This window comes from Trichechus manatus, unplaced genomic scaffold (genome assembly GCF_000243295.1).
Source record: "Trichechus manatus latirostris isolate Lorelei unplaced genomic scaffold, TriManLat1.0 scaffold00004, whole genome shotgun sequence".
In the NCBI taxonomy this organism is placed as follows: Eukaryota; Metazoa; Chordata; class Mammalia; order Sirenia; family Trichechidae; genus Trichechus; species Trichechus manatus.
In genome coordinates this window covers 18122198-18194286 of record NW_004443940.1, presented here as the reverse complement: position 1 = coordinate 18194286, position 72089 = coordinate 18122198, and the positions used below count along the sequence as shown (strand labels likewise).

At 44.2% G+C, this 72089-nt stretch overlaps 1 protein-coding gene across 4 annotated transcripts; it reads left to right on the top strand.

The window, feature by feature from the left end:
• The first annotated feature begins 17017 nt into the window (after positions 1-17017).
• On the top strand, positions 17018-47755 carry SLC1A4 (solute carrier family 1 member 4). Of its 4 annotated transcripts, none has more exons than XM_004369267.2 (8): positions 17018-17783; positions 28985-29027; positions 31129-31191; positions 36232-36398; positions 40525-40758; positions 42188-42382; positions 42671-42805; positions 44943-47755. In XM_004369267.2, exons 1-8 carry the CDS (start codon positions 17269-17271, stop codon positions 45175-45177), a joined length of 1587 nt encoding a protein of 528 aa, XP_004369324.1. In that variant the 5' UTR covers positions 17018-17268; the 3' UTR covers positions 45178-47755. The 4 variants fall into 4 exon arrangements, with proteins under 4 accessions (XP_004369324.1, XP_023589056.1, XP_023589045.1 ...); XM_023733288.1 differs by having other exon boundaries at positions 17022-17117; XM_023733277.1 differs by lacking the exon at positions 17018-17783 and adding an exon at positions 17800-18704.
• Positions 47756-72089: the final 24334 nt, after the last annotated feature.

Below are 72089 nucleotides of genomic sequence, written 5' to 3'. Positions count from 1 at the left end.
AGTCTGGTTGTCTCAACCTGCTCTCCTCTGCAAGGGCCTTTGTGTGGGCGGTGACTCATTCTCCAGCACTCCTAGCTGCAGCAAGGGGCCAGGAAAGCTGGCCCAGGAGACCAGGGAGAAAAGAATAACCTGAGGAATTGGATCAGACAGACTCACCAGAAAATATCTAACTTTCCCCCCATTACACTGGAAAGTTTTGTTTGGATTCTTCTTTGCGTTTTTCAGATGTATCATGAACAAGAATTTGAATTCTTTTTCCTTGGATAGAATTTAGGGTTTGTAGTGGGTTTTTTTTTTTTTTTTTCTCCTTTATTCTAACATTAACTAGTTCAAGTGACTAGATAACATAAAATAATAATAAAATCATTATTATATAATAATTATTTTAGTTAACATTTATTAAGCATTTTACGATATATCAGTAACTGTGCTAATTATTTTATGTACATAGCTCGTTTGAGTTTCAACAACCCTCTGAGGTATGCTAATATTAGTCCCATTTTATAGAGGATAAAAATAAGGCACAGAAAGGTTAAGGAAGTTGCGCATGATCACATAGCCAATATGTGGCAGAGAAAGATATAAACACAGTCTGACTCCCCATCCACACTGCTGCATTGCTCAACAAAGCTCTACACCATATTGCTACACTGTGCAACAAACCAGTACTGCATACGTCTACAGTGTTCAACAAACCACTATACCAGACTGCCATCCCAGTCAACAAACCACTATTCCATACTGCTATATTGCTCAACACACCTCTACACCATACTGCTACCTTGTTCAACACACCAGTACTACATCCTGCTACACCATTCAACACACCACTACACATACTGTAGCGTCTACAATGTTCCCAGCAACTTGCAAGGTGCTAGCAATAGAAGTATGAGTACAAGGACCCATCACAAGGAGGGAGTCCCTGCATGGCACAAACAGTTAAGTACTTGACTACTGTTATGGATTGAATTGTATCCCCCAAAATAGGTGTTGTAAATCCTGTGGTTATAATCCCATTTGCGAATAGATTATCTTTGTTATGTTAATGAGACAGGATTAGTGTAGGGTGTATCTTGAGTCAATCTCTTTTGAGATATAAAAGAGATTAAATGCAAGCTAGCAAGCTGAGATTCAGGAAGAGAGATGCCAAGCCACATGAAGATCACTCAGTAGCAGAAACTCAGAAGAGACAAGGACCTTCCTCCAGAACCGATAGAGAGAGAAAGCCTTCCCTTGAGCAGGTACCCTGAATTCGGACTTGTAGCCTTCTACACTGTGAGAGGGGCCCTGGTGGTACAGTGGTTAAGAGCTCGGCTGCTAACCAAAAGGTTGGCAGTTGGAATCCACCAGTCGCTCCTTGGAAACCCTATGGGGCAGTTCTACTCGATGGTAACGCGTAAACTGTGAGAAAATAAATTTCTGCTTGTTAAAGCCACCTATTTGTGATGTTATAACAGCAGATAACCAAGATAACTACAAACTGAAAGGTTAGAGGTTTGAATCCACCCAAAGGCACTGAGGAAGAAAAGCCTGGCAATCTACTTCTGAAAGTTCATAGCCATTAAAAGATCTATGGAGCTCAGTTCTACTCTGCAACACATAGGATTGCCAGGCGTCTGAATCAGCTCTACGGCAACTGGTTTAGTTTTGTTTGTTGTTGTTGTTGTTTTACCTCAAGGATCTCCAGAATTGCAGGGGATCCAGAAGTTCCCACTTGCCCAAGAGCAGACTCAGAGGTGCTGGGGAGTTGGTTGTCTAAAACAGACATCAAGTCAAAATAAAGAACTTCAGCATGCAATGACTTTGAGACCAAAGAAAAAGGCGTGGAACACTACCATGATCGAAAGAGCCAGACAGAACTAATAACACCTACTAGCCTAGGTGATATTCAAAATGTTTAATAATCAATTTGGTCTGAGCCAATCAGAAAAGACATACACCTACCAGAATGGAGGCAGCTGTGGACAAGTGGGGCGGGGAGGGGGGGCGCTCAACACTAGCCCTGGGACAACCAAGTGCCTGAGGGGTCCCTGTGTCACCATCGGGCGCCCCTCCTCCACCGCCATCTTGAGGAGGACTAGGAGAGGAAGGGTTGGTTGGGTTTTTAGCATCCATGGGGTGCTATTGCGTATGGAAAAGACCATTTGGTGTTACCTGTGTTTTCATTAATGTTGAACTGAATCAGCTTGTAAATCTATAAAGCCAGTTTTTTCTAAAGCCTTTAAGTGCAATACAGATTTTATTTTATTTATAAACCTAATAATTTTTTGTGTTAAAATTAAATATCCTTACTTTCACTTGCTCTTTGTTTTATTCTCAATAATCTTAAACATTTTACAGATTAATTTCTCCCTAAACATTTAACACATTTACAAACTTGATTAATTTATTTCCCTTAGAGATTTCAAATCACAATCACAAATATATCTGATTCTCCCAAGCACTTCAAATACCAAACAACAGACTTACAAATCTAGCAAGTAAAATCTTCCTGATCACCAAAGTGACTCATAAATCTAATAAAGCCAGCTTACAAATTTAATAAATCAGATTATTTTAATCACTCAAAGCACCACAAGGAACAAATCATATACAAAGCAGCAAGAAAATTTAAAGACTTGTCACTATACTTATATAAGCACAATGTATCCTAAAGTATCAATACTATTGATTTATTTTTTCATTCCATAGTTAAAAATTACTAATGTAACCAAGGGGAACAGATTCACCGTCTTAGGCTTGTTATATTGACTGAGTTTATAGGCTGGATATTGGAGGTCCCCAGGGCTCCGCCCTTGAGTTGTCCCCTCTATGACTCACTCCCTGATCATCTCATCCAATCGTATGGCTTTAAAAACCATCTATGTGCCCCTGGGAGACCCTGGGTGGTGTAAACAGTTGACTTTCGAGCTTCTATCCAAAAAGTTGAAGGTTCAAGTCCACCCAGAGGTACCTCAAAAGAAAGTCCTGGTGATCTACTTGTGAAAAATCAGTCATTGAAAACCGTCTGGAGCACAGTTCTAGTCTGACACAGACAGGGTTGCCATGAGTCAGAATCAACTCTACGGCAACTGGTATGTGTCCATGACACCCTATTGTATATCTCCAGCTCTAGCGGGCATGCCACCACTCGTCTGTCAGTTCGTGGTACTGTGGTGGCTTGTGTGTTGCTGTGATGTTGGAAGCTATGCCACCAGTATTTCAAACACCAGCAGGGTCACCCATGGTGGACAGCTTTCAGCAGAGCTTCCAGACTAAGACAGACTAGGAAGAAGGATCTGGCAGTCTACTTCTGAAAAAAAAATGGCCAGTGAAAATATCAAACAATATCATTAATATCACACACAAGTAAAATTTTGCTGAAGATAATTCAAAAACAGTTGCAGCAGTACATCAATAGGGAACTGCCAGAAATTCAAGCCGTATTCAGAAGAGAACTTGGAATAGGGGATATCATTGTTGATGTCAGATGGATCTTGGCTAAAAGTAGAGAATACCAGAAAGACGTTTACCTGTGTTTTATTAACTGTGCAAAGACATTCGACTGTGTGGATCATAACAAATTACGGATAACATTGAGAAGAATGGGAATTCCAGAACATTCATGCGCAACCTGTACATAAACCAAGAGGCAGTCGTTCGAACAGAACAAGGGGATACTGTGTGGTTTAAAATCAGGAAAGTTGTGTGTCACAGTTGTATCCCTTCACCGTACCTATTCAATCTGTATGCTGAGCAAAATAATCTGAGAAGCTGGACTGTAGGAAGAACACGGCATCAGAATTGGAGGAAGACTCATTAACAACCTGTGATATGCAGATGACATAACCTTGCTTGCTGAAAGTGAAGAGGATTTGAAGCACTTACTGATAAGATCTAAGACCACAGCCTTCAGTGTGGATTACACCTTAACATAAAGAAAACAAAAATCTTCACAACTGGACCAATAAGCAACATCGTGATAAACAGGGAAAAGACTGAAGTTGTCAAGGGTTTCATTTTACTTGGATCCACATTCAACACCCATGGAAGCAGCAGTCAAGAAATCAGATGACATATAGCATTGGGCAAATCTGCTGCCAAAGACCTCTTTCAAGTGTTAAAAAGCAAAGATGTCACTTTGAAGACTAAGGTGTGCCTGACCCAAGCCATGGTCTTTTCAGTTGCCTCATACGCATTTGAAAGCTGGACAATGAAGAAGGAAGACCAAAGAAGAATTGAAGCCTTTGAATTATGGTGTTGGCAAAGAATATTGAATATACCATGGACTGCCAGGAGAACGAACAAATCTGTCTTGGAAGAAGTACAACCAGAACGCTCCTTAGAAGCAAGAATGGCGAGACTTCATCTCACTTTTTTTGGGCGTGTTATCAGGAGGGACCAGACTCTGGAGAAGGACATCATGCTTGGTAAAGTAGAGGGTTATTGAAAAAGAGGAAGACCCTCAATGAGATGGACTGACACAGTGGCTGCAAGAATGAGCTCAAAGATATCGGGCAGTGTTCCGTTCTGTTGTACGTATGGTCACTATGAGCCAGAACTGACTTGACGGCACCTAAAAACAACAGTAGGCATTAGGAGTCCCTGGTGGTATCCTGGTGACACAGTGGTTAAGTGCTCGGCTGCCAACCAAAAGGTCAGTAGTTCAAACCCACCAGCTGTTCCATGGGAGAAAGATGTGGCAGTCTGCTTCCATAAAGATTACAGCTTTGGAAACCCTATGAGGCAGTTGTACTCTGTCCTATAGGGTCACTATGAGTTGGAAACAACTCGACAGCAATGGGTTTCTGAGATGGTGCAATCAGTTAAGTGCTCAACTACTAACTGAAAGTTTAGTGGTTCAAACCCACCCATAGGTGCCTCAGAAGAAAGGCCTGGCAATTTGCTTTTGAAAGGTTACAACCGTGAAAACCCTATGGAGTGCAATTCTACTCTACATGCAAGGAGTCACAATGAGTCGGAATGCGCTCCACGGCAACTGATTTTTTTTTTTTTTTTTTTTAGTAGGCATTAGCGTTGCTCACCCACACTTCTGGTTCTCCTCTTTCCAGCACACAGGAGAACTGTACTCCTTCATGCCCTTGGGGAGGAGCCCTGGTGGCTCAGTGGTTAAGTGCTTTGATACTAACCGAAAGGTTGGCAGTTCGAACCCACCAGGTGCTCTGCGAGACAAAGATGTGGCATAAAGACTACAACCTTGGAAGATCTATAGGGTAGTTCTACTCTGTCTTATAGGGTCACTATGAGTGAGAATAGATTTTACAGCAACGGTTTTTTGTTTTTTGTTTTTTTTAATGCTCTTGAGGTTAATTTTACCCATGTGGCTTATTTTGGCCAATGAAATGGGATTGGAAGTTACAGGCCACTTCAAGGTGGGAACATTTAATTGCTGGTGTGAGACTCTAGTTTTTTTTTCCTCTCAGCATAGCACATTCCAGGCAGTAGAGCCTAGGCAAGTATTTGTTGGGCTAAGATGAATTGTTATTGCCTGATTTTTACTGATGGTGCTTAAATGATAAGCAAATCTGACTGTGGTGTGCATGTACTTTGGGTTAGCACGTAGAGCATTTTTCTGTAAACAGTACTGAAAACTCATAAATGCCTTTCCTTTAGTATATCGTATTTTAGTTGCCCCTTTTGACCATCATTATGTACTCATATTTTTGCCCAGAAATGTCTTTTATCTTTTCTTTTCTTTTTTAGTCTTTTTTTCTGTTTAATGCGCAAATTGTCATAATTTGGCCAGTTGGAGCCCAGAGGTATTTTCAAGCATTTTTGCTTTTTCACAACAATAAGATTTTCTAACCCATTTCTGCTTTCCGTCTCCCAAACATGGATTCAGCTACTCTCAAGGAGCTCTGCTTCCTTTTAGTAGAAATAATATGAGACCAAAATCTAGGTGCTATAGGGATCCATATGGGATTGTTCTCTACAAGTCTAGGCAATACCGCTACAAGACCACTTTATTTACAGATGAATGTGGCATGTGTTTAAAAGATTTTATCCACCAAGGTCTAGTTAGGAAAACAGAAATCACACCAGAAATTTCCAACAGAAGAGATATAAGTAATTGATTACAAAAGTGTTAGAAAGCTCAAAAAAAAGAAAAAGGGAATGCTGAGGTAAATCAGAGATTAATAACTGAAGGAAGCAGCTCATGACCATGGCACAGTCACAGAAGAAAAACTCATTGTGTAAGCCTATTTCAAACCTCTTCTTACCTCAAGTCAGCTGTACCTCGTTGGCCAAAGAAAGTCAAATGGCTGAGCCCAGATTCAGAGTTGGAGGGCGCTGAAAAGTAACATGACAAAGGGTTAGCGTGGGGTAAAGAACTGAACTTTATGTAAAGTAATTTGGTCTTTGCCTTTGTTTCCTGAGAGATAACAAAACCCTTGGAATTTTCTCAGTACTGTATTTTTACGCAAATAACATGAGCCTTCTACGTTTGCTTGCCAACTGCAGCCTCCGCCCCCCGACCCAGATATTTTCACAAGCACCACTATGCCGATTTATTTTTACATGTTGCTATAAAATATACCTTCGGGGGAGGGGTACAGTTGGCAAACAAACATAGAAGGCTCACATTATTTCCATTAAAAGATTGAGGCACCTTTTTTTATCTAAACAACACATGAGGATCTGTATAAATGAGTAGGGGGCTGGCCAGGCCACAAAGACCGTCTGATAGCCTGATACCAGCTGACTTCAGGGAGAGACAAGAGCATGATTCAATCAATCATGTCCATGCAGTGAGGCCCCAATCATGCCTATGCAATGAAGTCAATAAAAGCTCTGGACATGGAAGCTCCATGGGCTTCCTCGTTGGTGAAAGACATCCATGTACATGGAAGATAGCGTGCCCTTTGGGACATGGACGCTTCACATGGGAACCCTTCCAGACCTTGTCCCATGCATCTCTTCATTTGTATCCTTTTTGTTATAATAAAGCAGTAATAGTAAGTATAGCTCTTCCCCTGAGTTCTGTGAGTCATTTCAGTGAATTATAAAACCCAAAAGAATAGTTGGAGCCAGCAGGTCAGAACCTAGGGAACCCAGGAGAGGCCCCTGAGCTTGCAGCTGGCATTCTAAAGGTGCAGAGGGAAACCCCAAATTCATAGCCAGTAGGTCAGAAGTGAGAGTGTCGCGTGGACTCCCAAACTTGAGACTGATATCTGCTGATTTGGCAGCCTGAAGCATGGTGTCCTTTTAAAACCTGTGAACTCTGACCTAGCTCTATGTGGCTAGACAGAGAAAGAAGTGCCACATGGGCGGCTGGTGTCAGAACTGAATAGACAATAAAAAGCGGGCATTTGTTATATCCTCATAGTTGAGGACAGAATAGCGGGATTTTGGTATTTCCACTTTATGCAGTGAGCATACAGGGAGAGGTGAAGAATGGGCTGTTTTATAATCTACTACAATGCTTACGCACTTTGCTTGTGAAGTAGAGCACCACTCTTCCTCAAGTTACTGTATCTTTTTACTGTAACCTTCCTTATGATTTTCCATAATCACATCATTGTAGAGTCACTTATTGACAGAGAAGAAGTCTGAAACACTGAGTATTACCAAAAGACTCTGAGTTATCCACATGAGACTGCTGAAACTGGCAAAGGCTTCCACTATGTTCACTGGCAAGCTAGGGCCATTTTCTCTCCCTTACAATAACCCAGTGCCGTGACTGCCCATGACAAAGATTAGATCTGTTGCAGATAATAAAGAATCTACACTTTCTTTGCGCATCAGAGTTATTAATTAATTTTCAAACCCCTCTCATAAAAGTACAGAAGTCAGAACATGATTATTTTTAAAGCAAATCTGAGTGAATTCAGTTATCCTTATGGTAACATCACTTACCTGCAGGCCAACATTCTTTCTTAAGTGGGAGGAAAATCTGTAGTGTTACAGGTCAGTAGCCAGAAATTACATCTAAACCTGGGTTCACCTGTGGCTGTGGGCACTGCGCATAAGCATCATTTGTCATGTGTGTGCTAGAGGAAAATGAGTGGACCACCGTTCTAGCCCTCCGTTACTCCGCACTGCTCCAAGCTTCTGTAACACATAACCTTTCTGCTAAGTCTTCTCTAGTCTGTTGTGCAACGAAATCAAATGTGGAGACTGTTTTTGTGTCATCTATTTTGTTTTGTAAAAAAATTAATTTTTTTAAATAATATTTTATTGTGTTTTAAGTGAAAGTTTACACAGCAAATTAGGTTTCCCATTTAATAATTTTTATACAAATTGTTCCATGACCTTGGTTACATCTTTCACAATGTGTCAGTATTCTCATTATCTCCATTCTATTTGTTCTGTTTCCATTCATCTAGCTTCCCTGCTCCTCCTTAGTTTCTCATCTTTGCTTTGGGGTAAATGTTGACCATTTGGTCTCATATAGTTGATTATTTAAGGGAGCACAGTACTCATGGGTAATATTGTTTATTCTATAAGCCAATCTATTATTTCAATGAAAGGTGACCTTCGGGAGTGGATTCAGTTCCAAGTTCAAAGGGTATTTTGGAGTGGTAGTCTCAGGGATTCCTCTAGTCTCTATTGGTCCAGTAAGTCTGGCCTTTTTTTTAGCAATTGGAGTTTTGTTCTATATTTTTCTCCCATTCTATCCAGGACCTTCTATTGTGTCCCTGGTCAGAACAGTTAGTAGTGGTAGCAACATACCATCTAGTTCTTCTGGTCTTAGGATAGATGAGGTCATGGTTTGTGTGGGAATGTTTTCTAATTTTGAAAAATTTTAAACCTACAGAAAAGTCTCAAGAACATAACAGTGAACACCTGTACACTCCTACCTGCTTTTACCAGCTATTAGCGTCTTGCCTCCTCCACTGCATCTCTTTGTATTTACACACACTTCTCCTTTCCCAAGCCATCCAAAAGTGGTTTGCAGACTCTGTGACCCTTCACCTCTAAATACTTCTCCATGGTCTCCCAAGAACAAGGCCATCTTCTCACCAGCCATAACTGTTGCCACACCAGAAAGTCAACACTAAGTTTAATGTACAGTTCACCCAAAATTTTCCCTAATTGTCTCAAACTTATGCTCTAGTTTTCTTTTAATTCAGATGCCATTGCTTCTGGTTGTTACATCTCATTGGTCTATTAATTGAAAGCATTAAAAATATTGAAAGCGTTAAAAATATATAGATGCCTAGCTACAAACACAAAATTCCCAGGGGTGGAGTCTTGGAATGTTTCACACTCTTTCCAGATGACTCTGATGAGAGTCACAGTTGGGGACCACTGAGCTGTACATATAAAGTCCGTTGACTTTTCAGGAGTTCATGTCTGTTTCCCCAATAGAACTTAATTCATTTCAGTGAATTCTTGGGCTAGGCACAATAAATTAAGTAATTAATAATAAAATAATTAAATTCTTGTCAGAACTATTTAAAAAAAAAAAAAAAACAGTTTCCGTCAAGTCAGCTCCAACTCATGGTGATCCCATGCATGTCAGAATAGAACTGTGTTCCATAAGGTTTTCAAATGGCTGATTTTTTGGAAGTAGATCGCCAGGCCTTTCTTCCAAGGTGCCTCTGAGTGGACTCAAACCTCCAACCTTTTGGTTAGTAGGACAGCCCCTAACTGTGTGCACCACCCAGGGACTTCTGTCAGAACTATAACTCATTCTAATTGATATTCATTTCTTCTCTATTTTATTCAATCATCCCCTCTCTAATACCGCTGGCTTTTCACCTCTTAGTATTGCACTTTGTAGGAGGAATTTGGTTGATAGGCTTTGAAAGCCTAGCCCTAGACCTTCTCATGGATTTCTCTTTAATTCTAAACTAACTACAATATCTTTGTAAATACTTCTTGACTGAACAATCTGGGAAGTGAGGATTGGCTTGTTGAAATACAAATTCCTAGGCAAAGCTCTAGGGTCAGGAATATGCATTTCAAACAGCTCTTCAAGTAATTCTTACTTCCTTTTTTTGCGTATTCAGGAGTCCCGGGGTGGTGCTAACAGTTACTGTGCTTGGCTGCTAACCGAAAGGTTGGAGGTTTGAGTCCACTCAGAGGTGCTTCAGAAGAAAGGCCTGGTGATCTACTTCCAAAAAATCAGCAATTGAAAACCCTGTGAAGCACAGTTCTACTCTGACACACGTGGGGTCATTGTGAGTTGGAATCCACTTGACAGCAACTGGTTTGGTTTTTTTTTTTATATTCGATCTGTGGTAGTTGCAGAGTGACTTGCTCTTAGTAAATAACTCAGTAAGCATTTAGTTGTGTTACTGAATTAAATCTCTACTCTAGGAACTCTGCCCACAAAACATAGGCACCAAACTAACTTCTATTCCCATCTTTTAAGTCATTTTTCTCAATGCTCCTGTTTCACCAATCCTGTCTAAAAAGAAAACATCTGTTTAGCTGGTCTCTAAAACCACAGAAACAGACATGTTCTTTTTCTGTTTCATTCTGTCTTTCACGTCCACTCTAACCAAACTCTTTTTTGGTATTGACTCAAATTGTTTATCTGAGTCTGGGACTGACCTTTTGGTTCTAGGGACATCCTTATGGCCCGTTTTTTCCCTCTTTTTGGTGGGTGGAGATTACACTGAGGGGCATCTAAAGGAAGGATTACAGATCACAAAGTCCCCAGTACTTTGATGCCACTATTAAGTTGTCCGCTGTGGAAAGAAAAAGGACTTATTTCTTATTTTAGATTTTCACCTTGCTTGCTTTGTTTGCTAAGTAATCTGATCTATTTGAAAGGTAAATTTTTTTTTTTTTTTTAAATCACATTGTACTTTCTACAAAGTTCTGTTCTGCTGACTCGGGAAGAACTAAACTGAAGTTTAATCTTTGAAATATGATTGTTAAATAAATTATCTGGTATCTCTTAGTAGAGGTAAAGAGAAGAGAGAAGTACTCTGGAATCTAAATTTGTCTTGGATGAAAGGATACAGTTTTCTTTGTTCAGTCCCTTCATGGCAGAAAATAACTCCTGCCGCGTGATTCTAGTGACGCCACCAGTGAGTCTAGTGAAATGACGTGGAGAAGATGTAACTATCATCAGATGTGAAGTTAGAGCTGAGGTAACCTCTCTACTAGCAGAAGCCAGCATCTGTGTATAGTACAAATTACTCACTGATAACATAAGTATATTGAGAGTGATAAACAGTCACTTGGCAATACAGGAATAATATGATTCTTATCTTTTTGTAAGTAAGAAATCCATAGTGTTTGCTTTAATAAGGAAAACTGATACTTCTTCATGATGCATGATGCAGGCATGGTTTTAAGAACATGACTAAATGACGCCAAAGGAACTTTACTGACAGAGTCATCCAAAGGGAGACCAGAGCTAGGACATGTCTGGAGGTAGTGACTTGTATGTGCTGCATTGGCCTAGAATGCACGCACGCTTAAGCAAGGATATCATCATGGATTGAAGATGGCTGCAAATTCTTTGCTATGCCTTCTGCTAAAAGGTGGAGTCTAATTCTCCTCCCCTTGCATTTGGACTGGCTTTAGGGACTTGCTTGACCAAAAGACTGTGAAAGAAGTGATGTTCTGGAACTTCTGAGGCTAGGTCAGAAGAAGCCTTGCAGCTTCTGCCTAGGTTTCTTAGAACTCTCAATCTGAGTGAGCTATGTAAGAAGTTCAACTACAATGGACAACCATGCTGTGAGGAAGCCCAAGCTAGCCATGTGGAGAGGGAGAGATGCCCATTCAGCCCAGATGTTCTAGCCAAACCAGCTGAGGCACCAGTTATGTGAGTGAAAGAACCGTTGTGGACATTCTAGCCTCAGTAGATGCAATGTGGAGAAGAACCAGGACCCGGGCTGATCGCCAGAATCAAGGCCACAGGCATATGGCCCCAGTTGAGTGTCTCAGCCAGCTCTAGTCATTCAAGTCACCCTGGCTGGGAACCCAGTCACTGTGGAGCAGAGATGAGCCCCCATGCCGTGCCCTGCCTGAATTTCTGAAATCATGAACATAGTAAGGTGGTGGTTATTTTAAGCCACTATACTTTGGAGTGGTTGGTTATGCAATTATAGATAACTGGAAAGAGAAGATTTGTATTACTCAGCTACTGTATAATAATACAGCATTTCACATGACCCCAAACTCAGTGGGCTTCAAGGACAAGCGTTTATTTTTCTCACTCATGGTTCTGTAGGTTGACTACGGTGTTCTTCTTTAGGCTGTGAGAGAGCAGGGGTTGGCTAGGGCTGCAGGCTGGATTCAGATGCCCTCCCCTGTCTTTGTTCCGGGGCCAGGCTGACAGAGCAGCATCTACTTGGGCATGCTGGGTCACGGGTGTGCAGGAGTCCAAGCCCAACTATGCAAAAACGTTTTGGCAACTCTGATTGCATCATATCCACTTATTCCACTGACCAAGTAAGTCACATGGCCAAGCCCAAAGCCAATGGGGGTGAATAAGTACACTCCTATCCAAACAGGAGGAAGAATAGAGAAAATATTTGCTGAACAATACTCCTACCTGTCATGGGATTCAAGCATCAGATGATAATGGTGGTGATAACGAGTGATGTCAGACTGAATTCACTTTTAAGACATTTCTATAATCTGGTATTTATACATCTAGAACCCAGGGAGAATATATACAAGTGTTGTGGGGGAAGGTATCTAATGCAGGAATCAATAATCTTTGTGTATTTTTACTGTATTGTGTGCCTACAATCAGGAGGCGTGAAAAAATATGAAAAGATAAAAATATAATGGAAGAGCAAAAGGAGGGGGTTTAGTAAAAGACAGAAGGAGAGAAAAAGAAGGCAGAAAGTGAAACCTTTTCATAGAAAGGTATGGTAGCATCACCACTGTTTCCAAGACCAGGAGAGGACACTTGTTTCTTGGTTTGCCTCACAAGCAGGCAGAGCAGCTATAGGGCAAGCAGTCCCTCCCTGAAAGAGGCTCCAGAAGACCAGCTCCTTCCTAAGGGAAAGTCTGGCTAATTCATCAGTACCTTCAGCAAGGCATAGGGCACTCCCAAACACTGCTTTCCCCTTCAACACCACACGTACATCCAAAGAAAGCGCCAGTAGTGCAGGGAGTTTCCCACTCTGCATTGAGGGTTAGCTACTAAGGCAGCTCTGGGGTGTGCAGGAACAGTAGAAGAGGCTATGGGCTGCAAGCAGAGTAGCAGCCAGGAGGATGATGAAAGGTTTTGGGAGGAAAGTGGTACCTGAACTGGACTGGATGGAGGCAAAAAAAAAAAAAAAAAAAATGTAGGAACAGCACACAATCCCATTTCTGCTGCACGTGCAGCAGGCGCAAGGCTGGAGAGTGAGCTGAGTCCAGATCATGGTAGGCCTTGAATGCCAGGATGAATGCCAGGGTGAAGAGCATGTCCTTAATTCAATGGGGAGCCACTGAAAGCTACCAAACAAGAAGTGATAGGAAGAAGGCTGCTAGTTGTCCTCCAATATCATTCTTCTCTGCTTCTTTAGTAACCAAAACGAAACCAAATCCGTGGCCAGCAAGTCAATTCCAACTCATGGTGACCCTATAGGACAGAGTACAACTGCCCCATAGGGTTTCCAAAGCTGTAAACTTCACGGAAACAGACTGCCACATCTTTCTCCTGCCAAGCCACTAGTGCGTTCAAACCACTGACCTTTTGGTTAGCAGCCGAGTGCTTAACCACTGTGCCACCAGGACTCCTTCTTTAGTAACAGAAGCCTCATTTTTTTTAACGGAGTACGTGCCTGTGCAAAATAAAAATTACATTGCCTGACTTCTCTTGCAGCTAGGTGTGGTCATGCATCTAAATTCTAGTTAGTGAAATCTTAGGGAAACGACGTATGCAACTTCTAGAACGAGTCCTTAAAGAGAGAGGGTATGCCCTTCATTGCCACTTCTTTACTCCTGAATGGAAGTAGAACTTAATCCTAACATGTATTGCTGTATAGTGAATTACTTTAATATGACACTTTCAGCCATGGTCTTTGTGACTCCCACAATGATTGGGTGGGACTATGCAAATAAGATGCTATAGCCCACTAAAGGGATTGGACAGCCTGCTGATAATGCAAATAAGGTGCATGGAATGCTTGTGGAGGTGGGACCATGCAAATAAGGTATATGGAACCCTAATGAGGGGATTGGTCAGTTTTGCCATACCTCTACACTTAAAGAGAGTCAATCCCAGAGGCAGGAGGGGGAACCTCACAGCCATTAAGAAGAGCACATCCTTTAGACCCGGGGTCCCTGCATTGAGAACCTCCTAGACCCAGGAGACAGAGAGAGTTGTAACACTGAAGACAGCAAGAGATGGTATGGCAGCAGTGAGAAGTGGCAAGAAGAGGTGGCAAACATGGTAGAGTACGGTGGCAGAGAAACGTTGGCAGCAGAACCAAGAGACTGGAGTGAGAGGGCATGGTGGGCTTCCCAGCCCACAGAGCAAGAGAGCTGAGCACCTTTGGGCAGGAGGCTCACATGCAGAGTGGGATGCCTCCAGGTACTTATTGGCAGAGCTAAAGAGCTTCATAACACTTCCCTGAGTGGGGTAGAGGCCAGGCCAAGGGGCCAAGATGGAGGCCTGTCTGCAGGCACAGCTGAGAAGCTGTCCTGACCAAAGAACTGTATCCTGAGTCGTTCCTGATCCTGAATTGTAACCTGTTACGTTCCTAATAAACTCCATAATCCTGAGTATAGTCTGTGAGTGCTGTGTGGCTATTGCAACAAATTTACAAACCCAGCAGAGAAGTAGAGAGTGCTGTGGGGGGGATGGCTGGTGTCAGAGTTGGTAAAAAGGTTGGAGAGGAGGTATGTCTGATCTCCGTCTCGTTGGAATCAGCCTTGGGCTGATGATCTTGATTCACCATGCCATTTTTACATGCACACTATTCATTAGGAAGATTAGCCTGCGGGCAAGGCAAAATACAGGACAGTTGGAATAAGAGGAACACTGAAGGTTACAAGACTAATTAGAACCTTTCAATAGTCCAGATAAGAAGCGAGGAAATGATAACTGTGCCAGTATGACAGCAGTGGGAATGGATGGGAGGTGTGGATGTGATAAATATTGTGAAACAAGTGTCTACAGGGGTTGGCAATTGATCAGATGAGAGAAGGCAGTAAAGAGGCAAGAACCAAAGTTCACTTAGTGGTTTCAAGCAGAGGTGACTGGGTGGCCAATGATGTTGGTAACAGAAACAGGGGAGTCAAAAGGATGAGTAGGTTTGAGGAGGCAGCCCTGAGTTTGTTTTTGGACGGGTTGAGCCTGAATGCCTGCAAGATACCCAGGTGGAGACGTAAAGTAGGCAGTTGGAAATTCATTTTTGGAGCTTGATTTGAGAGTCTTTTGCATAAAAGTGCTAGTCAAACCAAATGGAGGGGCTGGTTGACAAAATAGAGCATTTGTAGGAATCACTCCTTCTTCAGCGCACACAGAGATGTAAACTGCCTTCTGCAAAACAGCTCTTCACCTGACACTCCCCCACCTCCACCCCAAAGCCCTATAAGCTACAGCCAATAGCTGGGGTACTTCAAGTAATGAAATCTTCTCTGTATCAAAATTTGGACGTTCCTGGAAGTTTCCTTACCACAGCATTTTGATTACACCAATATCTGTCATGATATGTTTTAAGATGTCTTTTTTTTTCCTAGCAAGAAACCTATAGTAAATTGTCTTCCTCAATTCAAAATATTCGCACATAAGAATTCCCTTTCACAGACATCTGAAAAGAACTGTTTCTTTCAAAAGCAAAATGAGGAAAATGTAAGTATATAATAACCCGTTGCCATCGAGTCAATTCAGACTCATAGCGACCCTACAGGTCAGAGCAGAACTGCCCCACACGGTTTCCAAAGAGCGACTGGTGGATTAGAACTGTCGACCTTTTGGTTAGCAGCCGAACGCTTAATCACTGCGCCACCAAGGCTCCAGTACTGGTATAGAGTTGACATATAGATCAACGGAACAAGACTTGTTATGAAGAATACAGTATGTAATAAATGTGACAAAGTAAAAAACTCCGCAGAGGTTTCCTTTATATCTGCCACAACCAGAGCAGATGTTAAATAAAAGCTGAAATACAAAGGGAATCAACTGAATGTGAACATTAAGAAGCCGTATTTTCAGGCTGGCCAAACCGCTGTCTGCGCGGGTTTCGCTCGGGATCAGGGGGTCGTGCGCTGGGGAAGTGGAAACCCAGCGGCTTGTAGTTCAGCCGAGGTCACGTGGTAGAAACACCACTCCAAGGGGTGGAGAGAAAGCTCGGTTTCTTCTAGAAGAATTTTGCGTCTTCTGCCTTGCGACCAGGGCCCATCCGGCTGGACCCAACTCACCCTCTCGGAGCCCCCGGTGCGCGCAGTGGTGCGACCCGGCCGCTGAGTTTGGTATTACCATGGAGCCTTTAATGAGAGAGTGCTGAGGCGTCTCCCATTCATTCATTCATTCTTCAAGCATCCTTTGTTTCAGGGCCAGGGCCTGTGCTGCGCACCGTGGTGTACTTGATCTCACGCAACCCCACAGGACCCCTCGAGGAAGGAATTTTATCCAGGAGGAGAACGCGGCGGGAGGACGCCGCTGCGGGCCCTCACAGTGCGCAGCCCCTTCGCGGGAAAGGCCGGGAGCTCTCGAGTGGACCGCGGAGCGCGAGGGGGCGACAGCACCCACCCTGGAGAGGACCCCCGCCCCTCCCCCAGTCCCCAGGACGAGGAACGCGGCTGCGTTCCACATTCTCCCGGGCCCAGACCCCAGCCGGCCCGAGCCGCCCCGGCAGGTGCCAACGAGCCGGGGCCGTTCGTCAGGCCGCGCCATCCCGCGGTCGCCCGGAGCTGGCCCCCCTAAGCCGGGCTGGGGAGGTGGCTGCGGGTGCCGGAATTCCACAGCGTCGCCCGCGGGGTCGGCTCGGGGCAGCGCCCCAGGCCCGGCGCCCCTCCCCCGCGAGGGCGGTGGGGCGGGCTCCCGGGCGCTGATTGGCCGAAGCCGCGAGGGGCGGGGCGCCGGGTGTGAAGGGGACAGGCTCAGGTCGCTTCCTGGTCCCTCCCCCTGCGTCCTCCCTCGCGGGTCCCGCGTTGCATCATCTCCAGCTGGAGGCTGCTCTGGGAAGGCTGGTCGCGCCACGCTCCGCTCTGCCAGGGGCTCCCGCACCTCTCATCGCCCTCCCTGCACGTGCCTCTGCGCCCAGGTCAGGGGACTGTAGCAGGCCAGCTCCTAGAATCCGCGGGCACAGCAGGCCGACCTCGCCAGCTCCACCGACTCCAACCCTTGGGAGAGTGCGGTCTTTTCCCAGAGCCCAAGTCCCCCGCCTCCTCCACCGCAGAGCTGCGGGCCCCGCCATGGAGAAGGGCAGCGAGACCAACGGCTACCTCGACGGCGCCCAGGCGGGGCCCGGTGCCCCCCGGGAGGGAGCGGGATGGGCGCGGCGCTGCGCCGGCTTTTTGCGGCGCCACGCGCTGGTACTGCTCACCGTGTCCGGGGTGCTGGCGGGCGCGGGGCTGGGCACGGCCCTGCGCGGGCTCAGGCTGAGCCGCACGCAGGTCTCTTACCTGGCCTTCCCCGGCGAGATGCTGCTCCGCATGCTGCGCATGATCATCCTGCCGCTGGTGGTCTGCAGCCTGGTGTCGGGCGCCGCCTCCCTGGACGCCAGCTCCCTCGGGCGCCTGGGCGGCATCGCTGTCGCCTACTTTGGCCTCACCACGCTGGGCGCCTCGGCGCTCGCTGTCGCTTTGGCGTTCATCATCAAGCCAGGGTCCGGCGCGCAGACTCTTCAGTCCAGCGACCTGGGGCTGGATGAGTCGGGACTTCCTCCTGTCCCCAAAGAGACGGTGGACTCTTTCCTTGACCTGGCCAGGTAAAGCTTCCCCGCTTCGCCGAGGGCGCATTGGGACACGCCAGCTTTCCTTGCATTCCGGGTCATACACACAAACAGCATATTATATACTCTTAAGGGTTAATTCTTAATTGGCTGCTGATAGCCTTTAACATTTTTGAAAATATCAAAGTAACATCTGGAGTCTTTGAGCGCAGACCACACCTTTGCAAACATCAACCAGGGCGCACAGAACAATGTCAAGTAGTTGGGCCGCATCTCTTGGTAAGAAGCAGTATTACCGTTAGGTGGGAATGTGTCTTAGGAAAGAGTCAGCCGTCCCACCTGTTCTTGGCTCCTTAATACTCTTATATTGCTTTCATCAGTAAAAAAACATTCCGACCACCCCCGAATGTCTTCATCCCATTCTGTACCCACTGGGCGGGAAAGCTTCTGGAGCATTGGTTAAACTGCCTGTTGGAGGTCCCTCTTGTAATGTGGGGCCTTCTATGTTTCAGGGCTTGGGCTTGGAGGAAGCTGACAGTGGACCCAAGGATTACAGGACTGGAGTTAGTTGTATGGGACCTACTGCCCAGAAACATTCCTCTCCTGGAGGCTTAGGACAGGTTGCTGTCCACCCAAAGGTCCATGGCAGTTTCAAGGGACTCTATTTGTGGGGAAGGTGTGAGTTTCATCCAGGAGGGAGAGAGAAGTATCTTACTTGGCTTCGCCTGCTTTTTGTGACTCTTAAAAGTTGCATTTCATCCCTTGAGATGATGTAGTGTAGTTCCTTTGGATTCTTCAAAGCCTCAGCCTCTCATGGTTTCTCAGTTAGCCCCGAGTTCACAGACGGGAGAACTGCAGCCTGGAGGCATCTGCTGACCCAGCCAGGTTCAGCTGAATGAGGAGTCCAGCTAGCTCCCACTCCAGGTTTCCCATGATTCCGGATTCTGAGCCTTGGAGGTATGTTTTGTCTTGAGTCATTGAGGCAGAGCTCCTCATTGCTTGGGCTGTGGAAACAGCAAACCCTGAGCAAAGTGACTTGACTTCCTGCTGTTTCCATTTTTCCCTCTGGAAAATGTGATGACTGTCTGCTACTTAGAGCCCTGGTGGCGCAGTGGTTAAGTGTTCCACTGCTAACCAAAAAGGTCAGCAGTTTGAATCCACCAGCTGCGCCTTAGAAACCCTGTGGGGAAGTTCTACTCTGCCCTATACTGTTGATATGAGTCAGAATGAACTCGACGGCAACAGGTTTGGTTTTTTTTTGGTCTGCTACTTAAGAGAGAGGTTGTTTAAAAAAAAAGTCCAGGGCATTTGCCTTGATGAAGATTTCTGATGATGGAGACCAAACCATTTTTACCAAAAGCCTAGTGGGCAGGAGTGGTGGCCCATTAGGATTTTGATGAGATCACGGCCTTTGTTCAGTGTATGGCAGCTTGATGTTTGGAGTCTTTAGAGATCCTTAAAGTTTGGGGATTTACTTTTAGGTGAGTGCTGAAAATAAAAAAAAAAGGTTGCAACATCAGCTCTCCCTGGGAGGGAAGGAATGATGGGGTTAAAGGATTCTTTCCCTCTGGGAACAGTGGCCCAGGAAGGGAGTATGGATGTTCAGCTCTGACCTGCTTCTGGTAACTCAGAGGGACAGCATTCTTTTATCTCGAGGGGCAGTAGCCAAAAACGGGTGCAACAGTGGGGATGGAACTGTTTCCTCATTACTACCCACCCCAGAAAGGTTTTCTGGTTTTAGGCCCAAGCCCCTTCAGCTCCTGCATCTAAAGTGAGTGGTGACCCAGTGCCGTGGCTTATCGGATCAGCGTAGGTGCCGGCGTTTCAACGACTTGGGCTGCAGATGCAGGGCAAGGTTTAAAAGAGGCCTTGTCATTGCTTGTTCAGAATAGGTAGTGTTTCATAATGCTTTCAACAGCCAACTTCATGTAATCCATCCGTTGAGGGATAAAAGTAGGGTAGGTGGTATAATCCTATTTTACAACTGAGGAAACTGAGACACTGAGAGATTAAGTGATTTGCTCAAGGTCACTGAGTGGTTTATTGAAAAAGGGATTAGAAGGAATATGCATCTCCTACCCATGGTTCCGGGTTGTCTCTATTTCTCGCACTTGTCCCTCCAAGTCAACGCGCCATTTAAAGAAGCCAAAGATACGTATCTGTTAGCTACATTCTAGTCTAGTCTGTCTTAGAAATGTTTGCTCTGGGCCAAAAGAGGAACGAGGTAGGAGTATAACTGAGTGAGGACAGACACACACTTCCTCCAACCAGGGGGCTGTGCCCCTTCAGTGACGGACAGTGTGCGTGCTTGTGTTTTCGCGTGTGTGCGTGCGTGTGTGTGCAGCCGCTCAGATTAGGCTTTCATGGTGAGCAGTTTATGAGAGGAAACTGAGGTCTAAGCCACTTGGAAATGCTTCCTGGGTCTGGGGAGTCTCTGGGTCAATTTTTTTAAATTGCTTCCTTCAAGGAAACTTCATTGATGCTGATTTTATGTGACTGTGGGCATGTTCTCTGGCAAAGGCAGGGGCCCGCTCCTGTCTTGTCTGTGGGCACATGGGTGAAATGAGAATCTGTCAGTAAATAACCCCAATGATCCAGCAGGCCTGTGCTGGTAACTGTCCAGAATGAGTAACCACCTGGAAGAAGTGGAAAAAGTCACTGCTGCGTGAGCACTTTTGCTAAGATCCGTGCCCTTTACTGGTGGTGCTGCACATCAGAATGCCCACCGGCTCTTTCTGCCACGATTTTTCATTTATTTTTTCAAGAAGGAGTTACAAGTCAGAAAGAAAGAAAGCTATGTTTTCGTTTTGTTTTGTTTTAAATTCAGAATGCCATTGCTAAGTGGCTTGATTTCCCAACACACAAGGGGTTGGAAACCACACAGTAGAACTAGGGGTTGGGGTGAAGCAGGTGCTAAAAGCAGGCCCTTGGAGAGCTGAGAAGCAACGGTGGATAGCAACTGGCAGGTGGGAAAATGACAAAAACAAAAGTCCCCCTGGGCAGCCCAGAGCTCCACGCCCAAACATTACAGGACTTTCAGAACGGTGACTGATGTGATTGTGATTTTTCATTCAAAATGAAATGGTCTGCCCCTGAAGAGACAAAAGCAAGTTTTCAGGAAACCAGTCATTGTGGAACCTCTTGATCCCTAGCAATGCTTACAGGTTTTGTGGGCCCTGGGGCACAGCCGTAACTTTTGTGTGCCTCAGCCTTCGGGATCTGTATAATGGGGATCATATTACTCACCTCATAGAATTCTTGTAAAGGTTAAATGAGTTATAGTGTCTGGAAAGCTCTTAGAACATGGCTAACCCAATACGTATATGGAGTCCCTAGGTGGTGCAAAGGGTTAATGTGCTAAGCTGCTAACCAAAAGGTTGGCAGTTGAAGTCCACCCAGAGGTGCCTCAGAAGAAAGGCCTGGTGATCTACTTCTGAAAAATCAGCCATTGAAAACCCTGTAGAGCACAGTTCTACTCTGACACACATGGGGTCTCCATGAGTCGGAGTCGACTCGATGGCAACTGGTTAACCAATGCATGTTTGCTCCTGTTATAAATGGAGCAATACTATAGAGCGATTGAGTTTTTTCAGTTCACGTGGGCTAAGGGGGATGGCCCTCTTTTCATAGCCTGAAATAAAGGAGAGTAAGTGAGAGGAAAAAGACAAGTCCATGGATCTCTGACTTTGAGAGATACCGGACAGCTGAAGATGACTTGACACTAATATGGTTTTTAGGTAGGATTTTGAGAATTACGTGGGGTCTGGAGGAAAAGAAGTGGACAGTTGGGAGTGACTCTGTTTTGGACTAGTAGAATTACCACGGGAAATTTGGAAAATGGAGAAAAGTCTAAACTAAACACTGAAGATCCTCCCATTGTGAAATGGGGCAGAAATCCTCACCTCTCCACCCTGGTATTCCACTTTCTTTTTCCCTCCCTGACATGCTTATTGTCTCCAAAGTTGACTTCAGTTTTTTTCAGCTGTGAAATGAAGGAATTGAGCTAACTGGCCTCTAGTGTTCCTTTGGGTGCTAGAATTTGTAGTTTGCAAATGGAGAAACAGAGTCAGAACTGCAGAGGAGGCAGGGCGGGACAGCTCCTGGGCCCAGGGCTCCACGTGCCCTCGCAGCAGACGCGTGGCCCGGGACACCGTCCTACACAGAAGCGCAGCATTTTGCTACCACAGATACGGCAAACAGAATTGGGATTTTAGCTGTTGCCTGGTTTTCTAGGATTTATCTTTTTTTCCTTGTGCTCATTTTCTCAATGGTAGACAGTGCTATAAGCCTTTCTCCACTTCACAGAGGGAGCAGGCATGATGGACTTACCTTCCCGATATACTGCCTCGCAAGCAGCAAAGAACACACTTCTTTAGTGGGTGCAAAGAAACCTCTCTGAGTCTAGGTTCTAGTGTTAGCCCCCAGATTGCAAAGTCGAAGGAGTTGATTGTGAATCTGACCATGGCAGGTTATTTTACTAATTATATCTGTGTCTCTCTCTTCTGTAGAGATGAAGACTCAGCAAATCTATCAAGATTCAATTTAACAGAGATTTCTCAGCCTAATTAGTCACTAAAGGGGAAAAAAAAAAGAAATTGCAACTAGTAATTAAAAAAAAAACAGTTCCTTCTACAACCTAGGAGAATACCTGAATATTTCAGACTGAAAAGAGCATAAGCCCATAGAGGCAGCTTCAGTATTTGATTAAGAGCAGATACTAAAGCCAGCTACGTGGATTTGAATCCCAGCTCTCCCATTTATTAGCTGTGTGTAGACAAGTCTTATAACCTCTCTGTGCCTCAGTTTCCTTATCTGTAAAATGAGGCTCATAATAGTATCTACTACCAAGAATTGTTGTAAGGATTAAATGAGGTAATATCTGAGCATCTTGCTAATATTCTAGTGTGTCCCAGCCTCTCAGGGACAGCTGAGGGCTACTTGATGCAAAGAATGAGTGCTGCTCTTCTCCTTATTTGCCAGAAAGGCTCCTCACCCCAGGGACCCAGCCCCAGCCTTTCCGGCAGGAATCTAAAACTGGATATGAATCTAAAACTCCTCTTTATAAGGAGGGTAGATTAGATCCTGTCCCCATAGTGTGAGCCCACCACTCCCAGCCCTTCCTCTGCTCCCAGCCTTGTAGGGGGTACCAAGATCTGAAGGGGCATGTCCCCTTTAACCGGCTCTGTAACAATAAACACTCGGGATAATAAATATTTATCGAGCATACATACTGTGCCATATCCTGTCCTGACAAGTCTTTGAAAGTTCCATAAATTCGGTAAAGAATTTTTGAACTTACATAAAAGGCAATAACTTCTGGAACAAAAAATATACCTAATCAAAAGTAAATTGTTTTCCATTCTTCTCATATAGAACAGGGAAATGCATACCAGCCCTGACAATAGAATCAGAACAAACAGTTCCAGATGTAAAGAGGGAACGTTTTTGAGGATTTTCCATTGTGTAAGCTGCGTGTATCTGTAGGACAACTCTGATAGCCGTTCTGCTTCTGCTAGTTCAGCCTTGGCTTTTACCAGCTTTTCTATTTGTTTATTTGTTGTAAATAAGTATCCAAGGATTCTTATAGCACTGAAAAGGCTTGTCCGTTCATTCTCTCCTGATTTGGTCTAACTTGGGTCTCTGGACTTAGTAGTACGGTCTTGGCATTTTTGCAGGTGGTTTTGGCTTTAACCCACGATAAGAAATCCATTTTACATTATGGCGTCCACACACACACCCTCCTCCCCAGGCACATACACAAACCGAAACACAAGTTCCATAAAACAATACATAACGTGATACATGCTGATATTTTCTATTCTGTCTAATGTAGCTCATCTTTTATAAAATGCTGGGTTTGTGCCAATAAATTGATACCAGAGCCTACTAATGTTTGAGGAACTTTGGTCTAATGTGTATGTGGTATTATGTAATTTAAGTAAATTTCTCAGGATCAAATAACAAAAAAGGAGATATTTGAGAACTTGAATAAGATGAGGAGCTCGGTGGTTAGAGGTACTCTAACCCAGTGAAATCGAGTGATCTGCAGAAGTGAGCATGAGACCATGTGGTCCTTCTGATTTCCAGGCTCTGTATCTCAAAACTGGATCTGCAGTGTCCAATATGGTAGCCACTAGCCACATGTGGGAGCCCAGGTGGTGCAGTGGTTAAGAGCTTGGCTGCTAACCAAAAGGTCAGCAGTTCAAATCCACCACCTGCTCCTTAGAAAGCCTATGGGGCAGTTCTACTCTGTGCTATAGGGTCACTATGAATTGGAATCAACTTGACGGCAACGCGTTTGTTTTGTTTAGCCACATGTGACTATTTAAATTTACTTATTTTAAATGTAAATAAAATAAAAAATTCAGTAGCACTAGGCACATTTCAAGTGGTCAGAAGTCACATGGCTACCATATTGAACAGCACAAATATAGAACATTTCCATTATCCAGAAAGTTCTATTGGACAGTGCTGGTCTAGATGGAGCATGCATGGGAGATGTATCAACTTAATGTCTCTGGGCCTTGGTTTCTCTGTGTACTAAAGGAGGGCGTTGAACTAGATCACCTCTAAAATCCCTTCCAGCTCATATGTCCCCCGTTTTGGGAGCCAGTGAAGTTACTGTGAATGTGAAGAGTTGGGAAAAGTGACTGTAGACAGAGCTTTGGGGAGCAAAACTGCTTGCATCACAAGCATCTGATCCCTGAAGACAGGGAGAGCTCAGGAGTAAGGAAAAGCTAGAGGGCACTGCAACGTCTGTACTTAAAAGCCAAGGAGAGAAGGGTAAGAAGAGAGCAGAAAGGTGTTTTGCTTTATCCTGTAGCCTGAGCTCCTTGCCCTGGGAGAGAACTGCTGCTGATCTGTGGCAACCAGAGGGGCCAAGTAAAAGGAGCACGTTTTAAGTAGGTGCATGAGCTTCAGCTAACAGCCCCCAGGTAATTCCTTCCTATAGATTGATATCTGAGTGCTGAGGTGTAGAATCTAAAGAAAATTCATTCATCTCATTGAACGTATGTATCTTTTGGTTGTAAAATAAAATCTCCTTCACAGTTCACACTGTTACCTTCTACTTTTTTAACTATTTTGAGGTATGATTTACATACAACGAAATGCATCCATCTTACAGTTTGCAAATGTACAGTTCAGTGAGTTTTGACAAGTGTATACACCCATGTAACCACCACCACAATCAAGACACTGTGAACGTTTCCGTCACACATGATTTCTCAGCAATCCCAACTTTCTAACCCCTGGCCACAGGCGGCTGATTTGCTTTCTGTCATTATAGATTAGTTTTGCTTTTTCTAGAGTTTCGGATCAATGGAGTCATCCAATATGTACTCTTCATCTCGCTTTTTGTGTGTGTGTGCATTAGGTGAAAGTTCACAGAGCAAGTTAGATTCCCATCTGATGGTCTGTACATAAAGTGCTTCATGGCCTTGCCTTCATTCCCCACAATGTGTCAGCACGCTTCTCATTTCTGCCCCAGTTTCCCCGTTTCCTTTTGTCCTGCTTTTCTACCCCTTCCTGTCTTCTCATCTTGGCTTTTGGGTAAATGTTGCCCTTTTGATCTCATATAGTTGATTGTTCTAAGGAACATGTTCCTCTTAGGTGTTACTGTTTATTTTATGGGTTTGTCTATTGTTTGGCTCGAAGGTGGTCTTCACAAATGGCTTCAGTTCCAGGTCAGAAGGGTGTCGGAGAGCCGTAGTCTCAGGGGTTCCTCCAGTCTCTGTCAGACCAGTAAGTCTGGTCTTTTTTGTGAACTTGAGTTTTTGTTCTACATTTTTCTCCTGCTTTATCTGGGACCCTCTGTTGTGATCCCAGTTAGAGCAGTTGGTAGTGGTAGCCAGACACCTTCTAGTTCTTCTGGTCTCAGGGTCATGTAGGCTGTGGTTCATGTGGTCCATTAGTTCTTTGGACTAATTGTGCCCTTGAGTCTTTGGTTTTCTTCACTCTCCTTTGCTCCGGAGAGGAAGAGACCAGTAGTTGTATCTTAGATGGCCGCTTGCAAGCTACTCACCAAAGCAGGATGTAGAACATTGGTTTATGAACTATGTTGTGCCAAATGATGCAGATATCTCCAGAGTCTATGGTCCTTTGTGTTTGGTTTCTTTTGCTCAGCACAGTGTTGTTGAGATTAACCATGTTGTATATCCTTTTTGTTCCTTTTTATTGCCAAGTAGTGTTCTACTACATGGGTACATCACAATTTTCTTATCCATTCATCTGCTGATGCACATTGGGGCTTGGGGCTGTTATGAATAATGCTATTATATGTACAGGTCCTTTTTGCTGACATATATTTTCATCTCTCCTGGGTAAATATCTAGAATTGCTGGGTCATATAGTAAGTGTATGTTTAGCTTTCATAAGAATCTGCCAGAACAGATCGTGGCCTTTTTAGGAACTTGATTTTTTTGGCAAGAGTTGCCACTTTGCCTCTAGTATGCTCTTTACCCTTCTGTTCCCGTTAGGTTTTGTAGACTAGATATCGTAGACTGTCTAAATGCAGGTCAGTATGTCAGTGGCTGTTTGGTCTAGAAATCCTGGGTTACAGTCAAGAGTCTCTTCTGGGTCAGATAGTACTGGGTTTACAGGCCTGGGTTATTTCTCATAACAGAGACCAAGCAGGCCAGATAGAAGGGTTTAAACAAACAGAGTTTGTGCTCTTCAGAAAAGAGCGCATTTCAAAGCTGTGGGAAAGGCTGTAGTTGTACCAGTTGTGGAAACAGGTAATCCCTGAAGGATGTGAGGGGTTTGCAAGGGAAGTTGTTCCCTGTGGGGCAGGTGGAGGTCTTCTAACCTGACTCTTTCCTTAACTTCCCAGTCCTCCTGGGGAGAGAACCCGGTGGCTGGCTTAGTCTTAGTACTACTGAGAGCTACCATATGGTGGATGTAGGAAACCTTGGTTCAGGAACATTTCTGCTTCTAACACAGCAAATGGAAATGAGATACCAAATCTATCCCACAAGATTGAAATGTGTAAGAAAGTTGCTTTGTAATGCAAATAATATGCAAATGTAGTCACTATTCATCTATACACTAAAGAAGAGCCCGTATAAGTTGCTGTTCTGTTTCTACTTTTTTTTTTTAAGTAAATATACTGTGATAGGAATCAAATTTCTGGCCACAATTTTGCAACGGTTAATTCGGTGAAAGATCACCTTTTGTTTGCTAAAATGCAGGCATGTACCTGTTGGTGTTCTGTATGTTAAAGGTAATTCAGGTTTCATAGACAAGTTTGGGAAAGGCTGTGCTACAATCTCTAAAAGCTGTGGGATCACCCTAAGTGTTCTAATGAAATTGTTTTTGCATCTCATTAACTAATGTCTCTTGGCTGGTGTATTAGTTATCTATTGCTGTGTAACAAATTACCACAAATGTAGCAGCTTAAAGCCACACACATTTATTATCTCATAGTATCTGACTGTGATGGAGGAATTCTGGCATGGATTAGCTCGGTTCTCTGCTTCAGAGTCTTTTATAAGGCTGCAATCAAAGTGTCAGTCAGGGCTGGGGTCTCATCCTAAGGCTCGACTGGAGAAGAATCCACTTCTAAACTCATGTGGTAGTTGGCAGAATTCAGTTCCTTGAGCGTTGTTGGACTAAGGACCTCCGTTCTTAGCTGGCTGTTTGTCTGGGGGCCACCTTTAGTTGCTTGCCACTTGGGACACTCCAGCATGGCAGATTGTTTCATCAAAGCATGCAAGCCCAGAAGGCAGTAAAGAGAGTCTGCTAGCAAGATGGAAGTCACAGTCTTATGTAACCAAATCATGGAAGTGGAAGTGACATTGCATCACCTTTGCTGTATTATATTGGGTAGAAGCAAGCAAATGGTCCCACCCACACTCAAGGGGAAGGGATTCACAAGGGTGTGAATACCAGGAGGCAGGGATCATTGGGGCCATCTTGGATTCTGCCTGCCACAACTGGGTTGCAATCAGACTTGCCTCCCTCTGAAAGCGAATGTTCTGCAAATAGTTAACTGGAGATTCTAGTCCTAGGTAACCAGCCCACTCACAGAAGTAAGAATTAGCCGGTAAGTTTGGCACAAATTACAAAGGATTAGTCTCTTGCCCTTCTAGACTTTATCAGATGTTTCTTGCAGTATGTGGGTAGAACAAATGGACCATCAGCTGGAATTCTTGTATATCAAAACTAGCATCCTGCCCAGAGCCTGACCCAAAGGAGACCCTACATAAAAGCTGTTTGCATGAATAAATTTTGGCTTCAAAATCTAGCTTAACTTGATCAGCTCTATTGCTCTCCTTTTATAACAAGTATAGAAAATGTTATATAATATCCTTCTTCCTGAAATGAAATCCATAAAGAGAATTCACACACACACATAATTTTAAAACATTAACATGATTACCTGTAATATAAAAGACAAAAGGAAAATAATTTATAGTAAAATAATGTGTTTCAGTATGTAAATGCTCTAAAACAAAGTAGTTGGATGCTTGCTCCTGAATTTAGAATCACCGTTAATGAGACAGCTATAAATGCAGACTGATACTGGATACTGGTGCGTGGAATTAAAGACTCAGATCCTACAAGCTGCCACTGATGCTATGATTTTCCAGAAAGATGAACAATGCTTGAAAATATTCTGAACAAAACAAAACAAAGTAATCCTCCCACAATTTACATAGTAATTGCATTCCTGGAAAATTCAGTGTCTATTCAAACTGTGCAAAAAACACTTTGTTTTGGAGTTAGTCTAGGTTCAGATAATTATAAACAAGGTTTCCGTCCACAGGTATGTCATATACAGCATGTTGGAAAGTCATGTGGGCCTGGAGACAATTTGTTGTACAGGACTTGGCCGCACACAGCAGGACGAATGGCTGGGCACTTCTCCCCAGCACACTCCCCCCAGTTCCAGGAATGCCTTCCAACTATTGTGACAGTGAAAACACCCCCTTGGATTTCCTCAGTGGGAAGTGCCACTCCTCATTGAAAACCACTGCAATAGCACTTAACCTCTAAGGGAAAAGAAAATGATGCAGTTATTATGGTTCATTTGGGCACAGTTAAGCCTAAATATCAAGAGGAGATGAAGATAAAAAGTGGTGCACTCAGAATATCTCTTGTGGCCCAGCAGACGAGGCACAGTTGGGTGTGGAAGGAGCGAGAACAACATGTTGGGCTGTGATGAATCAGTATCTTAAAGCAGATAGTGTAAACGTTATATTTTAAGAATACTAACAAAACGAATTCTTTTCCAACAGAAACCTGTTGCCCTCAAATCTAGTGGTTGCAGCTTTTCGGACGGTAAGGTCTTGATGCTTTGCTAAAAATATGAAACTTTGGGTGGGGTGGGGGGAGGTGTATAAATTACTCCTGTGTAATTAGGTAAGGTGGAACAGGGAGAGAAGGTGTTAACAAAACCTGGTCATATTGGCCTACATTTTTATAGGTGGGCCCTGAAGTTTTAAAAATCAACAACAGAACTTCTAAAACATCCTCCTGGTTCCAGCATCTTTTCACATCACTTGAAAAATACCCTCAAATCACATTTTGGCTATCTCTTAAATATTTTGGAATTTTAAAAATATACTTTTATCTTTTTTTTTCCCCGACTATAAAAATAACATGTACTCATTACAAAAAAATAAAATACCAAAAAGTGGAAGAAAATAAAAATCACTTGTAATCACTGCCTTATAGTCCCTGGGGGACGCAAAAGGTTAAACGCTCAACTACTAACCAAAAGGCTGTCGGTTCGAAACCACCCAGAGGTGCCTGGGAAGACAAGCCTGGTGATCTGCTTCTGAAAGTTCACAGCCTTGAAAACCCCATGGAGCAGTTCCACTCCTCACACATGGGGTTGCCATGAGTTGGAATCAACTCAAAGGCAACTAAAAACAACAATCACTACTGGAGCTATTCATTGTTAACGTTCTGTTAACATCCTTCAGGTGTGTTTTTTCTATGCATGCACACGCACAGATTTTAAAAATAAAAATAAGCCCATTCTCCGCTTGTTTTGTATAAGGCAGTATCTTGTGAACATTTCTCAAGTCAGTAAATAGCCTTCTGCACAATTGCTAAAGGCTATAGACTATTCAGAAACCCTGGTGGCATAGTGGTTAAGTGCTACCGCTGCTAACCAAAAGGTTGACGGTGCAAATCCACCAGGCGCTCCTTGGAAACTCTGGGGGGCGGTTCTACTCTGTCCTATAGGGTCACTGTAAGTCAGAATCAACTCAACGGCAATAGGTTTGGTTTTTTTTTTTTTTTTTTTTTGGAGCGTATTCCACTGTATGAGCATCTCATAACTTTCCGCTATCAGTGGAAGGGTATTCATGTTGCTCCTAGTCTTTCCTTATTTTTAGCAATGCTGCAAGTAACATCCCTGTAGCCATTCTTTATACAGAAAAGGAATATAGATGTCTCGATGAAATTGTCTAATCTGATCACCTTTTTCCAGCAAAACTTCTGTTTCCATTTACAACCTCTCCTTTTGCTTGTGTTTTCCTTTAAAACCTGAATAGAGCGCAGGTGTGACTTGTATATATAATGTGAGGCAGGAGATGTGTGGGTGGGTTTTGTTTCTCCTGCCAACTTGATCACGTGACAGCCAGACACTGCCGCTCTGAAGTCTCAAAGGCAAGCTTGAAGCTGGCCTCGGTGCCACACTACCTAGTAATAGGCTCCTCTGGACAGCCCAGGAGCTGGGTGCCTTTAGCCGGGGTCAGGAGGACCGTTTTATAACAGATTCCACTCGATGGTGCCCACTGCCACAGGTGGCTCCTGCGTGCCCCATCAGGAGGATGGGCAGTCAGCTGTGGGACCAAAGTTGGAGAGACAACACACTTCTGATAAGTGGGTCCCCCAATGCTCGATGGCCAGAAAATGCCATCTTGCCTCCCGTACCTTACTTTGGAGAGTGGAGGTCCAAGCCAAATTAGAAACAGATGCTGAAAAGCAGTCATGCTCAAATAAGTTCTGGAACAGAGTGGAGCATAAATAAATGAATGAAAATAAAATGACACATTGAAAAGTGAACTCTGGCATTTTGGAATTAATACAAAGGCTATTCAAACAATATGGACTGTGGGTTGCTTGAGGGCATGAAATTGCACAGACCTCCTCCTCCAAACCATTGCCCAAGGAACATTAGGATATCCTCCATTTCTTTGGGTCTCTACATAACCCAGGGACCTCTTGGAGTACATGCTATCTTGGTCTTAATGTAACTTTACACAGTTCTCAAAGGCCCTCGTTAGGCCGGCCAAGGAAGTAAGGAATGCCCATAACACTTGGCTGGAATAATAGTGCAGGTAGCCAGAGACCCAGCAGCCCTCTCGGTTCCCCTCGCTTAGTCTTAACGTGTGAACTGACAGCAGGGTTTTCTTTTTCTTGCTTACAGTATGCCACCGATTATAAAATGGTAACCTCCAACACAAGCTCTGGAAACGTAAGCATTGAAAAGGTAAAGCTATTTATAAGATCACTTACGAAAAATATCTGCAAAGCTAATAACGTTTCTTAACTGAAGGGACATACCTGATCCCGCTTTTGCTCAGCAGGGGTTTGAATGGACCGTTTGAAACACATGGGTTAGATTTGCTAATGGGTCATTTACCGACAGACATATGCAGCGTCTGTAGCTCTGGGATCCTCAGTGGAGCACTTTAGTCCAACTGGAACTAACCTCCCTTTCTTCCAAAAATATTTTATAACACCATTTCTATTACCCGGAAATACTAATAGGTGATTTAACATACCTCTGTGAATAACTTTTAAAAACAACATAATGGAGAAATAAAAGTCAAGTAATTTATAGTAACCCAATATGTATTTCACCATGTAAAGGCACAGCTATGTAAGAAGACGTAATGAAGTTTTTCAGATACTTGCATCTACTTAGAATTAGTAAGTCTATATTTAAAGCAGTGAGATGATTCAAGGAGCCCCGGTGGTGCAGTGGTTAAGTGCTTTGGCTGCTAACCGGAAGCTCAGTGGTTTCAAACCCACCAGCTGCTCCAGGGGAGAAGGATGTGGCAGTCTGCTTCCGTAAAGATTACAGCCTTGGAAACCCTACTGGACAGTTAGTTCTACTCTGTCCTGTATGGTCACTATGAGTCAGAATCAGCTCGATGGCAATGGGTCAACAGAGATGGAATTCAACTGAATATTGTTGGCACTTTTTTTAGGGGAACATTTTGAAATAAGGGCTAAATAAATATTTTTGTATATGTGTATCGAACCACCCTGAATGCAACAGCTACAGCTGCAGACTTGGGTACTCTCGGCACTTTGGCTGTTGGTAATGTAATTTTCTAAAACAGGGAACAACACTTGGTAAAGTTCAGAACAAAACAGATTACAGTCTTCCTTCAGTTTACATCAGCTTAACATTCCTGGAAAATCTAGTGTACATTAAAAGTATGTATAAAACAAAACTGTGTTTATGTACAAAATGGAGTTAGCGCTCAGTGCAGATGATTATAAATAGGTGTTTCCCTCCATGACTATCTGGTGGGATGCTCAGAAGCCGGTGGGGTGTAGGGAAGTCTGTGCTTTGCTGCTCTATGCATTGCAAGGCATTTGGTGTCCCTGAGACCCTGCCAGCTATTTCCCAGTAAGACCTCACAATCATTAAGACAACCAAAACCAGCACCACACATTCCAAAACTCCCTGAGGGGATGGGCCTCTCCTGTTGAGAAATGTTGACTTAGTCAGTGGCCCTTGGTTAAACAGGATGGGTGTCGCTCACCACCCTCTGGCCCTGAGACAAAGTGGTAGAGCCAGAGTGGGGTGGCTGGAGGCCCACTGGCCCCCTTCTGACAATCCCTGGACTCTAAAGCATCACTAATTGTAATGTGGGAGTCAGCTGGGCCCACTCTAGGAAAGTGGCTTGCCCTGCATGACACCTTTACAGTACAGATGGCTGCCCCATGTCATCTCGTTTGAGCCTGAGGACAACCTGATCAGGTAGGATTCATTATTCCCATTACAAATTACTCGAAATGACAGTCCTCAGGACTGAGCAAGACTATTTGAAACCAAGAGTGATGAGTAAAGCCTAGAACACTGGCTGTCTCCGCGGTGCCTTCACGTTATGGGAGAATATGGCATTCACTGGCTGCACTGACCCCCCGTTGTAAATGCCAGTGACCCACAAGCTCCACCCCAGGGGACATGCTCTTGTACCTACTGTAAATGTAAGGCAGAAACGCAAGGATTCAGACTTGAGCAAAGAGGTGTGATGTCTCCTTGCTGGTTCCAGGGTTTCATAAACCCTGTGCCTCTAAAACTGTAAAGACATAGCAGGGATGGCCCTTGTCTCTCAGGATGGGATGTTGGTGACACATTGAGAAGCTGGGGGCACAGAGGCCCAAGAATATCTAGAAAGGCCCCGCCCCCCACCAGGACACCATCTTGCATGCCCACTTTGATCCTGTATGGTAACTTGCCATGGATGCACACCTCTGAGGCTTTGAGTCATTTGTTCATTAAACAGATTAAACAGTGGTTTATTTGACACTCATTATGGAGCCCTTGTGGCACAGTGGTTAAGAACTTGGCTGCTAACCAAAAGTTCAGCAGTTGGAATCCACCAGCCACTTCTTGGAAACCCTATGGGGCATTTCTACTGTCTTATAGGGTTGCTATGAGTTGGAATTGACTTGACGGCAACTTTTTTTTTTAATGTGCCCTTCCTAGATGCTGGGCTGTAGCAGTGGTCAATACAGACAAAACCCTGCTCCGACAGAGCTGACATGCCGGTGGAAGGAAACACAAATATATATATGTATATATGTACTTGTGTGAGTTGGTGATAAGTTGGTGATAAGTGCTAGGAAAAGTAAAGCATGGCAAGAGGACAGAGAAAGCATGTGTGTGTATTGGGGGTGGGGCCTTTCTGATAAGGTGAGGCACTATGGGGAGACCTGGGGAAGAGTGCTTTAGGCAGCAGGGGCAGTAAGTGTAAAGACGCACCAGCGAAGAGCCCAGCTCAGGATGCAGCTCTGGTTGTGTCTGCAGTCCCCTGTCCCCACCCTCTGCCAAGTTTGCCAACGTGTGTTACAACAGCATACCTGCTGCTGGCCTCCTCGACAGAGTCACTGCACGGGGAGAATTACTGTCATTGCTCTCAAGTCAGAGAGTAGAACTGCCTGACCCCGAACACCACAGCTTGGAATTTTAAACTCGAAACCAAACCCATTGCCTTTGAGTGGATTCCGACTCATAGCGACCCTATAGGACAGAGTAGAACTGCCCCATAGGGCTTCCAAGGAGCAGCTGATGGATTCGAGCAGCTGACCTTTTGGTTAGCAACTATAGCGCTTAACCACTAAGCCATTAGGGCTCCCTTGGAATTTTAGACCTGCTAAAACCAACTTTTGATGAGTACTTGAATTCCCTGGTTGCACCGATTCTTAACTCTTAATTCCATTTAGGGCTTGGGACATGGACAAAAAATGTGAGTTAACAGGTCAATGCCAAGTGTTAGCCATCTAGCTTATAGAATCTTAGCAGTGTTGACCTCTCTAGGGCCCCGTTGCAAGCTAGTATGAGGGCAAGGACCAAAATCCAAGTCTTCCCTCTCCCATAGCTCTTTAAACTGTACCGACCGTAGCTTCAATAGGTCAAGATCCAAGAGAGAATGATGATATTCAGAAGTCTTACTGTCTGTGGGGTTAAAATAACATTGCAAGAAAAACATACTCCAGACAGCATGAGCCTAGAGTGATCTCTAACAAAATATCCCATTGGAATAATAATAATAGCTAATACTTGTTGGGTTTCATTTGCCAGACATAGTTTAAGTACTTTACATGTTAAATATTAACATATTTAATCTTCACAGTAACCTTATATGTTAGCCAAGAAAACCCTATAAAACAGTTCTATTCGGTAACACATGGGATTGCCATGAGTTGGAATCAACCTGATGACAACCAACAACAACTGTTATTATCCCCATTTTATAGATAGGAAACAGAGTCACAGAGAGGTTAAGTAACTTACCCATAGTCACACAGCTAGGAAGTGGTAGAAGTCAGATTCCAAAGCCTATGCTCCTTAACTATTATTACTATGACTTCTCTATAGATAACATAAATCATTATAAACAAAAGAGGTGTATATGGTATCTTTGTACTGTATTTCAGCTTTTCTATTAGATTTTCTATTAGATTTTTCCATGATAAAAGTTGTAAACAAATGAAAAGCTACCCCATCAATTTTTATTCAGTCTTTTGAATTCATGGTTCTTGGCTCATAGCATGTGGATTATACCTGTTACCTAGCTGTCTCCAGTTAACTTGGAAATCAGAAAAGTCGTTAAAATCATATTTGTGGTAATTTTATTTAAGAAATAAACATGCTTCTTGGTATTTCTCGCAAAGGTAACAGTGTGAAATCATGGCTTCTGAAGAGTTGAGGATGCCTGTCTTATGGGCTTAACTTGCTGTAGCCATCATTCGTTCACACATATGTTTTGAGTGCCTGCTGTTTGCCAGGCACTGGACTAGTCCCAGCCTTTGTGGCACTCATATTCTGGACATATAAACTGTGAGAGCCGGGAGGGACAGGGCACCTCAGGGGTTATTCATTCCAGTGATTTTCAAGCTGTGCCACAAAACCGTCGTGGAGAGGGGGGAGGCACCTCTTGTCTCCCTAGGAGTAAAGGGCCTTTCTTTGATTGAAGGAAAAGTTCTACTTAAAAAAAAAAAAAAAAAAATTGAAAGCTACTAATTTAGTCCAATTTGCTTCATCTTAGAAGTTGGTTAATATCAGAGCCTGGACTAGAACTGGGATCCAGGGTTAAAATGCTCTTTCCATCTTTACCATGCTGACATATGTTTCCTGGTCAGAATTTCATAACTGGTTATGTATGGTGGGATAAGAAGTTTGTCTAATACATGCTTGCAGCAGTGAGATTCAGCATTGCTAGAAAAAATAAAGAATACACTCTGCTTATACATTTTAAGTCAAGGATTTAGGAAAGAATGTCCTAGAAAAGCCCATGGTGATCCTGAACACCTTTTGTGAAGTGAGTCAGCTGGGAGGCCACTGTAAGATGCTAACAATAAACAATGTGTTGGCATTTAGGAGGCAAAGTTGCAGTCATTGACTCTTGATTTGAAGGAACTGCTCAACAACCAGCTATTCTTTTAAAAGGAACCCTTCAAGGTGATTATCCAACCTCTTCTTAACTATATCCAGTGACAGGAGCTCACTGCTTTGTGCTTCAACCTGTGCCATTTTTGACCAGCTTTTAGAGTTAACAGCTAGGCAAACTTTGATTTGTTGACTTTCTATATCCTCAGACTCCATCTCCCCTTGGGTTTCTTCAACTAATTCACAAAAGTGAAATCGTTAAGGGTTAAAGAAAACATGAACCATTTTCTTATTCTGGGCTGGTGTTTCAGTCTGGTAGAGACACCAAGCAAATTTTCATCTTTAATCGTCTCTCCTTTGTTGTGAACTTGGACCATTCTCTCCCCTTTGGTCCTGTAGATCCCCATTGGCACTGAGATCGAAGGGATGAACATTTTGGGATTGGTCCTTTTTGCCCTGGTGTTAGGAGTGGCCCTAAAGAAACTAGGCTCAGAAGGAGAAGAGCTCATCCGTTTCTTCAATGCCTTCAATGACGCGACGATGGTGCTGGTGTCCTGGATTATGTGGTGAGTATTGCTCTTCCCCCCTTCTCTGCCTCTCTTTTCTCCTGCCATCCAGAAAAGAACCTGAAACTTCCATTATAGATCAACCCTGTGGGGCCACCTGGCTCATTGCTTTGGACTGGTTGGTACACTAAGGGCTGGTCGTGGTTAATGGAATGATGGAGGTGGTGATAGGTGTCTCCTCCTGTTGAGGACTCAGAAAGTTCTGTATGTGCCATGGTTACTGATCCCTTCCTCATCGCCCACAGTGACCCCTGTGGTTCTGTCACCATAACCTATTTATGGGTTCGGCCTCTATCATCTCGTGAGGCAATGAGTTCCATAAGTTCGCTATCTGCTACATCAAATAAGGCTCTTTTATCTTAAAACAATAGCCTTCTAACTTCAAAGGGACCCCTTACTGTGATATTTCACAACCTGGAGGACAAGTCCATCTCTACCCCCTGTATGTATAAACTTGGAGTAGTCCTCTTTACATGGCTTTTAATTCATAAATGTTTCTTTGTGTGATATCAATGAAAGCATGATTGTTCGATAAAATTCATTAAGTTGATTCCTGGCTAAAAAATAAAAATTTGACCAGGTCCCTCAAAGCAACTGCTCAGAAATCATACCAGCGCCACCCCCAATCCCTCATAAGCTTTATCCTGATGTTTTACCCAAGCCAAACTTCTGTGGGTCTCAGTTGTCAAGAAACTAGTTTATCCCTTCATGCACAAAGCATTTTCCTTACTGTTAATCCTTAAAGGTCCTGCCATCCTTGTCCTTCTGATAGCATCAGAGAGACTGCTTTTAGGAGAAAAGCCTGGAATTTGGTAGGAAAGTTGGGAACTCAACGGACGGTCTAGTCTAAAGCCCACACCAGTAATGTTTATCTTACTCAACCTGAAGATTCCAGACTATGACTCTATCATTGCAAACAGCATTGCAAACCTCATATGACTGCTGTCATTCTGGGGAGAGATTTGATATTTCCAGAAAGGATGAAGTGTTTCTATCCCATGTCTGGTTTTTCTACCCATCCCCCACCGCCCCGGTTTTTTTTTTTTTAGTCTAAAGTCTTCCCAAGGTTTGGGCTGAAGGAAACTCTATGCAAGAAAGTGATGCATGATGTTCCCATGTTAAGACACTTGCTTTGAACTTGGAAACCAATTTATAGTCATTCTTTCAATTTGTTGTACTAGTCACATTAAGCAGGTATTCAGTAGGGCAGACCCTGCTGAGAGACCCTAACTGCAGTAGGAGGGAGCCCTGTTGCCCAGAAAGTGCATATTACACAGATTTGCACTTAGCAGTGCCCTAACCAGCTAAGGTATTTCAATCAATTGGGAGAGGCTCTTTAATAATAGCTCTTTAAGTCCTCAGCTTTTTTCCACTTTATCTCCTTCACTAACCACTTCTAAAACCAAAGCACCTGCCTACCCTACACTATTGAAAGAAATGTATTCTAAATGGATCGAACACTTGGCTGGCAAATTTCTTCTTAAAGAGCCAGGTAGTAAATATTTCAGGTCTCTGTCGCAGCTACTCAGCTCTGCTGTTGTAGCCTCGTAGCAGCCACAGACAATATGTAAATGAATGAGTGTGCCTGTGTTGCAATAAAACTTTATTTACAAAAACCCATGGTGCCAACTCCTGGATTAAACTAACCAGGAAGGAAAGGAAAGAAGAAAGAAAGAAGGGAACCCTCTAAAAGTATTAGAAGAAAATATAGGCATAGGGAATGTCTTAACAAGATATAAAAGCAAAAGCCATAAAAAGCTACTAAGTTTGCCTACATCAAAATATAAAACATCTGCATGCAAAATAAACCATGAAAAAGTTAAAAGACAAAAAACTTATTGAAAAAAATGGATATATATTTATATACTATATGTATATAAAGGTGTACACACACACACAAACACACATTTCAAAGCATTAGTGTCCAAAGGACTGGGGCCAGTTTGAAGCTGTTTATGTGTCCTTAATGAAATTTATAGAAAAATTGAGAATAAGCGTTTTGAAACTTTTATAGCAATTTGACATTGCTGCAACATCCAAGCATATGATGATTTTTCTTGTATTTTATTTTTATTGCATTTTATAAAAATATTGGCCCACGAAAGACTGGAAATAGAAATAAACTGGTCTTTCACCAAGGATAGCTTGAGAAGCACTAATACAGAGTTCCAATGACTGAAGAAGAAAAAAGACTGAAAAAGCTATTAGGAAATTGACAAAGTATATGAACAGGCAGTTTGCAGAAGAGGAAACCTGAATGACCAGTGAACATTGTATGTCCAACCTCATTAGAAATCAGGGAAATGTGAAGTTTGGTTTTATGAGATGTTGGTGAGGGCGAGTGAGGGCAGGGTCTCTCCACTGCGGCACTATTGACATTGTCGTTGCTGGGAGCTGTCCTGTGCATTGTAGGATGTTGAGCAGCATCCCTGGCCTCTACCCACTGGATACCAGTAGCAGTCCCCCCTTCAGCTTTGTACACCCAAAAACGTCTCCAGACATTGCCAAAGGTCCTCTGGGGGCAAAATCAACCCCTACTCCACCCCACCCCCATTGAGAACCACTAGTCTAGGGGAAGGATTATTCTCCTAAACAGCTAGTGGCAATGTGAATTGGAACAGCTATATTGGGAGCAATTTGGCAGTATTTACTGAAGTTTAAAACGTGCACACCCCCATAACTCATCAGTTCCACTTCTTGGTGTCTCTCCCTAGTGGACACAGGCACGAGGGCACAAAGAGACACATCGCACACAGGCGCTGGTAGCATTGTTTGTAATGCTGGAAGACTGGGGCCAATGTCAGTGTCCATCAGGAGGGCATGGCAGAGTAATCTGGGGTATTCCCTTGCAATCTGACGACGGCATTTAAAGCAAATGAGGTAGAAGTAGATTTCTATATATTGGTAAAAGATCCCAAAGACATAATATGGGGTGAAAAATCAATAAACATGCAAATTTTGATAGATACCTATGTATCTAAATGCATAGGAAGTAGGAGTGGGCATCTGAGGAGGGGACTGGCTTGAGGATGTTGCCTAAAGAAGATTTTGGGAGCCCTGGAGGTGCAGTGGCTAAGAGCTCAGGCTCCTAAGCAAAAAGGTCAGCAAATCAAATCCACCAGCTGCTCACTGGAAGCCCTATGGGGCAGTTCTACTCTGTCCTATAGGGCAGCTATGAATCGGAATTGACTCGACGTCAACGGGTATATAAAGTTTTAATTTCTTGGAAGGAGAATGTATTCCGGTATTACAGTGGGATTTAAAATTAATAGTACTGCTTAGAATATCTCTAGAAAGAAAAGCCAAGAAACCAGTGACATTGGCTGTCTCCAGGGAGGGAAAGCAGGTACCTGGGGACCAAAGGTGGGGGAGAGACTTTGTACTATTCATCTTTTTGTACCCTTTGAAAGTTGACATATGTGACAGGCTTACCTATATAATCCAAATCTGCACACAAATAAAGTCAATAGTCATAAAATTCTTCCTCAATTTGTATTAAATTCAAAACAACTGACTTTTGTTCTTTGTAGTTCCTGTAGTTAATTTCTCCCTTTCTTCCTTCCATTAAAAAATCTGCTCACTCTTAGAGTGTTTCCAGCCTGTCATTGTTAATGACTTTTTCCCACAGAATCATGTTTTCCAAACCACAAAAGGGTTTAAAGCCCCACAAAAGCCCCAGCTTTGGCTCTGTTTTGTCTCACAGCAGTTTGTGACGTAGGTGCTGGTCTTCTGTGTTTCTAAGTCGCAGAACAAGCATGAGCAAAACTGAACATCAAGTTCACAGTCCCTGGAGGCTTTGATCTTGAGTTTCATGCCTTTCCGCTTGGGAGCCCGCATGGTTGGTAGCATCCATCTGTTAGGAACATAATATACCCAAGGACAAAAAAGTCTGAGTTCTGGCCCTGACTCATTACCCAAGGGGAGTGATGACCTTCACTGAACTCAGTTTCATGGCCTGTAAAATGGGGATGGTACACCCCAATCCTTTACTGTGCATCAGGGTTATTCAAGGGAGAGATGGAAACCACTGAGTTGAAAGTCCCTGCATTCTGTATCAGGAACGGTCTGCACATCCCTGCCCCACATCCCCATTCTCACTGACGAGTACCCTGTGCTTCTGCCCTAGGTATGTACCTGTGGGCATCATGTTCCTGGTTGGAAGCAAGATTGTGGAAATGAAGGACATCGTCGTGCTGGTGACCAGCCTGGGCAAATACATCTTTGCATCTATTCTAGGCCATTTCATTCATGGAGGAATTGTTCTGCCACTTATTTATTTTGTTTTTACACGAAAAAACCCATTCAGATTTCTCCTGGGCCTCCTCACGCCATTTGCAACAGCATTTGCCACCTGCTCCAGGTGAGTGGGCTTCAGGTGCCCCTGGCTACTCTGAGCCACATCATATGGAACCAGGTGAGCCCTGTGGGACATGCATAACCAGTGTCTCACATATTTTAATTCCTTGAAAATCTAAATTGGTCTCGTCTTATTTTTTTAGTATGAGCCCCACAGCTCTTTCATATTCCTGTGGGGTGGGTTTTCTGTCTTATCCCGTCATCTACTGAGGCTACCTCTGGTCTCCTCCTCTTGCTCATGCAGATCGTTAGCTAGCCCAGCTATAGATCCCTCGCCCTAATTAATAAGACCTTTTCCTGGGTGAAAGAAGGCAAACCTAACTCAAGAAACACATTGCAGGGCAGTTTCTAGACTGGAAACTGCCCAATCCACCCTCTCTGGATGCATGAATTAGAAAAAAAATAAGACTGAAGCAGCGTGGTGAGGAGCACGTACTCAGTTCTCTCAGAGTTTTGTGGAATTATCCAGTTCAGCACAAAGAGGCAACTTGTCATTCATTGGAAATCCTTCAGAAAAAAATTTGGCTTTCCAAAGTATGTTAAAGAGACTTTCAGAGGATGTCAGTACATCGTTTCATTTACACATTTAACGTTTGCCTCTCCGCTGCACACTCCCTCTCATCCTTGATGGCTTGACAAGATGGTGATGCTAAAAAGAATTAGGGAGATGTGTTTATCTGCCCTAGACAGAAACAATCCTAGTTCTCAGCTGTACCAGCCAACCGCTGTGGAGCATGCAGAACCAGCTGGAGAGAGTGGGCCCTGTTCCTAGCTGTGGACATTTCATGCTTACTCGGTCACTCTTTGCAAACTCTGAGAGCCTCTTCTGTTTTTTTGGCCTGAGAGAAAAAAAGAAAATCATACTTTGCACTTTACTTTTTGGAAAAAAACATTCAAGAGAGGAAATGAGAAGATGCACAGATAAATAAAGTAAATTCCATATTTTTACACAAATAATACGTACCTCCTACATTTGTTTGCTAACCACGCTCTCCTCCGCCCAGGCATTTTACTAAGCAGCAGTTACGAAAATACTTGGGGGTTGGCAAACAAACATAGAAGGCAGTGTTACTTGTGTAAAAATATGGTAGTTCTTGGTCCTCTGGAGAACATTTTATACCTAGAGGCAATGTATGGCTCTTGAGAAATTTGGAACAGGTGAGTCCACGTAAATAACATAACAGGTAAATCCAACAAGTCATATTTTGAATACTTTCGGAGTTGACAAAGTCCCATGTTATGACAGAAATTTGAAACAATTTTGGGTGCTTTCTCTTATTCCAAGGGAAGAATGCTAAAAACTGGGATAGTGCTAATTACTTCTGTTCTAGCGTTCTACATGAGTGAGGCATGAGCCTGGCCGGCAGGGACTGTTCTCATGGTTTCTCGTTTTTGTTTTTTATTTTGCTATGACTCTTCGTTTACGTCTCTAGCTCAGCGACCCTTCCCTCCATGATCAAGTGCATCGAAGAAAACAACGGTGTCGATAAGAGGATCAGCAGGTTCATTCTCCCCATCGGGGCCACTGTGAACATGGACGGTGCGGCCATTTTCCAGTGCGTGGCCGCGGTGTTCATTGCCCAGCTGAACAACGTACAGCTCAACGCAGGGCAGATTTTCACCATTCTGTAAGTTCCTTCTTTCTTTCTTCTTTAGGCTTGGGTCAAAACTTGAGGTCTTTCCTGTGATTTCGTTTAAAAACCAATCTCCCCACATCTCAGGTGCCTCATGTAGAATGAGAACAGTACGAATTCATTATTTGAAAAGAGAGGATCATCTCGCAAGGGCTCAGCTGGCAGGATCTCTGACTGAATGTGTGGTTTTCAGTTTCCAAGCCATGGCTAGCATGTTTGGCATTTCTACATGGACACTCCGTGGTCTGTGCTAATGGCTGACCCTGCTTTGCAACCCCCTAGAGTGACCGCCACAGCGTCCAGTGTTGGAGCAGCAGGCGTGCCAGCTGGAGGGGTCCTCACCATCGCCATTATCCTGGAGGCCATCGGGCTGCCCACTCATGACCTGTCTCTGATCCTGGCCGTGGACTGGATTGTGTAAGTAGCAAGTCCCAAGTGGGCTGGAAGACAGTGCCGCTGATTGTTTAAGAAAGTCTACATTGAGTGCCCCAGGAGCCTGACACTCCACAAGGCCTGGGGTGTGCAGAGAAACTTAAAACAAAGTCCTCGCCTTGTGAAGGAGCTTACAGCTGAGCTGGCAAAACCAGATTTCAAGCTAGAAAAAATTAAACAATAGGAGATTCAAATGACCATGAATGGCTGTGAATGTCATTACCGAGAACTTGCTTATAGCACCAGAAAAGTAGGGGTCCAGGACCCAGACTGGGGTACTGAGGGTAGGCCCAGGCACCACAAGGCCTATAGAGGATGTTGGCAGCATAGGAGTAATAGCCATTGGAGTAGTGATCCTTCAGGAATGAGTGCCCTTGACCTGGAAATGTCCGATTGGAAAGAAGATGAAGACTTCTAATAAGTGGCTCAGACTTGGGCTAGGGGAGGAGGAGTTTGGGAAGGAGGCTGATCCAGACCACCATCTCCAGGGCAGCTGTAAAGACACCAAACAGTTCCTGGGTGTTGATTCCTTGAGTCTCGTGATACCTTTTACTTGTGTTATAGGGAAGGTTGGCTGAGATACTGATGTTGAAAGATGGTGGAGCATATAGGTAAGAAAATGGAGCCATTGGGCCCAAGAGCCTGGGTTCAAATCCCAGCTTCACCATAGAGTAGTCATGTGATATTAACTGTTCTGTGGGAACAATACTAACACCTACACGAGGGTTGTGGAGAAGATAATACGAGTTAGTGCATGCAGAGTACACAAAATGAGAGTACTGGGCACATGGTAAAGTACTCAATAAATGTTAGCAAAGAAAACCAGCCCCTGGCCAAGCCAGTGAGAGCCAGGCACGAGGTAACTGAGACAGGTACCTGCACTGGGCTTGTGGCTCTGCCCATGGTGGTCAGGAGTGGTGGTTCCCACCTTCCTTTTTTTTTTTTAAAGCCCCGAAGGCTTGAAGAGGCTTCTGAGAGTCCTTCAGGCTCCTGAGAGCAATAAGGGTGAAATGTGCAGCAGACATCCCCTCCATCCAGACAACTCATCAAAGGGAACTTGGTCCCACAGCTAGCAAGTTGGACAAGGCCAGAGCAGAGGGCCCAATGCCCCATCTCCTTCCTCACGCAGCTGCCTCTTCTGCATGGAGAAGGTGGGCACCTAAGCGGTGCTTAGCCAGGAACAGGGAAACAACACCAAGCAGGCTGTCCAGTAGAGGCCTGAGTCACACCAGCCCCAGCCAAGGCTGATAAGTCTCTGATTCGCAGCTCAGAGCCTCCGCAGGGCCCCGGCCTCTCCAGTGCCCGTGGCCAAGTTCACGTGTTTTTCCCTCCCTTCAAAATGGGCACAGCACTTCCTCTGAGAGCCAGGGACTGCAGGGTGGTTTCTGAGTTAATCTATGGGAAGATGATGAAACTTCTGGAAAGGATAGTGCCATTTTCTGGGACGACATGTTAGCGAGCAGCCATGGAATGCATGTGAAGATTAACATTCAGTTGTATGCAGTGTTGAACTGAGGAAAAAGAAGGGAAACTCCCACAGTATAATGTTGGGTGGAAAAAAGCTGGACACAAAACTGTATATGCTCTCATTCCGATTATATGTAATTTTTGTCTGATGGTGTTATTAAACATAAAACATATGTATTGAAAAATGACTGGCAGGAAATAGATCAGAATGTTAATTCTGAATCTCTTGAGGTTGTGGAGTATGGGTGAGTGACTTTTGCTTTGTTCTTTATACTTCTCTTTTGTCCCGGTTTTCCATAATGAGGGTGTATTACTTTTATAAGAATAACAAATGTTTAAAGGAACTCAATTTAGAGTAAGGTAAGGCCTTATAGGAGCCCTGGTGGCCCTGTGGGTAAGAACTCGGCTGCTAACCAAAAGGTTGGTAGTTCAAATCCACCAGGCAGTTCTACTCTGTCCTTTAGGGTCACTATGAGTTGAAATCGATGGCAACAGTTTTGTTGTTTTTTTTTTGAAGGCCTTATACCTTGAATGTCATGCTCTCCCCTCACAGTCACTTTCCGTGGCCATTCAGGTGGATGTGACAGGGCTGTCTCCCCTGGTAGCCGCAGGCAGCATTGGATGTCACACCTGTCTTTTGTTCTTTTCCCACCAGGGACCGCACCACCACCGTGGTGAACGTGGAAGGGGATGCCGTGGGTGCAGGCATTCTCCATCACCTGAACCAGAAGGCCATGAAGAAAGGAGAGCAGGAACTGAGCGAGGTGAAAGTGGAAGCCCTCCCCAACAGCAAGTCGGAAGAAGAGACGTCCCCTCTGGTGACTCACCAGAACCCCGCTGGCCCTGCATCCACCGCCTCAGAACTGGAATCCAAGGAGTCAGTTCTGTGATGGGGGCTGGGTTTCGGGCTTGCCTGCCAGCAGGGGCACCCCACCCTGTCAGTCCAGCCACTGGACATGGGCCACTGCCCTCGCCAACTTGAACCTCCTGAGCAATGCTTTGGCCCAGTGACCAGTTCGAGGATGATCTGGCATTGGGCTTCCCCATGGAACTGGTTACCGAGGACCAGGACACTCTGTCATTTGGCTTGATCCATGCCCAGCTGCAACCGTGTTAACACTGAGGATCTGTTTGGAAACACACCATTGAGCTGCCAGGCACTGGGAAACAATGGACTCACGGGGACCTGGTGGTTCAGGCTTGTGAAAATGCTGGTGTATTCTTCTTTGCACCCAGCCAGCTCTGCATTGGGTGCTTTCTGGGCAAACCGAGGGCTTTCACTGTCATCTGTTGCATTGCCTCGTGAGCGGTAGTAATAGGAAAAATTCCCAAATTCTTAGCCTTGGCTGGAATGCGCTGGGCTGGCACTGGAAGTGTTTTCAAGAGTCTGTACTACAACAAGGTGGGGGTTGGCTTCTGATTCTCTAGTTGCTGGAGGCAGACTGTACAGATGGGTGTTAGCATGCTTGGGTCCCTGACCATTGGTATTAAGTGAACAATGTAAATTCTGAGGTCACAGAAGGGTGAGGGAGTGCAGCTTGCAGGGGGAAGGGAAGTACCCGAAACAGGAATGGAAGTATGTACACAATTGTCCCCCCTCTCTATGCAGCCCTGGGCCTCTGACAACGCTGTAGCTTTATCTCCAGCAACTCTGATTTGGCGACGGGCCAGAGCAAGATTGCCTCTGGGGAGGTGTGATGTGATCATCACATTCAGCACCCTCGTTGGCTGATCAGTGCATTATTTTACTTCAGCTAGGCCCTCCTTACAATGCTTCATTGCAGCAAAGGCAAACAAAAAGCAAACACCACAAAAACAACCACCACCCCACTAATTGAGGTGGGGGCGTCTCCACTCCCAGGACCCCTGGCTTTGGCTAATTTCCATAGAACTTAAACCCTCCGTTCCTGCCAGTGCATCAAAGTTCAAAATTTTAAGCGCAATGGTCCACATTCCTCCAGTTACCTGCTGACTTGGTCTCAGTCTAGATGAGTTGTTTCGTGGAGAAGACCGTGTATTTCCAGTGGGAGAGAAGACCAAAAAGGCAGTACCGCTGTCTTACTGTGGCTCTTGGTGTGACCTGCAGCAAGTCCTGGGGCCTCACTTTACCCCATTTGTAAAATGGGGCTAATGTCACCGGCCTCCTGCCTACCTCAGAGGGATTTGGTGGGGCAAACTGAGTGAATCTGTGCAAATGACTGTTTCGCTTCGCGTATATCAAGTGCTGATAGTACCCATGGACTCTTATTTTTTTCTACCCAAGTGGCAACATTGCTGCATGGAGGCCTCATGTGCGTGGGCAGCCAGCTTTCATGAGCAGGAGCTTGTTCTCTGTGTACGTTGGCAGACTTTTATCATGTCACTTGTTTATGCAGTGGTTTTATAGCATCTAATATAGCCCCTCCTGATGTTCTTCAAATTTTAATGAATTAAGTACCCCACCTTCCACCACATTCCTGGGTACCCAACTTCACCGTGACTCCCAGCCCCAGGCACTGTTCCTGCTACCCCACAACAGGCCATTAAGGTCCCCAGATTTTCAGCCTCATTCATCCCCTTTTCCCAGTTGCTGTGAGTCACCCAGGCCCTAAGAAGGGGCATACACCATTGCGATGAAATGGGTGGCTGGGTCAGAGACCACCGGCCTCTCCCCATTTTAAAACTGGGGGCCTGTGCCTGAGCAGAAGGAATGGGAAGGAGCCCTGCTGGGCACAGAGCTAACCTTGGCTGTGAGAAGCCCAGCAGTAGACCAGCTAAGCCACTCCAGTGTCCTGTTAAGCCAGGAGGAAATGGGAATTGAGCTGAGAGGTGCCTGCAAACTTTTGCCCTCTGGTTGGAGCTTGTTGCTAACACGCTTCTGTTCTCAAAGGGAAAACAATCACATTTGGTTTGATTCCAAAACTGCAAGTGAACCTTCACTATTTTTCAGGCTTCGGTACAGCTTCTCCTTCCTTCTTCCATATAGAGTTAGCGCCAATACAAGGAAGTTTGAGTCTGGATAGAGGTGAACAAAACACTGCATGTTGTATGGCTTTGCCATCCTGATTTTACCGTATCAACAGATGAAGTTCTCAATGGGAGGGAGTTCAAGCTGGTAGATAGCACAGTGACAGCGTTCTACATCTTGTAGCTGGAAATGTGGGAAGAAGCATGCTGGGGTCTAGGGAAGGTGCTTCTGTATAAAATTCAGACAATCAGTCCCCTTCCCCTTGGAGACGAGAAGAGGAGGGAGAAGATACCCTTTCTCTCTGTTTTCCAGGAGCCATGTCCACAAGAGGAGCTGGCAGACCAGGAGTCACCCAACTGGGGAAACTCTCACTTTCTCATTATCTGAACATGTCCCCCTCTGCTATTCTTTCTAACATGTCATAAATGCTGTTCAAACACTGTTCATCTCCGACTGTTTCGTATGTGTGACATTTGCCTTAAAACATAGCAGAGTCCTCAAACATGAATACAGTATTTCTACCGGGATCCGTGTGTTCATTCATTCCTTTCTTGTATTATGAAGTGGCATTTACTGATGGAGCTGTTGTTCTTCTAGAGGTGGCCTGGGGTGACTGAATTGAATTTTTTTTCCTTGCTTCTTTCAGCCCGCATGAACCCCTGAAGCAGGTGGGCATACTCAGGTGGCCAGAGCTGCTGCTGAGTGTCACTGATGCATCTATAGCGGCCAGCTTGTGGCTGGGAAACATCGTGTTGCTCATGGGCTCCTCCACAGTCAGTAACAGGGCTCTTGCAAAATGTGTGCAGTTTTGCCACATAGCATCATGAAGTCAAGTCTTGTTGGAACAACTCAGGTCAACAGGCCTTAATTGAGCATCTACTGTAAGCCAAGAGTCAAGCTGGGGCAACAAGGAAGAATGCCCCAGTCCATACGTTACTGGGAAAGTCCCTGAATAGGACAGCTGCCCATACCTCTACCATTGTCACCACCACACCCGGCCCATTCTTCTACATAATCCTGTTTGCAGTGATACCACATTTCAGCGCAATTAGGGAATCTTGAAGTCTTAGAATAGGATTATCCTGCAAGCTCACACTGGAACCCTTGGTTTCCAGGCCCTGGGGCCTCTGAAGAAAGGCCCGTTCTGACCTGGACATTTCCCGCTTTCATATATGACGGGAACCAGCTTTCAATTCTGGGTAAAGCACAAAGAGTTTGCACAGATCAAGAGCCTTACTCGGCCTGTTACTAATGCAATTTGGATTCCCATTCTGGATTGTGGCTGCCTTAATTCCCTGTTGTGGAGAGTGTTTGGAGGTTGGGATTAGCACTCAGTGATTCAGCTTTTCAATGTAGCCAAATCAAGAAGGGCAACTCCACACACTCAAGCTGCCTCTTCTCAGGTGACCAGAAAGAGCACTGATGGGTTGGGTCACTGGAGCCTGCTCAGAGGAGGAACTCCAGTTACATCTCTGAATGGCTGTGCAGCAAGGAGCAGGCACTGCCCAGGCTCCAGTAGCAGCTCTGCCACTTGGGTGCCGTGTGACCTGGGCTCAACCTCTCCGTGCCTCAGTCTGCTCATTTTTAAAATGGGGACAACTATACCAATGGCATAGGCTATTTTGAGGATTAGATGGGTTAGTATACGTAACGTGTTCATAAAAGCACCAGCACACAGTGCTACATCAGTGTTTGCTGTCACTGCCCCTCGGGGGTTAACCTGATTAGACCTGATTAGACTGGGCTGAGGCAGGTCCCTGGGAGACGAGGCAGTTCACAATCCTGCCGAAAGCCCAGCTGTTTCTCACCATGTCTTAGTCCTGGCTTAGTCTGTAGAAGCAACCTACTGCCATTTTCCAAGTCACAGTTTACCCTCTCTGCCACATTCTCGTCCTACTGGCAGGATTCAGAAGTAGGCAGAACGTTGGGGTGTGGGGGTGGCTGTCAGCACTTGGCTGAGCCCAGGACAAGCTTGTGCCATGTCTCCCCTGTTCACAGATGTCGGTATCCATTGCTGTGTAACCTCAATCCCATGATGCCCACAAGTAGGGCTAGTCTAAGCCACAAGGTGCCAGCAACAAGAAAAGCAATTCAGGAAAAATGCTGGCCCATCATGTGCACTTGCTACTGTGCCTTCTGAATGCAAGGGCTGAAAAATGTCTGCAGGAGAACAGTCTAGACAAATCCATTTCTGGGATCCCAGCCACCAGGATCACCTGGCAAATGCATTTTGCAAAGGAAAGACCCAGTAAATTCTTTACCAAAAAAAAAAAAAAATAAAAAGAAAATATTTTCCAAAAAATAAAAAGTGACAAAAGCAAAAAAAAAAAAAAAAAAAAAATCCAGTTAGCTGAAGATCTTGCATAACCCACCTAATTTAGAGTCACAGTTGAGCTGTGAAGACGATCCCTGCTCTAGAAGTTTTACATAAATTTGTTGTTATTGTTGAGTGTCCTTGGGTGGATTCTGACTCTTAGCGATCCCATATGACAGAACAGAGCTGCCTCATAGTGTTTCCTAGGCTGCAATCTTTACGGAAGCAGATCGCCAGGTCTTTCTTCTGTGGAGCTGCTGGGTGGGTTTGAACTGCCAGCATTTCTTTTAGCAGCTGAGCTCTTAACCACTGTGCCACCAGGGCTCCTTTACATAAATGTAGCTCGGTGTTAAATGGTCCAAATCAGGCCAGCAACAAGGAAGGACGCAGACGCAGGCTGACTCACTGTGGGGGGGGAAGTGCAGGGGCTGAGGAGGCCTGGTCTGGTGGTCTCAGAAGCCCCCTCAGTGGCATTCCCACTGAGCATTTCCTCTTCTCTTGTGACTATATCAATAAGATAAATTCCAAAATACGAGGACCTGCAACTACCTTGATGATTTGAGGACAAAACAGAGGGAGAAGTGTGACACTCGCTTCCCTGTAGATGCTGCAGACAGAATGTGAGGCAGTTCAGGAGTCTGGATGAATTTATGACCGCTGGGCTCAGGAGGCTGGGATGGAGCCAACACTGCAGGCCCCTGTTAGGAGGAGATGGTCCACTGGGGCTGGAGACGGAAGACCTGACCAGAAGGAATCTCAAACCTGCGTTGTTTTGTCTTAGGAGCAATCCATGAAAGAATGCTGTGTGGGAGCTTAGCAGATTTAGGTTCACTTGGAGCAAAACATGAGACTGAGGTGATAGTCTTGGGATTCTTAGGCTGGTTTGTAACAACAGGTGAACTAGCTCCAGGGCCCACAACTATCACCAAGCTCTGCCTTCAGGCAAAAAAGAAAATCATGCAAAAGCTCAGGAGGGTTCCTTCTTTGGAAAAAATAGCTTCAGGGATGTCCTGAGGTCAGGAAAGATTCAGTGTCTTTTTACTTTTTTTTTTTTAACAACAGCATTACTGAGATATAATTAGTTGTTTTTAGTTGCTGTCAAGTCGGTTCTGACTCACAGCGACCCTATGTATGCCAGAACAAAACACTGCCAGGTCCTGCGCCATCCTCACAATCATTGTTATGCTTGAGCCCATTGTTGCAGCTACTGTGTCAATCCATGTCCTTGAGGGTCTTCCTCTTTTCCGCTTGGTAGTTTACCAAGCTTGATGTCCTTCTCCAGGGACTGATCCCTCCTGATAACATGTCCAAAGTATGTAAGATGTAATCTCGCCGTCCTTACTTCTAAGGAGCATTCTGGTTGTACTTCTTCCAAGACAAATCTGTTCGTTGTTTTGGCAGCCCATGGTATATTCAATATTCTTCGCCAACACCACAATTCAAAGGCATCAATTCTTCTTGGGTCTTCCTTATTCACTGTCCGGCTTTCACATGCATATGATGCGATTGAAAATACCATGGTGTGGATCATGCGCACCTTAGTCTTCAAGGTGACATCTTTGCTTTTCAACACTTTAAAAAGGTCTTTTGCAGCAGATTTGCCCAATGTAATGCGTCTTCTGATTTCCTGACTGCTGCTTCAGTGGGTGTTGATTGTGGATCCAAGTAAAATGAAATCCTTGACAACCTCAATCTTTTCTCTGTTTATCATGATGTTGCTTATTGGTCCAGTTGTGAGGATTTTTATTTTCTTTTTATTGAGGTGTAATCCATACTGAAGGCTGTGGTCTTTGATCTTCATCAGTAAGTGCTTCAAGTCCTCTTCACTTTCAGCAAGCAAGGTTGTGTCATCTGCGTAACGCAGGTTGTTAATGAGTCTTCCTCCAATCCTGATGCCCTGTTCTTCTTCATATAATCCAGCTTTTCAGATTATTTGCTCAGCATACAGATTGAATAAGTATGGTGTAAGGACATAAACCACGCAGTATTCCCTTGTTCTGTTTGAATGACTGCCTCTTGATCTATGTACAGGTTCCTCATGAGCACAATTAAGCGTTCTGGAATTCCCATTCTTCACAATGTTACCCATAATTTGTTATGATCCACACAGTCAAATGCCTTTGCATAGTCAATAAAAAACAGGTAAACATTTTTCCGGTATTCTCTGCTTTCAGCCAGGATCCATCTGACATCAGCACTGATGTCTCGGGTTCCACGTCCTCTTCTCAGCCTGGCCTGAATTTCTGGCAGTTCCCTGTCAATATACTGCTGCAGCCAGTTTTGAATGACCTTCAGCAAAATTTTACTTGCATGTGATATTAATGATACTGTTCAATAGAGATATAATTTACATATCATAAAATTTATCATTGTGAAGTGTACAATTTAGTCACAGAGTTGTATAACCATCACTACTATCTAATTCCAGAACATTCTTATCAATCCCCCCCAAAAAAACCTAGTATCCACTAGCAGTCCCTCCCTTCCCCTTTCCAGCCCCTGGCAATCAATAATCTACTTCCTGTCTCTGTGGATTTGCCTATTCTGAACATTTCATATAAGAAGAATCATAACATCTTTACCTTTTAAAGATACATCCCAGATAAAGAGAATTAATGTTCAGAATGTAACCACTACCCACCTCCCCACTCTCCATTCCCTCCACACACACACACTCGCCCTAACACACACTCGGAGAAGGTCCTGTAAGATTCTGTTAATCATCAAATACAGATTCAATCATTAGCTTGTTCTACATCTATTCAGGAAGAGTTTGGGTTTTTTTCATCAGAGGTTAAAACCAGAAAAATAGGATTTCTGGTTAACAAGTTAACAGAATACTTAAATAACTAGATGAGCGTAGTGTCCAAATATGTATACTGATGAAGGTCTGTGTATCTAGACCAGATGCTAAGTTAAAATGAGGTCTGGATCCAGAGCAAGTAATTCCGCTAACATGGACAGGGCTGATGTACTGTGAAATCCCACTGGGCACCATTCGCATCGTATTCTGTGTGAATGACACTCCTGGAGTTGTGCAGTGCACAGCCTTCACTGCTGTACATGGCAGCCCTGAACTCCGGAGGTGAGTTTCAGTTAAAAGGTTTGACTCACACTGCCTTGAGCATTGTCCTCTTTTAAAACTATCCATATGGGATCAAATTAACAACAGCAACTCAAAAGATCAGATAGGAAACTTAGGGGACGGTCAGCTTATGTTAATGGGGGAGAAACATTTCAGAAAAGGAGGATGAGAATTGTTGCACAGCTCAAAAAATGTAATCAGTGTCACTGAATTGTACGTGTAGAAATGGTTGAATTGGTGTATGTTCTGCTGTGTATATTCTCAACAAAAACAAAAATAAATTTTAAGAAAAGAAAGGTTGGACCCACACTCAAACATGAAGCATGTTGAATATGCCTGCCCTGTAAAAATCGGGTTTTTTCCTTTCAAGGGTGGTGGTGATGGTGGGGCTAATGAATCTCAGAGGTAACAGGGCAGCAGTCAAGAGGAACCTCTTTAACCAGCTTCACCAGTCAGGTTAATTAATCCGTTTGTTAGCACTCCCATTAACAGGGCATCTGGATTTGGTGCTAGGCACTTTGTAGCGTCAGTCCTCAAAGCACCCTGGGATTGATGGCTGGATTCCTCACAGGCTTTCTTCACGTCCAGCCAAGCCCCTCTAAGAGGGCGGCCCCAAGATCTTGTGAGTGGTGGCATACTCCATTCAGTCCTTCCAGAAACACAAGAGTAATGATAGTCAGGACAGAAAGAGGCAAGGTATCAGGGCGTGCAGTGTTGCATTATGGTATCATTCCATTTCTACAAGGTCAAAACCCAATAAAACGTGTTAGAAGTCAGTTTAGGAGCCTCCTTCATGAGGAGGGAGGAGATGAGGACAAGGCAGACAAGAAGGGCGTCTGGGAGTGCTGGCAGTGTTCTATTTCTTCACCTGCGTGGTAATTACATGGGTACTTTTTTGCTTTGTGGTAATTCATTATGTAGTACACTTATGTTTTATGTACTTTTCTACAAGTGAGTAATACTTCATCAGAAAAAATGCAGGAAAAAAAAAGGCCAGGACCTCGCGTAAGATCTGCCTCTCTGAAGTGGTTACTTTGGGTGGTCATGTCTTTTCTTGCCTGTCCTGTGATCCATCAGAAATTCTTTTCAGCTAATTGTGCCTTACTCATCTAGAGAAGGTGGCAGCAAACTATGGCCTACAGGCCAAATCCAGCCTGCTGTCTGCTTTTGTATGGCCCGCAGGCCCTGCTCCTGCCAACTAGCACCATGAGCCACAAAGACCAAGCCTGGTTGGCCCCTCCACCCATTCAGGACCAACTTATTCATCAGGGCCCACAATACTTTTAGGGGCCCATGAAAATGTTTTAACTTTTTTAAATCAGAAGGAAAAAACAAAAGAATATAATTCATCTTGGGTTGTATTTGTCTTTATACAAACAATTAGAAAATAAAATTTCTGATTTTTTTTTTTAATGGAGGAAGGGGCCTATGAAAGTCACATGCAGCCTTGGCTCCAGGTCCCACTCCACTCCCAGAAGTGGCTGCATCTTGGTCACCACCTACAATACACATTAAGAACATCGCTGTCGTAACTGCCAGGGACCAAGGGGTTGGCACCTTGGTAAACTGCCTCACCTCTGGCCAGCTGCCCAAGTTATGATGACCAGACTCTACAGGAAGAAAGAAGAGGTTGACACTGGCAGACAGTGAAACTGACCATGGCAGCCAATTCCCCACTGCCCTTCAGGCCCCTCCCCTTCAGGATGGTCACTCTTTGTCATGACAATGTCTCCAGCTGATGGCAACTGGGCATAAAGCATGTCTACCACCAGAGATGGTCTACCCCTGTAAACAGGACAGGGCAGGGGAGGGGAGGAATTTTCTCTCTTGTTGTATAAGTACCTACGTAATTTCCTCAATTTTGTCTGTTGGTCACAAAGCCTAAATTATTTACAATCTGGTGCTTTATGGGAAAAGTTTGCCAACTCCTACTCTAAAGAAGATATTTCCCCATTCTCCTGACTCACCTGCCACTGGTATCATTTGGCAGAAGCTGGAAAGTCAGCCAAGCATAAACTGTGCTATAATGTTCAGCCCTGGAACAGGGTTTAGCCATCACAATCCTAGAACAATGAATGTTTTGGACAGGATAAGTAGCCTGAGGTTTGTTAGTTGGCTGTTGTAATTTTTACCAGCTGGAAGACCAAGTAAGCCATGTATCTAAGATATATGTGGTAGCCAGCCTCCAAGATGCCCCAGTGATCCCTGCCTCCTTGTATTCATGCCCTTGTCTAGTGCCCATGCACACCACATACGCTTGATCTGTTTAAACAATAGGATATGGTGGAAACAACAAGTGACTTCTGAGAATAGGTCATAAAAGGCATTAAGGCTTCTGTCTTGCTCTCTCACTATCATGGATCTGTCATGGATCACTCACTCTGGAGGAAGCCAGCTGCCATGTTGGGAGGCTACTCAAGTAGTTCCATGAAGAGGTTTTCATGGGGAGGGAATGAAGCCTCTTGCCAAGAGTCAGCACCAACTTGCCAGCCATGCAAGGAAGCTGTCTTGGAAGCAGATCCTCTAGGCCCAGTCAAGTCTTCAGATGAGGGCACCTCCAACAGACATCTTGACTAAAACCATGTGAAAGACCTTGGGCCAGACCACCTGTCCATACCACTCTTAAATTCTTGACCCAAAGAAACCCTGTGAGATAAATACATGTTTATCATTGTTTTAAGCTGCTGAGTTTTAGGAGATACTTAGCAATAGAGAAACGAAATTAATCAATCAGAACAGATAGCCCTCTACAGTTTCATCATGAACTATGGGAAACAGTGTTAAAATTGTTGTTGTGTGCCATCAAGTCAATTCCGACTCATAGTCCATGGGAGAAAGACCTGGCAATCTGCTCCCACAAAGAAAGACTAGGAAACCCTATAGGGCAGTTCTACTTTGTCCTATAGGGTCAATATGAAAGTTAAACTATTCGCTGTCAACTCAAAAGTGTTGAGAAATATTTACATTTGGTTTTCCATAAATTCTGTTTGGATATTAAAAAAATATTTTTGTTATTCTTTGGCAATTTTTCTTTGTCCTAGCTGCACAAAATTAGAAACACATAAAAAAAAAAACCATCGACTGTTCATGAGTTATATTTTAACTCTGGTTTTCAGCAATTTTTAAAATAACAGCTTTATTGAAATATAATTTGCATACCATACTATTTAAAGTGCATAATTCGGTGGTTTTTATTATATTCACAGTTGTGCAACCATCACCGTGGTCAATTTTAGAACATTTCATCACTTCAGAAAGAAACCTTGTACCCTTTAGCTATCAGTCCCCCAGCCTCCCTATTCTCAGCAACCACTAATCTACTTTCTGTCTCTATAGAGTTCCCTATTCTGGACTTTCGTATCAATGGAATCATATATAGTACGTGGTCTTTTGTGACTGGCTTCTTTCACTTAGCATAATGTTTTCAAGGTTCATCCATGTTGCAACATGTATCAGTACTTCATTCCTTTTTATGGCCAAATAATATTCCATTGGTATGGCTATACATTGTTTATCCATTCATCCATTGATGGACATTTGGCTTGCTTCCACTTTTTGGCTATTATGAATAATACTGCTACAAACATCCATTTACAAGTTCTTGTGTGGACATACATATTCAATTCTCTTAGGCATATACCTAGGAGTGAAATTGCTGGGTCATGGTATAACTCTATGTTTAACCTTCTGAGGAACTGCCAAAATGTTTTTCAAAGTGGCTGCACCATTGTACATTTCCACCAGCAGTGTATGAGGGTTCCAATTTCTCCACATTTTCCCCAACGCTTGTTATTATCTTTATTACAGCCATCCTGGTGGGTGTGAGGAGTCCTTGGGTGGTGCAAATGGTTAATATGCTCAGCTGCTAACCCAAAGGTTGCAGGTTCAAGTCTACCCAGAGGCACCTCAGAAGAAAGCCCTGGGGATTTCCTTCTTTAAAAAATCAGCCATTAAGAACCCTATGAAGCACAGTCTACTCTGACACACAAGGGTCTCCATGAGTTGGCATTGACTCAGCGGCAACTGGTTGTTGATTGCTGAGTGGGTGTGAAGAGGCATCTCAATGTAATTTTGATTTGTATTTCCCCAATGGTTACTGACATTAGGCATCTTTTCATGTGCTTATTGGTTATCTTCTTATTGGTCAGCTATTTTAGAACCATGTTATCATTGTCATTGTGAAGGGTGATAAATACAAGATGGTATTTTAAGTTTTTGTCTTGAATTGATGATTGGACATACTTGGGATTTAAGAAAGGTCTTCCCTTAACCAGTTTTGTATAAACTGATTATGGATTTGGGCTTTCTCCCTTTACAAGGTTAAAATTCTTTTCGCTCTATTAGAATTCATCAGGTCTTTCAAACAGCAAGCTTTACTGCTGGAAAACTTGTGCATCTGATTCTAAATCAGATGTGTTTTTAAAGACCAGTAAACCAAACTGAACCTGTTGCCGTCGAGTCGACTCCAACTCCTAGTGACCCTACAGGACAGAGTAGAACTGCCCCATAGGGATTCCAAGGAGTAGCTGGTGGATTTGAACTGCCAACCTTTTGGTTAGCAGCCAAACTCTTTAACTACTGCACCATCAGGGCCCCTAAGACTAGCAGGGAACAATAAAAGGAGCCCCGGTGCCACAACAGTTAAGCGCTCAACTGCTAACCAAAAGGTCGGCAGTTCAAACCCACCAGTCACCCCATGGGAGAAAGATGTGGCATTCTGCTTCCATAAAGATTTACAGCCTTGGAAACCCTATGGGGCAGTTCTACTCTGTCCTGTAGGGTCACTATGAGTCAAAATTGATTCCACAGCACACAACAACAGGGAACAAAAAAAACAGTTGTTGTTGAGTTGATTCCAACTAATGGCAAGTCCGGCACTTGTCAGTCAGTTTGTCATACTGTGGTGGCTTGCATGTTGCTGTGATACTGGAAGCTATGCCACCAGTATTTCAAATACTAGCAGGGTCACCCATGGTGGACAACTATCCATGGTGGCTAGCTTCTAGACTAAGATAGATTAGGAAGAAGAGCTTGGAGATCTACTTTTGAAAATCAGGCAATGAAAACCCTATGGATCGTGTAAAAATGGCTTGAAGAAGGTGTCTGACCTCCTCCAACCCCACAAGGAGGAAGGAAAACCAAGATCAACAGCCCAAGGCTGATTCCTATGAGCTGGAAGTCAGACACATCTCTTCTCTCTGCCTTCTTTACCAATTCTAACACCAACTGTCCCTCCCACAGCACTCTCTACTGGGTTCAATAATTCATCGCAATGGCCACACAGAACTCACAGACCATACTCACGATTATGGGGTTTATTAGGGAAGTAACAGTTACAATTCAGGCTCAAGAACACTCAGTATACAGTTCTTCCATCAGGATACCCTCTCCCCAGCTGTGCTCACAGGCACGCCTCTCCCTGACCCTCAGTCTCTGCCCAAAGGCACTCAGCTTTCTCTCTCCATGGGCCGGGAAGCCCAGTGCGCTGTATTCCACTGCCAGGTCTCTCCTTCCTTGTTGGTAATAAACTCCTCCTCTCTGCTCTGGAATTGGCTCACTTTTAAGGCAAAACTGACCAATATCCTTGGTAGGCCACAATTACCCTATCATACAATCATCTGGGTGGGAGTTACAAGACCATGGCTAAAACGGCCACTCACAAAAGTAATCGCGTCGCACATCAGAACAGAATATTTTGCGATATAGCACTGGAAGATGAGCCATCTAGGTTGGGAAGCACTCAGAATACACGGTGGCCACAGCAATGGTCTCGAGCACACCAACAATCCTGAAGATGGTGCAGACGGGGCAACATTTCTTTCTGTTGTACAAGGGGTTGCCATGAGTCGCAACTCAACAACAATAGAGAACAATAAACTTGTCAGTTCATACCAAATTTTTAATATTCCATCAAGAGAAAAACAGATAATCCCTTTCCGTAGGTAGGGCCTGCCTGGCCAGAGTTTCAGGGCCTGTAGCTCCTTGTCCCTTCTCCAGAGGCCCAGAAAAAGATCCTAGCTCCCTCTGGGTGCCCCAATCCTGAAACTGTTATGATGTCACTTAACTTACGACCTAATAGACAGTCAGTAAATCTCAGTGGAACAACTGGAAGCAAGGAATGAGAAATGGACGAAGAATCAAGCCCACACCGGCATCCCCAGGACACTGGGGTGATGCTAACAGGCAGCTTTAATCTAACAGCACCAATGTGTAGAGGGTTTTCTGTTATCAGTTTTGTTCTCAATAAACTAGAAATGAACCCTCTTCTACAGGATGGGACATTGAAACTCGGGCAGTGCACTGGTGAGTCTTAGAACAAATATACACATACTCATCACTTTACAGGGCTTCATGTGGTCCCCAAGGTAGCAGCCCTCTTTAGTAGCACCTCTTCCACGCGGAAAGAGACCGTATCATGGAGATTTAGGACAGAAAAACAATACACTGCTAAGATACTTCCCTGGACGCTCAGCCCTTCCATCAGAACCCAAACTGAATCTGTCACTGTGGCAGAAGTCAAGGACAAGAGCACACCCACTTTTATTAAATCTGTGGCCTGAGTAATTACCCCTAGGTACCAAGCACTAGGAAACCCTGGAGACATAGTGATTAAGCGCTCAGCTGCTAACCAAAATGTTGGTGGTTCAAACCCACCAGCTACTCCATGGGGTAAAGATGTGGCAGTCTGCTTCCATAAAGATTATAGCCTTGGAAACACTACGGGCAGTTCTACTCTGTCCTATAGGGTCGCTATGAGTCAGAATCAACTCGAAAAAAGACCAGATTTACTGGCCTGACAGAGACTGGAGAAACCCTGAGAGTATGGCCCACGGACACCCTTTTAGCTCAGTGGTGAAGTCACTCGCGAGATTCACCGTTCAGCCGGGGATTGGACAGCCTCATAAAACAAAATGGGACTAATGAGGCACAGCAGTCCAGGGACAAGGACTAGAAGGCAGAAAGGGACAGGAAGGCTGGTAATAGGGAACCCAAGGTTGAGTAAGGACAGTGTTGACATGTAGTGGGGTTCTTAACCATTGTCATAGGGCAATATGTGTACTAACTGTTTAATGAGAAACTATTTTGTTCTGTAAACCTTCATCTAAAGTGAGAATGGCAGCACAACTGGAAGAATGTAATCGACATAACTGAGTTGTACATGTAGAAATTTTTGAAATGGTGTATCTTTGGCTATGTATATTTTCACAAAAAAACAATAGGGTCCTCCAAGGCCGAGCAGGGAACATGTTGACATGTCATGGGGTTGTTAACCAATGTCATAAAACAATATGTGTACTGACAAAAAAAAAAAAAACCAAAAAAGAAAGAAAAGCTCCCCAAAAAGGCTCCTCCAAACTGAACTTAGCCCAGAAATAGCTGAATTCTCTCGGGAGAAACAGACAGTCTCTGAACGGGAAGCTGGCCTCCTGCCCCAGTGCTGCTCACAAGAAAATCCTATGCGGTCAGTTCATCTTAGTGCCTCAGGTGATGCCTGTGGGGAGGAGAAAAAGCCACCTTCATGGGATAAATGGAGAAAAGGCTCACCTTCTGAGTTTCACACAGGTGCCTGTGCCTGGCAGAGATGTAAGCAAGTCCAAGAAATGAGGTTTGTGGTTTCTCAGTCTTTATTGCTCAGGAAGGTGCACATGATAGCAGTTAGAATGCACCCTGAGTGGCCAATCTGCAGGGTCCACCACAGCTCCCATTTCCAGACAAGGTCGCCTGTATGCCCCGATTCCCCTAAATGCCTATAATATGATAAATGCAGACTTTTGCTCACCAGCAGATGGGTGAACACTTCAAAACTTCCATTTCTTTGGTGTCACCATCTTTGTTCAGCAGTATTTATTTTTCAGCTATTGGAGGTTTTCATTGCACTTGTCCTTGTTCTTTTTTCTCAAATGAGTGGAAAACAGAGAAATGAAAATAGTGATATTTGTGAGAAGTGTGGGTTTCATAAATTTAATAAAACTGAAACAAAGACAAAAATTACCAGTAATACCCAAAGTGGTGAATCTTTACCTTCAATGAGACCCCCATGGGGAAAAAAAGGTTAACTTCCTATTCACAAGTAAAGAACATGTTTCAACTGCTAGAACTATATTATTGAAGATTATGTCTAATGGACAAAGGTGTCATCAGGAATTTTATAGTCTTTTTTTGCCTTTCTGACAGTGGAAACCCCATTATAATATGGAAGGCTATTTCTAACCTTTGCACATGCTCACTTGGATGCATTTTCCAGAAGCCATTTGGTGTGAAATTAGATCTTCACTCTACAAAGAGAGAGAAGCAGGTGGACAGGTTGGAGAGAAGAGGGATGGCTGCAGGTAGGGCCCACTCACATTGCCTCTCCTCCCTGTTCTTCCCAGCACTCCCCACTTGGGCCCTTCAGCTCCAGCCCAGGGACTCTTCCTTCTCAGGTAACAGCCTCACACCAGGTGTGGCAGCCCAGGAAGGCAGCATCCCCAGGCACTCCATGGTCAGTCCTTGTCCCTCACTCCTGCTGGGCCCCCTTGTCTGACTGGGAGTGAGGTGAGGACAGTGGGGGAGGGCAGCTGGAAGCTGAAGGAAAAGTCCTCTTCTCTTTCCCCACAGTAACAAGGGTTTTGGCGGAGGCTTGTGTGTGAGTGGCTTCCACCCATCAGTGCTTATGGAGTGTCTATTGTGTGCAAGGCCCCATGGGCATCCCAGAGAAGAACTTCTGTCCTGTGTGTGGCTCTTTCTTTGTTGCCTACAATGAAATCTCCTTTCATCTTCTGATACAATGTCTGCTCATGTTTACAAACTGACTTTCCCCTGTGTCATTCCCATCTGAGCGACAGTAGTGACTTCCAGCAGAGCACAGCATCTTCCATTGCTGTGGAAACTAGCAGCAGGCCCCATAAGGCAGCAAATCATTGGTCTTACAAGGTGAATGCACTTTTTCTTTTCCTTAAAAGAAATGGCTTAGAACTCCTCCAAACGACAAGAGCTGTCTTAATTGGGGGGGGGGGGGAATGGCGTAATTACTGGAGTTAGGGGGCCACCCTGTGGCTAAGTGTCAAAAAGTAATGTCCAGGGTTTGTCTTCCCAGAGTTAAATTACTCTTCAACCAGACAGGCAGTCACAAGTAACTGGGCCAAAATTCGCCAAATTTCGGCTCAGAAAAGCAAATCCAAACCAAACCTGTTGCTGTCGAGTCGATTCCGACTCATAGCGACCCCATAGGACAAAGTAGAATTACCCCACAGGGTTTCCAAGCTGGCAGATTTGAACCGCTGACTTTTTCGGTTAGCAGCCAAACTCTTAACTGCTGAGCTATCAGGGCTCCCAGAAAAGCAAATACAGGCTAGAATATTTAGCCAGTTGTTCTCATAGTACGGCCCTGGTCCAGCAGCATCAGTATCAGTATCATTTGGCAACTTGTTAGAAATGCACATTTTCAGACCCCATCCCAAACCCACTGAATCGGAAACTCTGGGGGTGGGCCCAGCCATCTGTGTTTTAACAAGCCCTCCAGGGGATTTTGATGCCTGCTAATGTCTGAGAACCACGAGCGTAGACCATTGGATAAAAGAGCATCTCCCTGAGCTGGGATAGCATGACAGCCTGTATCAATTGTAATTTACTGTAATAACTGAAGAATTAATTGATTCACTCATTTGGGAACTATTGCATTTCATTCATTTGACAAATATTTATTGTGTGTTCAAAGAGCAGCAAGAAAGCCCATGTGACTGGAGCAGTGTGACTGAGGTGGGAGAGCAGAGGAAATGAGCTCCGAGAGGCAGACAGGGCCAGACTGTGCAGACAAGTAGATCACGATGGGGACTTTGTGTGACATGGGAGCTATTGAAGGAGCCCTGGTAACACAGTGGTTAAGAGCTCAGGCTGCTAACCAAAAAGGTTAGCAGTTCAAATCCACCAGCCACTCCTTGGAAAACCTATGGGGGCAGTTCTACTCTAACAGGGTTACTATGAGTTGGAATTGACTCGATGGCAATGAGTTTTTTGGAAACCCTGGTGGTATAGTGGTTAAGTGCTACGGCTGCTAACCAAAGGGTCGGCAGTTCAAATCCACCAGGTGCCCCTTAGAAACTCTATGGGGCAGTTCTCTTCTGTCCTATAGGGTTGCTATGAATCGGAATTGACTCGACGGCAATGTGTGTTTTTGTTTTGTTTTGTGGGGGGAGCCACTGGAGGGTACTGAGCAGGGAAGAGACACGACAGAGACTGTCTTTTTATAATCACTACAGCCACAGGATAGAGTACAGATAGTGGAGGGAGCAAGAATTGAAGCAGAAGACCATATAAAGTCCAGGAGAGGGATAGCAAGGACTGGATTGGAGTGTGGCCATGGAGGTGTTGAGAAATGGCTGGATTCTGGGTAGATTTTGAAGGTACAGCCAACAGGATTTACGGATGGATTGGATGTGAGGTAAGACCAAGGGGGGTCTAGGATGACTTCAAGGTTTGGGGTCTGAGTAGAACTGTATCTGTTGTTGCTGTTGTTAGCTACTGTGGAGGCGGTTCCGACTCACAGCGACCATGTGCAACAGAACGAAACACTGCCCAGTCCTGCGCCATCCTCACAATCATTGTTAGGCTTGAGCCCACTGTTGCAGCCACTGTGTCAATCCATCTCACTGAGGGTCTTCCTCTTTTTCACTGACCCTCTACTTCACCAAGCATGATGTCCTTCTCCAGGGACTAATCCCTCCTGATAACATATCCAAAACTATATTTAGTGAGAGATAATTAAGTGCCTACTAAAGATGCTCTTATGTTATATCTCATAGTTAAAGATCAAATATTTTAGTAGGAAAGACCAATTAAATTAAGAGTATGGGCCTTTCTTTGCTCCCACACAATTTGTCTTTGTTTTAATCAAAATATTTCCCCTTCTTTTATTAAAATGTGTTTCAATTTCAACAAGTATCTTGGAATTTCACAAACAATACTTTCATACACTGGTATCTACAATGAGGGTAAGGGTTGTACTTAAGGCAGTCAAGGACTATTCTTCATTATAGAAATAGAAATAGGACTCCTTCATCAATTTGCTACTCTTGCTCTTCCTGTTGTACAAATTAGCAGCAATTACGAGTGCCTGCAAACATACATTTTTATATATAATAGAGTAATACCTCCCATTTAATTCAGCACCCCAACTCTTGGCAACCTCAACCATTTGGAACACAGGTATGAATTCCCAAGCTATACTCAGTAGCTCAACCCATGTGTCTAAAATTAAGGTTAGTGATTTAACAAGCTTAATTATTTGGTTTCCTCTGGCAACCTTCTATTCTTCTCAACTTAATCCAATTCAGTAAATCGTTATTGAGCGCCTACTGTGTACAGGGCACCTTAGGCTGCTGCGATGAGGAATGTGGAAAGTGATATAGCAGAGGGCGGATTACAGTCACTGGGAAGAGGGGGGCAGACACGCTGACTGCAACAAGAAGGGAGAAAATGGGAAAATGACCATGCAGAATAGAAGTCTTGGAGCTTTGGAATTAGCACTAACAGCACCAGATAATTACATAGGCCCTGGCTGCATGAGAGCCAGGACGGTGCCTGAGATTTCATATCGATGACTCTGAGTCGGAAAATTTAAAAAAAAAAAAAAGTTAAGATGTTTAGTAACTCGATTAACCATGACAGGGGATAATATAAGGCATTTTAGAAAAAGTTTAATCAAAACAATTAGCATTGAACTTAAAGGGGTCATTTTTAGTCGTCTGAATAATTAAATACAGACGATCTTATTTCCATAAGAATTAATAGGATGTTACTGTAAATGTACTTGGAGAAGGCTATTAAGGAAGAATGTGAAAAATGAATCTTGACCGGCCAAATAGACCAGTAGTCTTTAGATGTTTGCACATTAACGGATTACACTGGAGATGGGGGTTGAGACTAGAGGGGATAACTGCTAACTTTATTATTTGATAACTATTATTCTATCTGTATGTCCGTCTTTTTTACTTTTATTATGGAATTTTTTTAATTATTTGGTTGTTGTTGTAGAAATAATACACAGGAAAACATACATCAACAGTTTCTACATGTACAATCTGGTGACATTGATTACAATCTTTGAGTTGTGCAACTATTTTCACCCTTCTTTTCTGAGTTGTTATCCCTCATTAACATAAACTTAAAGCCCCCTAAGGTTCCTATCGAATCTTTCAAGTTGCTATTGTCACTTTGATCCCATATAGAGAGTTTTTAAAAGAGCATAATGCTCAAGGCAGGCATTTTTTACTAGTTAAGCTAAACTGTTGTTTGGCTTAAGAAGACTTAAGGGATATTTTTAGTTTAAGGTTTAAAGATTATCGCAGGAATTTTAAAAATATATACACAAATACGACAACAAAATTTTGAGCAGCAAAAGACAGTACATCTGGAAAGTCCTTTCCCCACTTCTGCTTGTTGAAATCTTATCATACTTGAAGACTCATCGCATCTTTAAGGACTCTATGTCTCAAGTGACACTCAAACAATAAAAGGAACCTATTAGCTCATGTAACTAAGAATTACAGAGGTAACTAGATACAGGCGATGCCTTATCCAGCCGCTTAGACAGCATCACAAGTGACCTGTTTACTCCATCTCTCTGCATTTTCTGCATTTTGCAGGTGTCCGTATTATCCTCAGACACCCTCATGGCTCACTCACCCCTCTTCCAGCAGCAGCTTTTGCTGCTTCATATTTTGCTCCTTCATATCCAGCTGTCTACTTTTCTCCACCCTGCTCAGTGATCTGGGTGGCTGACCTGTATGAATTATATTAGTTGGCTCCTTGCCCTTGTCTTTTACTTGGGTTTGGCCAGTGGGGAGCCCCAGCAGGGGCTCAGAGGATGTTTGGGATATTTATTCTATTTTAAGTGGCTTATTGAGATATAATGAATATACCATACAATTCACCCATTCAAAGTGTACACCTCAGTGGTTTTTAGTATGTTCACTGACACGTGCAGCCATCGCCACAATCAATTTTAAAACATTTCATCAGCTCAGAAAAAACCCTGCACCCTTTAGCTCTCCCCCTCCTAAGTCAGCTGGGATTCTGACAGGAATTGTATTGAACCTGTAGATGAGTTTGGGAAGTACTGCCATCTTAACAATGTTAAGTCTTCTGACACATGAACATGGGATGTTTTCCCATTTACTTTTAAATCTTTAATTTCTTTCAACAATGTTTTGTAGTTTTCAGAATGTAAGTTTTGCACTTATTTTTTTAAATTTATTCCTAAGCATTTTATTATTTTTGATGCTACTGTGAATGGAATTGTTTTCTTAATTGCATTTTTAGGTTGTTGATTGCAAGTGCATAGAAATACAATTGATTTGTGTGTATTGCTCTTGTACCCTGCAACCTTGCTGAACTCATTTATTAGTTCTAATAGTTTTTAGCGGGATTCCTTAGAATTTTCTATATACAAGATCATGACATCAGCAAATACAGCAAGTTTTACTTCTGCCTTTTCAATCAGAGTGCTTTTTATTTCTTTTTCTTGCCTCAATATCCTGACTAGAACTTTCAGTATAACGTTGACTAGAAGTGGTGGAAGTGGGCATCCTTGTCTTGTTCCTGCTCTTGGGGAAAAGCATCCAGTCCTTCGCCATTAAGTATGATGTTAGCTGTGGGGTTTTATAGATGACTTTTATCAGAATGGAGCCCTGGTGGTGCAGTGGTTAAGAACTACGGCTGCTAACCATAAGGTCAGCAGTTTGAATCCACCAGCTGCTCCCTGGAAACCCTATGGGGCAGTTCTACTCTGTCCTATAGGGTTGCTACGAGTCAGAATCAACTCTTACAGCAACAAGTTTGGTTTGGTTTGGTTTTGATCAGAATGAGGATGCTCCCTTCTACTCCTAGTTTATTGGGTGTTTTTATCATGAAAGGGTGTTGAATTTTGTCAAATGCTTTTTCTACATCCATTGAGATGATCATGTGATTTTTGTTTTTATTATACTGACATGATGGACTACATTAACTGATTTTGGGTGTTTGGTTGGGGTATTTACTAACCTTTCTTCATCAGTGGGGGCACCACAGACTGCCTTCATCCCTCACCCATCAGGCAACAGTCTCCACACAGTTCTCTGTCTTTACACTCAGGGCTGCCCTCTGTAGGCCTAACGTGGTAATGACGCCAAGATACTTCCTATCCGCTGAGTCTTCCCTAACCCTGCTCACACCTTTGTGAATAGTCTATTTACTAATTTCTCCTCAAATCGCCCGATTTGAAATTTCTATCTTTTTCCTGCTGGGACTTTGGCTGATAGAGCCAGCTTTCCCCTCTCATGGCTGCAAAATGACTGCAGCAGCCCCAGACTGCACACCTCGACGCCACACAACTCAGGAGAAGCGAGAGGTTCTCTGTTAGCTGTTTCAACAGAAGAGAGAGAAAGCTTCTTGCTTTCTGGAATCCAGGCATCGTGATGTGCGCAGGCTTGAGAATGGGTAAGTGCCCAGAGTGTGAGGAACCTACACAAGGCCAGTGTGGCTGGAGTGAGGTGCGCAGAGGGGAGAGCCACCTGCATGAGATGGGAGAGGCAAATGGGGCTTCAGGGACCAGGGTTTGGATGCTATTCTGGGTGCACTGTACGAAACAGGAGCATGAATTTGGACGCGGATGCAGTTGTCCAGGTGACAGATGGCAGGAGCCCAGACAGGGTGCCAGCTGTGGAGGTGGAGAAGACTGAGCAAATCTGAGATGTATTTTAGAGGACTGGGTGGGGGTGTCTAACTAGAGCTAAAGAACTATATGGATAATGTAGATACAAATTTCATCAGTTTCCTCTGTCTTAAAGGTTAGCTATTACTGCAGTAGGCATTCAATTAGAAACTGCAGCCGAGGCATCAAGATACAATACATTTTAGACACTAATGTGAGTTAGTGAGTTGGACCACTCTATAGGATTTTCAAAGCAGAAAGTTGAGATCTGTTAGACAAATTACCCAGATTGAGAGTATAAAGGGGTACTGGTTGTTAGAAATGAGGAGAGGAAGATTTTGTAGTATTTCCTCAGAGAAATGCAGAAGAGGTGTGCCAGTCATTAGGCTATGGTCTCCAAGTCTCACCCGTCTGTATTCAGCTTTATGATTCTGGGACTGGGACTCCGCAAACCACATTTCTCCTTTGCCAGCTGCTCCTTTTAGGCTCTGCCAGTAGAGGACACTAGAGGGAGCCAGCAAGGTTGGAGGAGGAAGAAGGGTGTTCTGCCTGTCTGCTTCCTGGTCCTGTCACCAGCACCCAGGGGTGGCTTATCCAATAGGCAAGGTAAGCACGGTGCTACGATCATCTGTAGTGAACAATTTCACTTTTTTTTTTTTTTTTATCACATCAAACATTCTGCTTCTAGGTCTGGCTGGCATCTATCTCTCTCGAACCCAACAGCACCTTCCTACAGAATGGAAGCCTCTTTTCAAATTTACAATCCCTGACAGCGGCAGATGACTCAGTAGGCAAGGTAAGCGCAGGCTTACTTGTGTTTACTTACTAATCTGCAGTGAACAATTTCACATGAGTTTTGATGTGGTGACGTCCATGTGAAATTGTTCACTACAGATTAGTAAGCAAGCACAAGTAAGCCTATGCTTACCTTGTTTATTGGGAATCCACCCCTGGCAGCTAGTGGGCAGAGGGGATGAGTCTCGCCCCCACTCAGGAAAGCTCAAGGGCATGAGGTAGGCTGCTGAGCTGCTTTGGAAGGATCACTGAGAAGAGTCACTGCACAGGGATGGGCCTGCACTCCCAGTTTCTCAGGGCAAGGAGAGTGAGAGCATGTCCTATGGACCTGACGTGAGTTATAGCCAGGAAAGAAGAGAGCGAGCCAGAGTGGGGGGGTTGTCTTAGACAACCACCACCAATAGGGCCATCAAGAGGAGCAATGGGACCTCAGCCAAAAAGTAGGAGGTTGAAGTGGATTCTTAGGGACTGTGCAGGCAGCAAAGAAACTACTGGGATTCCACTGATTGAAACCAGCAATGTTACGGTTCTTAAAAGAGAACCCCATGAGAGAATCAGCTTTAAACCAGGCCCAGAGAGTATGAAGCCATCTTATTACAAATAAAAATGTTCTCGGCCCCCTTTCCTCTCCTTCCTCCCCAGACTGTAATCCAGAGGAATTCAAACCCAGAGTTAGAAAGTTAGGGGTAGGGGGTGGGAGGTGGGGGTGAGATGGCGGGGGGGCGTGGTGCAGACTGGAGCTGGGAGCAGGCGAGGAAAGATTACTCCTTCCCCCAGTATCACAGAGCAGGCCCTTGTGGGGAGACGGGAGATTTAAAATCATGTTTGGAGTTCTGATTACTTAGGACTGACATTTTATTTCAAGGGATGACCAGAAAAATAATGCGGCTTGCTGAGTTTAACACAGATGAAGGGGAAGAATTACTACCCACCCCAAAAGGGATGATGGGATTCAAAACTAAAGTTTCTGTTACGATTATAACTCACAAGTCCTGTTTGTTCAACATACCAAAAAAAAAACAAACAAAAAAAAACCTGTTGCCTTCAAGTCAATTCCAACTCATAGCAACGCTATAGGACAGGGCAGAACTGCCCCATAGGGTTTCCAAGACTAATCTTTACGGAAGCAGACTGCCACATCTTTCTCCTGTGGAGTGCCTGGTGGGTTCGAACGCCCAACATTTCAGTTAGCAGCCAAGTGCTTAACCACTGCACCACCAGGGCTCCTATGTTCAACACAGTCAGATTGATAATGCCATAGCAGGGCAATTCCTGTTAACAGGGCATCTTATTTTGCCCAGACAGGAAAGGTTTACTCTCCCCCAACACTCTTCTGCAGAGGTCTGTGCCGTCAGTCAGGTTTTCCCTTTTTAAATGTGTCATCGTTCTCTTTAGTCCAAAGCCCGAAGAAATCTCTTTTGAGTTCTGTTCAATGTTCCCTTTTTTCTAAGTGCATTTTCAGAAATAGAAAAGTACTTCTAGTTCCTAGGGAACCCAATTTTGCAGCTAACTCTGGAACTTGATCCTGATACTACAGGACCTACCTGGGTGCCCTGCCTTCTTCTAAATGCATCAGTGACCCTTGTGGAAGGAAAACTTTCCTGATAGGTGGAGGCCTGCAACACTATGGTCGTGTACAAGATTCTGACTGCCCTCCAACAGACCTGCAGCCAGCCTCCTCCACCCCCACCCCCCAGTACAAGTCAGAGAGCTTCCGGAAGGCAGAGGCAAGCACAAGAAGATCCTCAGCCTATGTTCTGCAGATGAACACTGCACTACCACCCCAAGTCAGTTTTGCCACACAACAGACTCCACCTTGTGGTCATACTCAAGAACTACACCACTGTCTTCTGTGACTCCACACACACAAGCGCAGCAGGAGAGTGACCCCTCTCTCTGAGTCCCTCTAATACCTCTTTTTTTCCTCCAGTTGTCATCAAGTCGACCCTGACTTATGGTGACCCCGTGTGTGTCAGAGCAGAACTGTGCTCCGTAAGGTTTTCAATGGCTAATTTTTTTTGGAAGTAGACTGCTAGGCCTTTCCCATGAGGTGCCTCTGTATGGATTTGAACCACCAACCTTTTGGTTAGCAGCTATGCATGTTAACTGTTTACACCACCCAGGGACTCCCTCACACCTCTAGGTCTCTTCAAAAAGAAAAGAAAAAAAACTGTAGTTTATTGTATGGACTCTCCGGCAGACATCTTAAACACAATTTATCTCAAACCAAATTAGTTTTATCCTCCAAGTCTGCACACATTCTTCTATCAGTAGTATCTACTTTCATTAATTTCTTCAAAGCCACAACAGGCCGGGTGGTTTAAACACATTTTCACATTTAATCCTTATAGTAACCCAGGAGACTGACAAATGCTACTACCCCCATTTCACAAAGGAGGAAACCTAGGCGAGTAGGCTCAGAAAGTTTCAATAATTTGCCCAAGGCCACAGAACTAATTAGTAAGGGAGTTGGGATTTGAACTAGGTCTGACTAGATCCAAAATACAGGCTATTTCCACTACGCCGCAGTACCTCCTGGCTGACAGGATTTTCATCGACTCAGATTTCCAAGCTGGAGATTGGTAAGGGGCTCCTGATTGTTCCTTCTTGTTTATGTCTTTACTCATATGCCGAGACGGTTTGTTGATATCACCTCCTAAATGACTGGAATTTGTCCCTTCCTCTTTCCCCATTGCCATCATCTCACTTTGGCCCCTCTTCATAACGCATATGGAATATTGCAATAGCCTCCTCACGGGTCTCCAACCCCACCACCACCCCCTTTGAAGAGAGGGTTCTAATTTTAAAATCCAAATCTGAAAAGGCACAACCCATTCAGACAGCATTTAGGCCACATGTATTAAGAGCTTTAAAAATGTCTATATCCTTTGAATTAGTAATTCTACTTCTGTGAATCTCTTCAAAAAAGAATCCTCTTTATAAGAAAAGCTATATGCACAAAGATACCCAAAAAACCAAAATCAATGCCGTCAAGTCAATTCCGACTCATAGAGACCCCATAGGGTTTCCAAGGCTGTAACTCTCTACAGAAGGGGGCTGCCACCCCTTTCTCCTGCAGAGCCGCTGATGGTTTCGAACCACTGACCTTTTGGTTAGCAGTTGCTTGCTTTAACCACTGCGCCACCAGGGCCTCCCAGGCACAAAGATAGGCAGGGCTGTATTATTTACGTAGTACATTCATCTCCTGCCAACTTTTAAAAACAATTCCATCATGGATTTAATTCTTTAAATCAACTTAATTTCAACTCCAAGCCAACAAGAAACTTCCCCTCAGGCCATCCTTGGGAAGTCTGCAGAAGACCTGGCAGTTACTGGTGGTCACTGGTCGCTGCCAAAGTCCCCAGTGTCCCAGTTAACCCTGGTCCCTCAGTTCTAATGGCCCTCTAGCTTCCACGCCACTCCTGGGGCACACGGATCTTTGGTGAGGCTGGGAACTCCACAGCAGTTCCTCTCTGAGGTCTGGCTGCCTCCGTGGGATGTCGTCAGGGACACAGCACAGGTCTCAGCTGTACAGGGCCCCTAGACTCCTCTCCCAGCCTGAGGATATCTTTTCCCCCAAAGCAGCTTCCTCTGTGCACGTCTTATTTTGCTCAGGTTTCCCTCAGAGCCATTTCCTGTCTTCTGTCCCTCCAGGACAAAGCCAGGAAGGAAAGTGTTTTGCAGGCAGCTTCTGCTTTCAGCCTGCCACAAACCTCCCCCCAGGAAAGTGAGCACAAAGCTTGCCACCTGCTTGAGGAAGGGGAGGGGAAAATCCCACATAGGTATCTTATAAAGTATTAAAAAATAAAATCTTGTATAAATTCAAAAGAATAACACAAAATTTGATTGCTTTATGATTTAATAAATAATTTGAAAATTCAGGCAACATTCTCCTCATGCAAGAGGAACCTGCTTCCAGAGAATGGAGAATTCAGAGACTTCAAGAATTTTTGCTTAATGAATACAAGTTTCCATGGTGATGAAGTAGTTAAT

Excerpts from the sequence above, each read along its gene's own strand:
- SLC1A4 (XM_004369267.2), top strand. The coding sequence starts at position 17,269 with ATGGAGAAGGGCAGCGAGACCAACGGCTACCTCGACGGCGCCCAGGCG. Across the intron at positions 17,784-28,984 it reads TCTTTCCTTGACCTGGCCAG|AAACCTGTTGCCCTCAAATC; the intron begins GTAAAGCTTCCC and ends CTTTTCCAACAG. Across the intron at positions 29,028-31,128 it reads TGGTTGCAGCTTTTCGGACG|TATGCCACCGATTATAAAAT; the intron begins GTAAGGTCTTGA and ends TCTTGCTTACAG.